At 35.4% G+C, this 65,943-nt stretch overlaps 3 protein-coding genes across 3 annotated transcripts; all 3 read left to right on the forward strand.

Moving 5' to 3' along the window:
* The first annotated feature begins 22,132 nt into the window (after positions 1 to 22,132).
* Positions 22,133 to 40,688, forward strand: LOC142631257 (aspartyl protease APCB1). The gene is made up of 9 exons (XM_075805386.1): positions 22,133 to 22,905; positions 28,884 to 29,001; positions 35,904 to 36,133; positions 36,246 to 36,482; positions 36,703 to 36,856; positions 36,956 to 37,041; positions 39,231 to 39,345; positions 39,438 to 39,510; positions 40,384 to 40,688. The coding sequence occupies exons 1-9, from the start codon at positions 22,283 to 22,285 to the stop codon at positions 40,512 to 40,514; spliced, it is 1,767 nt and encodes a 588-aa protein (XP_075661501.1). The 5' UTR covers positions 22,133 to 22,282; the 3' UTR covers positions 40,515 to 40,688.
* LOC142631258 (uncharacterized) lies at positions 30,991 to 32,201 on the forward strand. The gene is made up of 2 exons (XM_075805387.1): positions 30,991 to 31,976; positions 32,063 to 32,201. Exons 1-2 carry the CDS (start codon positions 31,316 to 31,318, stop codon positions 32,077 to 32,079), a joined length of 678 nt encoding a protein of 225 aa, XP_075661502.1. The 5' UTR covers positions 30,991 to 31,315; the 3' UTR covers positions 32,080 to 32,201.
* Positions 40,689 to 42,795: 2,107 nt separating the features above from the next.
* On the forward strand, positions 42,796 to 52,531 carry LOC142632693 (uncharacterized). The gene is given in 5 exon segments (XM_075807058.1): positions 42,796 to 42,855; positions 43,823 to 44,017; positions 50,416 to 50,508; positions 52,171 to 52,239; positions 52,241 to 52,531. Coding segments are annotated over 5 exon segments (708 nt in total).
* The last annotated feature ends 13,412 nt before the right edge of the window (positions 52,532 to 65,943 follow it).

Genomic DNA, 65,943 nt, shown 5'->3' on the forward strand with positions numbered 1-65,943 from the left:
TGGGATCACAAAAAAGTTAGTGTGATTAAGAAATCATGAGAAAAATATTAGTTTTTTAATAACCAAAAAGATTAGTGTTTTAATAACCAAAGTGTTAGAAAAATCAATTAATTGTTGTACAATATACCAGCCAAGGCATGTGAGAGTGCTGACATAGCTGGATTTGAACCCTACATTGGAACAGTTGTGAGCAAAGGAGAGAAAATGTTGGCTGAAGTAAAGGATCTTTGGTCCATGCCAATGGGGTGATCATCTTGGGGAAGAGTGAGATTTGCACTTGACATGAACACCCAACACTCACAAAAGGGAGATAGTGACCCCCTAAGGTCAAAGGCTATGAAATACCCCTTTATTGGTTGGGCTTGTGCTAGACCACTGTTGGGGACACGTGCAGCACTCTTAGTGCCCTTGATGTCCCTTTCCTTGTCTAAGGATTGCTCCCCACATAGTGGCAAGGTCACCCTCTGTGCCACTACCCTGACTTTGGTGTGCACACTCTCTCTCCTCTAGCCATTACATAGTACAGCAGCTGTATTAGGATTCAAATGGAGGAATCGTGGTTTGACACCTGTCTTTTATACATGGCAACATTCCTCAAACTATAAAGAGAACATGTTGCTAGACCATTAGGGCAAGAACCAAGAGAGAACATTAGAGAAAAGAGTAGAAAGTTTGTAAGAAAGTGAGGTAGAGAAAATGCCTATCTTTTAGGAAGAACACCATCATTGTACAAGGAAAACTTCCATTTTTTACATAATATAGAGCTTGAAACAGTAAGGACCATTTTCCCTTGTTCACCCGTGGTTTTTCATCCCTTCCTACGGGTTTTCCTTGTACATTCTTTTCTTTCTTTAGTTTCCTTGCAATGCTTTTTTTTTTTTCTCTCGGCTTTATAATGTTAAAGCTGTGGGGGGCAAAAAGATCCTGATGGGAACATGGGCCTTGTGGGCCGTGTTAAGGAAGGCCGACCTGATCCTGGGTTTAGAAATTGTTAGTACTATGGGTCGGACCATGCGCCGAGGATCCGAAGATCCAGCCGAGGGTGACCTTATCCTCGGATAAATGTTGAAGAACTCGGGATTTCATAGTAAAGGTTGGGGAATGACACGGTCAAGACCAATGGTTAAAAAGGGGTGAACCCTAGAACGCCCCAGAAGCACCGGTGTTGAAGAAAAGTCAAAGATAAAGGCTGCTACCTCCACATTAAAGACCCTGCACCTACCCCCCTGGCCGCATTTATGGGGAAGTGACACCTGAACAGTAGAAGAGAAACTTCTGGTTACTATTCAAAGGCACTGAGAAGGGAAATATCTAGGCTAAGGGGGAGATGGGGCAACACGTGTACAAAGTGTTCAAAAAAAGGAGTATTTAAGGAGGGACCTAAAACAGAAACAGGACGGACTTTTTTGTAACCTAAAAAAGAAAAGAAACAAAGAAAGATATAATATAAGAACAGCCCTTGGCTTACGTCCGAGGAGGCCAATTTGCAATATTCCTTGTTGTTTCCAATTATTTACCACCCTTAGTTTGTTATTTGATTCCCACCCATTTCTAATCTAGGTTTCAAGCCCACACTCTACAAATTCGTATTGTTTAAGGCTCGTTGGGCCTGAGCCCATAACTGTTCTTGGGTCCAGGTGCAATTGTGCACTTACAAAAGCTTTCATTTTTATCACTTTCGAGCTTTTTCATTAAAATGTACTATTAGATAGCTCATCCACTTTCATATAAGTTCACAAATCTAACTTGCGTGTACAATTGCTTAAAAAAACTATCCTCACACTCTTAGAAATCACTAAGTATTTTGAGTGATTTTGGCAGAGCTTCCAATATTGTAAAAAGCTGGGATCTTTTTGGTGGTGGAAAGTGGGGGTATTTATAGGCTCAGTGAAGGCTATGTTTTTATTTATTTTTATTTTTTTATGATGGGATGTTTTGATTAATCAATGAGTCAAATCAATTCACTAAAAATCCCAACCAAAAAGGAAGAAAAAATCAATTTTAGGCTTCTAACCAAAAGAGTGAGTATGCATTAAATTAAGTGCGTACACATTCATACACACTTTTTCTAAGCCTTTTGAAAATTAGGCTCAAAAAAGATTTTGGGCTTGGAAATGGATTTTTAAGCTTAGACTTGGTTTCTTGGGTTGCATTTTGGGCTCTATTAAGCTATTAGGATCCACGCCGTACACACTCTATTAAGTTATAGGTCGGAACAAAATGAGATGTCAACGTACATTATTTTTTAATCTTAAGAATCTAAGCTAGGGTTAAGGGTGAATCTTTAACATTGGAAGTTGTCCTATTATCAATCAAAGCATGTTTTTTAAACATTTTGATTATTAGAATCAATTGTTCTCTTTTCATAATTGTTTTGTTAGATTGATGTTTAATTTCTAGTTCTTTTATAAGACTATGTTTTAATCTTCTTATTATTATAATAAGGTTTTATAGTCTCTCTAGCAAAACAGGTTAATTTTGTTAGATATTACTTTTGCCATTGTATTGCCTCTAGAGTATGCGATGTTCTTAGGTTTTCCAAACAAAATTATTATTTTCTAAACTGAATTTTTTGAACAATTGATTGATAGAATCAACCAAAGATATTTTTACTAATTAAGCTTAGTTCCAAATCTTCTAATTGGGTAGTTTATGTGTTTACTTACCCCATTTTGTACTAAAATTTGATTAGTAGTGGATGCTTAATGCTATTGGTGGACAAATCCTAGCACCATAATGATTTTATTATTTTGAACTTTACAAAGCTTTCTTTGTTCCAGTTTCAATTAAAACTTTCCATTAATTCTTACTCGATGATTCTGTAGAGGATCGGTCAACGTAGAGATTGGAGGATGATGTATAGGATCGGGTCCTCCTGGTGACTCCCTGTTAATTCTTGCTCGATGATTCTATAGAGGATCGGCCAACGTAGAGATTGGAGGATGATGTATAGGGTCGGGTCCTCCTGGTGACTCCCTGTTAATTCTTGCTCGATGATTCTGTAAAGGATCGGCCAACGTAGAGATTGGAGGATGATGTATAGGATCTGGTCTTCCTGGTGACTCCCTGTTAATTCTTGCTCGATGATTCTGTAGAGGATTAACCAACGTAGAGATTGGAGGATGATGTATAGGATCTGGTCCTCCTGGTGACTCCCTGTTAATTCTTGCTCGATGATTCTGCAGAGGATCGGCCAACGTAGAGATTGGAGGATGATGTATAGGGTCGGGTCCTCCTGCCGACTCCCTGTTAATTCTTGCTCGATGATTCTGTAGAGGATTGGCCAACGTAGAGATTGGAGGATGATGTATAGGATCTGGTCCTCCTGGTGACTCCCTGTTAATTCTTGCTCGATGATTCTGTAGAGGATCGACCAACGTAGAGATTGGAGGATGATGTATAGGATCGGGTCCTCCTAGTGACTCCCTGTTAATTCTTGCTCGATGATTCTGTAGAGGATCGACCAACGTAGAGATTGGAGGATGATGTATAGGATCGGGTCCTCCTGGTGACTCCCTGTTAATTCTTGCTCGATGATTCTGTAGAGGATCGGTCAACGTAGAGATTGGAGGATGATGTATAGGATCGGGTCCTCCTGGTGACTCCCTGTTAATTCTTGCTCGATGATTTTGTAGAGGATCAGCCAACGTAGAGATTGGAGGATGATGTATAGGATCGGGTCCTCTTGGTGACTCCCTGTTAATTCTTGCTCGATGATTCTGTAGAGGATCAGTCAACGTAGAGATTGGATGATGATGTACAGGATCGGGTCCTCCTGGTGACTCCTTGTTAATTCTTGATCGGTGATTATGTAGAGGATTCAATCCGCCCAGTTCATGGATGTTGTGCAAAGGATCTAATCCCCATTGAGTTATTCTAGCATTTGAGCTCACGAAAAAAAGTGAGAAGACTACAAATAACATGACAATGAAAATCTTTCTAATTCTCGAGCCAATCATTTTGATAAATCTAAATTAACATAGGGGTTATTGGATTGAAGTTCACACTCTTGTTAACAAAACTTATTTATAAGCCCTAGATATAGACATTAAAGGCAACTATATATATTACAGTATCCAATCACAAAATCTGTGGTCGTAACAATTATGGTAACTCTTCCTTGTTAACAAAATTTATGGTCATAACAATTAAGGTAATCTCAATCACAAATTTCTTCCTTTCTATTTATGTTTTTTTGGTTACCTGGTTGTTGAGGTTTATATAAATCTAGGTAAGTGGTTGCTCAAAATTTTAATACAAGAAAATAAAATTATTGATTATTGACTGTAAACAAATAATAAATAATTCATTAAAACTTTTGTAAAGGTGGAATGTTAAATGAATCAATTTGTTAAAACCTTTGCTTAGGTGGAAGATTCAATTAATAGTACATATTTTATTTTCAAGGAAGAGTGAGATATGACAAAGGGGTTGCTGGATTGAAATAAAAATATGAGATGGAAGGCAAAATAAAAAGAATTCACATAGAATGCACCATATTGCAGAATTTTTTGTTGCCACACATAATATTCTTGCTTATATAGTAGTTAAACAGGGATGAACTCAGGATTTTAAGCTAGCAAGGGTCAGAGTATAAAAAATAAAAATAAAAACTCCAAACAGGCATTTATATATTATTAAAACTTATAAATACACAAAATCATTGTTTCTAAATACATTAAAATGCAATCATTTACCAACAAAGACAAAAACAAAAACAAAATAATTTTTTTTTAATACTAGGCTGGCTAGGTTTTTTTTTTTTTTTTTTAAGTTAAAGCATTCACAGTAGTAGTGCTAAAATTTTTTGCTTTTAGCATCTCAAAAAGCTATTTTATCTATTTTACCATATCACTTTATAATACACACAATATCAAATGTTCTATCTTGTTATCACCTCATTTAACATAATATAAAAAACTCATTAAAATAATAAAGGAAGAGAGAGAATTTGAGTTTTTTAATTAAAGGAATAGATATAGTCTTAATAAAATATTGTACTTTTTATTTTTAACAACTTGCTACAATCAACTAGTATTTATACCAGTTTATTTTAGTTGCAAAAAATTTAGCTTTAACTTCTCCAATAACACATAATTTTTTGGTTCTTTGGTGGTAAAATAGTTTTTTTTTTTTTGTTGCTAAAATACAATCACCGTTGTAAGTGTTTTTATTATTTTTGTTAAGTTTTTTGGTTGGATAGTTAATATGTGGATGAAGCTAGCTAGGTTTATTGAGGAGAACGGGGGCATACCTCATCTGGGTTCATCCCTAGTTAAACATATTTATGGTTATAACAGCTAAGGTAGTCTCAATCACAAATTTTCTTCCTTTCTAATGACATCTTTTTGGTAACTTCGCTGTTTAGATATATATAAATCTTGCAAAGTAATTACTCAAAATTTTATTACAATTTAAATACAAGAAAAAAATTATTTACTGTTAATTATATATTAATAATAAAAAATAGGTAATTCATTAAGACTCTTGCAAATGTGAAATGAATCAATTCATTAAAACCTTTGCTAAGGTGTAAGGTTCAATGAATAGTACCTATTTCATTTTCAAAGAAGAGTGACACGTGACTCAAATAAAAAAATGAGAAAGAAAGCTAAATGAAAGAATTCACATAGAATGTAACATATGACAAAATCTCATATTGTCCAACATAATATTCGTGCTTATATAGGAATCAAAGATATATATGGTCATAACATCTATAAGGTAATCTCAATCACAAATTGTTGTCATTTCTAATGACTTCTTTTTGGTACCTTTGTTGTTGACGTTATATAAATCCTGGTAAGTGGTTGGTCAAAATTTTAATATAATATAATACAATGAAATAAAATTACTTACTATTGATTATATAAAAATAGACTAAAATACAAAACTCACCCTCTATGTTTCATCAAAATTCATTTCAGCCTTTTAATTTGGTTTTTGTTCATTTCAGTCCTCTAAATTTCAAGTTTATTTAATTACAGCTTTTTCATCAAATTTTGTTATATGTTGTTGTTAATTGTCCAGTTTTTTTCAAATTGTTTTAATTGATAAAATCCAATTAATGATTGAAAAATATTTTTCTAGAATTTTCTTTTACAAAAAAAATTAACAAAATTTGACAAAGAGGCTTTAATTGAATAAACTTGAAACTTAGAAGACTGAAATGAATGAAAGCAAAGTTAGAGAAATGAAATAAATTATGGAGAAATTTAAAGGGTCTGTTTTGTATTTTAGCCTAAAAATATAAATAATTCATTCAAGCTCTTGAAAAGGTGGAATTTTAAATGAATCAATTCGTTAAAACCTTTGTTAAGGTGGAAGGTTCAGTGAATAGTACTTATTTCCTTTTCAAAGAAGAGTAACACATGACTTTGATAAAAATATGAGTTGGAAAAGGGTATTTGGTTTGAAGAAAAAAGTTGTGTTATCTGTATTAATTTTCAATTGTTTGTGGGACTCACCACAAAAAATTGGTTTGGCTTCCAAATTTGTACTCAATTTTCATTTTCAATATCCAAAAAAAATGGCCTTTTTCATTTTCATCAAAAACTAATACAATGTCATTTTTGTAATAAACCAAAAATTGGTGGCCTAACACTTAGTTGTACCTTTTTATTCTCTCTCTCTCTCTCTCTCATTGATCTTCACTCTCTCGAGACCTCTTCTTTGATCCCAAAACCAGTGTCTAGCTTGTAACTCTTTAATTTTAGGGTTTAATATTGATATTTTCGATAGAGTTTCAACAAGTGGAAAAATTTAGACCTTTTGATGGTGAAAGTGGGGGTTTATATACACAAAATGGAGGTCTCGAGTTAGGTTAGACGTTTAGGCAGTCAATTGATTAGGCTAGTTGCCCTATAATTTCACCAAAATGGAAATGGAGTGATTTGAGGCTTCTATCCAGAAGGTAGGTATGCCACAAATTGGGTGTGTATGCATCTTATACCTGGTGTACACACCTTTTGTAAGTCTGCCAAATTAAGTAAAAAATGGGCTTTTAGGCTTGGTTCTTAGGTCATAGTTAGGCTTGGGCTTGAATTGTATCTGCCCATTTTTGGGTTCATTTGCTCATTGAGCTCCACACAAGATGCTAATCATTTTGATAGTGGATGATTTTCTCGTCGTTGGGATTAAGGGGTTTGGGTATAGGTCGGAATGAAATGGGGTGTCTATAACTTCATGGGGTCAATTTTTGGTTTCTGTACCTATAACTAAGTGGCAACTCCTCCATCTCTTTCTTAGGGACGTTTGCAAACTCCCAAACTCATGTTGGCTCAAGTTCAAACACTTTAGAGAGATTGAAAACTGTGAATACTGCATTCGCAAGAAGAAACTGACATGACTACATGTCGAAAAAGGAAGTACGGCCCACAATAGTCACACAAAGAGTCGAGGTGCTATCATTGAAAAAGAAAAAGGAGATTTGAAATAAAAATCATGGAATAAGACTTGATTATTTATAATAATTGAATCTTGATCCATCAACCTAGGTGTCAAGCTTGAGTTCGAGAGGTCAAAGAAAGGGTCAAAAAGGCCTCGATCCATCGAAGTAGGTATTGGAGCATGCTATTAAGGGGACTTGATCCATTGAAACAAGTGTCGATAGAGTTACTGGGCAAATAGAGAGCAGCCTATTTAGGCCTTAGTCAATTGCCAAGTGTCAAGAGAAGTGTTGAGACAGTGCAAAAAAGAATGAAAATTGTAAAAAACTACAGAAAATGCTCGAGAAAGAGAATAGAGACTCAACACACAAGACATGAACCTCAAAATCTGTACAAAAATATGCAAAACATGTATGAATGATGCCTATTTAAACGAGTGTCGATAGAGTTATTGGGCAAATAGAGAGCAGCCTATTTAGGCCTTAGTCAATTGCCAAGTGTCAAGAGAAGTGTTGAGACAATGCAAAAAAGAATGGAAATTGTAAAAAACTACAGAAAAGGCTCGAGAAAGAGAACAGAGACTCAACACACAAGACATGAACCTCAAAATCTATACAAAAATATGCAAAACATGTATGAATGATGCACAATACAAAATTAAGGTCCTAAAAATATTCTCAAAATACACTCCCACTCATTTTTCTCTCTAAAAGAATTTTCCAAAAATTTGCACACACGTCTTTATTTAACATATTTTTAGTGAAGATAGTTCTTTATGTCTTTCTCTTAAAATTTTTTAATCATTTCTGCCAAAACGAGTGGCATAGATTCAGAATATCCATGATAGTCTCCTAGTCTATAGTCACTTAAAGAACCAAAATATGTCTCACAAAGCTCAATTGTGCATAAATATGCTCATCTGAGCTAAAACTAGTACATAGACATGAATCAATTTTCATTGGCAACCAAAGGTACAAAAGTACCACTATACACTATTTTTGGAATTTTCCAATTTTTTTAATCTTTTTGAACACAAGCAAAAAGACACGTCCAAAAAATGAAAAGAAAGTAATAAATACTCCTAAAATATGCTAGGCTAACAAATTAAATGAAATTGTGGGCTTTAGTTAGCTCAACTGGTAAAGTCTCTAATGGTTGTATAAGAGATCTAAGGTTCAATCCCTGCCTATACTAAAAACTGATTGGTGTCTTGGTCTGATAATAAAGAGTCATCATCAGGAGCGGACGCCATAGGTTGAAACTCTCTCTCAAAAAAAAAATCAATTGCAACGGAAAAAGATGAACATGCCATAAATAAATGCACGAGGACACACAATATATAAAGACATGCAAGAATGATGTCCAGGGAGAGATAGGAAGAATTGAAACAGAGACATAAGAAGGAGGCTCAAACAGTATGTTATAATCCTAGCGTTTCACATTGTTTAAGTGTAAGCTTAAACATATGTATATAAGCTCTTAGGCATTCTCCTCTTGCAAGCCAGTTTTCAAGAGTGAGTTCTACCTATGAGATCCTAATATTTGGTATCAAAGCTAACCACTACCCCAAGTAATTGGGCATAGCTCATTGAGTATGAAATCAAATGAGTTGCGGTTTTGTGGTCAAATCCTAAAAGGACGACTTAGAGGCTAGATTAAAATAATTGATAGGTGAGTGGAGTTGCTAAAAGGAAAAGGTCTACCATTAGGCTAGTGTTGATAGAGTGAGTCATCGTGGACATTGGCTACGGAGCATAGTGGTATATTATGATCCTAGTGTCCCACATTGCTTAAATTTTTGGGTACCCTCCCCTTGCAAGTTGGTTTTCAAGGGTGACTTCTACTTATGAGTTTCTAAAACTATAGCAGTTTTTTTTTTCACCCACTTAAAAGAGAAGTCTTCTTATTTCAGGATTGGTGCTGAGAAGGTTTTAGATGATTGAAGTTCCCTTGGAACTGAGTAAGAAGACTTAAAGCCTTAATTAGCTCACCAAGCAAAGGCACTGGGTCTTGTGCCTTATTATTACCTCTATTGTTACACACTATTGTTTTTTTTTTTTTTTTTCCGCCTAGCAAGTCATTTAAAGCAAACTTTTCTAATTACTGTGTTTGTTGATAATTTATTTCTAGTTTACTACTTTCAAAAATTGCAATTTGTCTCATGATAATTTAATTTAATTTTTAGACATGTAGCAATGATAATGCAAAGATTGTTGGATGATGCAAGGATGATTGGATGGACTACATTCTTTTACTTTCATTTTTATTTTAAGTTAGCTACATTGTTAGCTTCTAGTATTGACTATGTTTAAAAAAACGACAATTATATGGGCTACATAGTTATAAACAACAATTATTTTAATTACATTGGCTACATTAATCTATGTTCTACTGTTCTGTTTTTAGTTTCTATTGTTACAGTAATCTATGTTTTACTATTCTGTTTTTAGTTTCTATTGCTTAAGCGGCATAATTTTTACTTTTTTTTTTTTTTATTTTTCCAACAATAGGCCAACGATATTTGGCAAGAAATGATTGCACTTTAAAGATATGGAGGTGTACAAACTGAATGTTCTTAAGGACTTCTAAATGCTTAATTAAGCGGCATAATTTTATCTTCATTTTTTAATAGAACTCAAGTTCCACTGAACATTTAATCTTCTCTTGCCAAATCCATTCCACTGAACATAAGCATACTTACCTTTTAGAATATCAATATTCAATTGGTCCTACAAAATTTTCTGTTTCCTGAGTTATGCACCTAATAATTTATGAGTAATATATATGAAATTATGATTTAAAAAGGATAGTGTGAGTAGCATGTTATAACATGTTCTGAACTAGGGGTGTCAATGTTGGACCTAACCCGCGAACACGACAAGAACATGACACTGGTTTTTGCGGGTTAGGATTGGGCCTTAGCAGGTTTGGGTTATAAACGGGTTATGAGTAATTTATATGAAATTATGATTTAAAAAGGATAGTGTGAGTAGCATGTTGTAACATGTTCTGAACTAGGGGTGTCAATGTTAGACCTAACCCGCGAACACAACAAGAACATGACACTGGTTTTTGCGGGTTAAGATTGGGCCTTAGCAGGTTTGGGTTATAAACGGGTTGAACAAAAACAACACAATAAGAAACGTGTCATAAGCAGATCAACCCGCAATAGACACATTTGACATGCCAATTTATTTGTGTCAACCTAAAATTACCCATTTATCACAATCCGTTTAACTCGTATAACAAATAAATATTCATTTTATTTTAGATTTCTCAAATATCTTTTATACTCAACCTATATTTTAAACTTAAAAGAAAATGGAGTAATTACAAAAAATTACAAGTGATATAGTTGTAAATTATTTCGATAGTCATGATCGGTCTATTGTTTGCACAAACTCTTTCAATATTGATTCTTAACATTTGGTGAGTTTTGTAGATAATATATTTTTGTTGAACTATGTTATTTTGAATTTGGGTTGAAGTATATGCATTCCTTTTAGAGTGTAAATAACTTATTTCTAGATCAATGTTATATTTTTGTTGATCTATGTTATTTTGAACGTGGGTTGAAAACTTGAAGTGTATGCTTTACTTTCAAGATGTAAAGAACTTATTTATGTTTGGATGTTATATTTTATATTTAGCAAGTTGAAATGGATTGTGTCATATTTGTGTCAACCCAACACGACCCATTTATTAAGCATGGCAAGTGGATCGGGTCGTGTCAACCCGCTTCATTAACAGGTCCAGTTAAGGTTGAAGAGTCATGAAAAGATTATTAAATGGGTCAGGTTTGAGTTGAGGCATTTAGTCGAATACCCTTACCTTGACACAAACCTGACACGCTAACCCGAATTGACACCCTCATTCTGAACAAACATTCTACCGCTACAGTAAACTTCAAATGGTAAATAAGAAAGTTTCCATTTATGAGGCTATCCAAAATAATATAAATGCATATAAATAGTTAGGGGTGTCAATTCAGGTTAGCATGTCAAGTTCGTGTTATGTCAAGGGAGGGGTATTCGACTAAATGCCTCAACTCGAACCCGACCCATTTAATAATCATGACTCTTCAACCCTAACCTGACCTATTAATGAAGTAGGTTGACACCCAATTGACATGCTTAATAATGCTTAATAAACGGATCGTATTGGGTTGACACGAATGTGACACAACCCATTTCAGCCCGCATAATATAAATATAACATTCATACAGAAATAAGTTTTTTTTTTTTTACATTTTAAAAGTAATGCATACACTTCAAGTCTTCAACCCACATTCAAAATAACATAGATCAGCAAAAATATAACATCGATCTAGAAATAAGTTCTTTACACTCTAAAAGAAGTGCATACATTTCAATCTAAATTCAAAATAATATAGCTCAATAAAAATATAACATTCACAAATTTTGTCAAATGTTAAGTATCAATATTGAAAAAGTTTGTGCAAATAGTAGACTGATCATGACTAGAGAATGTTTCAATTTACAACTATATCACTTGTAAGTTTTTGTAAGTACTCCATTTTCTTTTTAAATTTAAAATATAGATTGAATATAAAAGATATTGAGAAATCTAAAATAATATGAATATTTATTTGTTATACAAGTCAAATGGGTTGTGTAAAATGAGTCATTTTGGATTGACACAAATAAATTGACATGTTAAATGTGTCTATTGCGGGTCATGTGGGTTGACCCGCTTATGACATGTTTCTTATTGTGTTTCTTTTGAGTTGACCCATTTATGACCCAAACCCCCTAAGGCCCAACCCTAACCCGCAAAAACCCGTGTCATCTTCGTAGGGTGAAACCCCTATAAATAGTGTTGTATGGTATCTAGGAAGCAAGAAAGTGAAAAACAAGAGAGAGAAGAAGAAGAAGAAGAAGAAGAAGAAGAAGAAGAACTAGACACCAATCTGGTCCGGTTATAATAAAACCTAGAAATTTAAGAAAAAACCAAAAACCGCCTGTTCAACCAGGATAACCAAGAACCTCTATGGTTAAACCAGTTCTTGTATCTGAAGAAGAATAAGAAGAAAAACTAGAATAAAGTGGTACAAACTTCTTAGATTTGCACTGAAATGGTGAAATGAGATTGAGGAAAATCTCATAATTGTGGATCAAAATAAAATAAACTTTGGCAATAATATAAGCTTTTTTTTCGTTAAGTCGGCATCAACTACAATGATAGCAGCAATGGAAAACTGGACCTGGAGGCTTGCAGCTATTGGCTACATTGCGTTGCCTTCATTGATTGTAATGGGTTTCTCACTTTCTCTTATTGTCTTTTTTTTAACAGACAAAGAGGTTTCTGACTTTCTCTTTCTTTGAGGAGTGGTGGCTGTTGTTTTGTTTTTTATTTTAATATATTTTATTTTGATATGCTGTAACTTAGCTGGCAAAAATTGGAGAGAGTAAAAAATATTATAAAATAATAAACTTTTACCACACATGCATTGTCTACCACACTTTGGTTTTGGTGTTTTTCTTTTTGGGATTTAGTAACTTGTGCTCTTAGGGCATACATTGGTAAATCATTTTAGAAAAAATTTTATGGAAAAACAAAAAAGTAATTAGCCATTTTGACAATTTTTTCTATTTCCCATAAAAACTTTCTTAAAATGAATAGTTAATGCATACATCAACCGAACCCTTTCTTTTTATCTTTTTATTCTCTCTCGAATATTGTGTTTGTAAAACTTTGTATGATATTATCTAAAAAACAATCAATTATATTATATTATTATATATATATATATATATATATATTTACTCTAAAAATAGAATAATTTATATCTAAACATTAAAATAGCTTGAATTTTTTATTGAAATAAAATAGCTTCAAATTAATTTTGGAGTCCAAATAATTCCTTTTGAGTACGTTGTAAAACGTATTAAGACAAAAGTTATCATAAAAATAATTTTTTTTCTTATTGTTAATATGATTATTTTATAATCTTTTTGATATTTTTATAAGATCTTTTTAGTATTATGAGGTGTGAAAACTCAGTAAAATTATTTATGTCCCTTGGATAAATTTTTAATAAATATTATAAGCTATTTTATTCTTGTTTTATTTTTTAAATTATATAATTTTTAATTAAATTATTTATGACATTACCAGTCGGACCATCAGCTCGACCCCGGTCCAACCAGAAAACTAATAACCACTTCTTTTTTCAGTTCTTTAACCATTTTGGTTTTAAAAACCATGCAAAAAAACAAAAAAAACAAAAAACAAAAAACAAAAAACAAAAAACAAAAAACAAAACACAAAAAACACACAGAGAGAGAGAGAGAGAGAGAGAGAGAGAGAGAGAGAGAGAGAGAGAGATTAGATTTGGGTCAAGTATAAGTATCTACCAGAAAAAATTCAGGTAAGTATTAGGTACAAGTGGTAATCAGGTTTCATAGTTTGGGTAGGAAAGTTTGGAAGGAAATTCTTCAAACTCTTCCTATATTTTTTTTTAATTGAATGTTAACTTCAAAAATCTAACCGTTGGATTGTATATTCTTATTATATCCTCTATGCATGCAAAATTTTAAAAAGATTAAAAACCAATAATTATGTCAATAATAAAATGTTTAAATTTCAATTTTTTGTGGTCTAATATTATGCATAAGAATAAGTTTATTATCCAAAAAGTAAATAATATTCAATTTGAAAGAATTTTGATATACATGTTAAGAACATAAAAAACATACAATCTAACAGTTAGACTATAAAAAAAAATATAGGTATGTTTAGTTGATTGTAATAAACACTATAATGTAATAGTTATTCCTATGGTTTAACTATTTTTTAGTTTAGTTATGTTTTTATTAAAGGAAATAATCATTACTTACTGTTAGGACATATGTGTTCACTTGTTTAGAACATATGTCATTCATTATTTATGTAATTGGCTAATCCTTTGTCAAAACGCACTTTACTTGTAATTTGGTAGATTTAGGATGAGGTTAATGCTTCAAAAAACAAGGTTTCAAGATCAAGTGTTAAAGTCATGCAAGTCTGTCTAAGAAACAAGTTGAGAAGTGCTCTTCATTAAAGCTCGACAGCTGCATCTATCGAGCTTTAAGAAGCCGTTCTAGCCCGAGGATCGACAGCACCTCGACACCTGTAGCTGTCGAGATTTAAGAAAAACAGATTCCTAGTTCTGTTTTAATTCTAATCCGTGGATGTGTCTTTGGGCCTTCTTTTCTCCTAACCCTAGTCATATAAAAGGATTATTCTAAGAGCCGTCGAAGTGTGGCAAGTTGCACAAGTATTGAGAAATCCTTGTTCATGCAAATTGTAACTTGAGACGAAATTCTTGCTCTAGTTCATCTCTTTTGTGAAGAAGTTGTTGTGTCTTTGCATTGTAGGGTTTTGTAACCAAGCATCTTCTTGATCTTCATCGTGTGGACGAATTAAAGAATTTTGCAGCCAACGATCTTCTCTAGTTGGTGATTGAAGTCGCATACTGGGATCCACGCATTTGGTTAGTCACGTACTTGGGAGCCGTGCATTGAAAGGAGAAATTGTCACTACAGAACAAGTCCAATTGGGTATTGGGGTAAAGGTTCAACTCTAGGTTGGTAAGGTACTTGGGATTCCTTTACTTGTAACCGCTTGTCGTGATAATAATGGAATTTCGGGAGTGGTGACCTTAAATTCACCCAGTGGGGTTTTACCGTGTAGGTTTTCCCCATTCGTAAACAAATCACTGTGTTATTTATTTTCCGCTGCATACTTAGTTTATTTGGTGATTTTTTTGCGCTACCACACGCTTTGCATGTTAAATCGGTTAATTAATTGAACTTGGCTAATTAATCAATTAATCCATCACAAGGGGTCAATACGTTTTCGGCCTATCAAGTGGTATCAAAACAGGCACACTCTGATTAGGGTTTAATCTTTGTGTGTGATCCATTGACCCCTGTTGTCATGGCTGTAACTATCTTGAAGAGATCACCGATTTCAAATACATCTTGTTTTTCTAATCTCTATTTGTTTGAGTGTCTCAAAAAATACAAGTCTAAAAGTTATTTGAACTCTCTTATCATGACTATTGGTAAAGATCTCCGTTTGAACAAAAAGAAACTAGATTGTCTCAGAATGAAAGTGTGCAAAGGAGTTTGTCTGAGAAGAGTGAAGATTAGATGACATACTCAAAAAGGGCAGATAAGAGAAAATACAATTCCCACTAATCTGTCATCTAAGCACGAAGTGTGTTTTATGATGAAATCCGCATTTAAAGTTATAGACACATGCTTATGGTACCTTGACAGTGGTTGCTCAAGACACATGACTAGAGACCGATCTCTCTTCAAGGTCTTCGAGTCTAAGAAATGTGGCAATGTCACTTTTGGTGATGGAAGCAAATCACAGATAAAAGGGAAATGAATTATCTCTCTACCTGGTCTACCAGATATTGCAAATGTTCTATATGTGGAAGGCTTGAGGGTGAACCTGCTGAGCATAAGTCAGATATGTGATAAAGACTTCATGGTGCTATTCTCCAAGGGAAAGTGTCTTGTCATGGATGAGTCCGGAAAGAAACTCATAAGTGGGGTTCGCACTCTAGACAATTGCTATGGATTAGTTCCTGATGCTGATATTGTGTGCAATAGCATTCGATTGCCAAATGAAGATCTATGGCATCAATGAATGGGACATGCTAGTTACAAGCATCTTTCTATTGTGTCTAAGCATGAATCAGTTTTAGGGATACCAAAGCAAAGTAGAATGAGCAATGTGGTATGTGGACCATGTCAGCTTGGGAAACAGACAAAGGCTAAACATCCGAGTACTCAGACATCAGCTACATCGAGACCATTAGAGCTACTGCATTTGGATCTTATGGGTCCAACTAGAACCGAGTCTCTTGGAGGTAAGAGATACATCTTAGTTGTAGTAGATGACTTCACTAGATATACTTGGGTTATTCTTCTTCAATCCAAGTCTGATGCTTCTGAGCACATTGAAACTTTGTGCACAAGACTGCAAAATGAAAAGAGTTTGAAAATTGACCGAATTCGAAGTGACCATGGTAAAGAATTCGAGAACTCATATATGGAGTCCTTCTGCACAAGATCAGGTATTTCTCGAGAATTCTCAGCTCCTATTACTCCTTAACAAAATGGTGTAGCAGAAAGGAAGAACAGGGTTATACAGGAGATGGCAAGAGCCATGTTGCATAGTAAGGATGTGGCCAGAAACTTGTGGGGAGAAGCCGTTAACACTGCATGTCATACGGTAAATAGAGTGTATTTCAGACCCGGCACCAAGAAGACTCCATATGAGTTATGGAAAGGAAGAAAGCCAAATGTGAAATATTTCAAAATCTTTGGAAGTACATGTTTCATCCTAAAGGATAGAGAGAATGTGGGAAAGTTTGATTCCAGAAGCGATGAAGGGATATTTCTGGGGTACTCCTCTACAAGTAAGGCTTATCGAGTGTATAACAAAAGAAATATGAAGGTCATGGAAACGATGAATGTTGTTATTGATGAGTCTTCAGACTCCTATTCTGTGAAAAGTTAACGAGGAACATCCCAAAGAAATTCTTCCTTCTAAAACTAAAGAAGTTCAAGAACTCCTTGAACAAGAGCCCACATCTCCTAGTACTCCTGATACTCCAAGTGTTGTGGAAGAGTCAGCAGATATGCCTACTTCACCAGATTCCGAATCTCATGATGAAAAAGGACCTTCCTCCAGGACCAAATTATATCATCCTCTAGAAGTTATTGTGGGAAACATGAATGAACTCACATTAAGAAAACGTACAGTTGATAAATGCGTTGTTAACTTTGTGTCTTATTCTTGTTACTTGTCACAAATTGAACTCACTAAAGTTGAGGAAGCTTTTCAGGATGAAAGTTGGGTGGAAGCAATGCATGATAAACCACTTCAGTTTCAAAGGAATGATGTCTGGACTTTAGTTCCTAGACCGGAGGGTGAGAATGTTATTGGCACAAAGTGGATATTCCGCAATAAGACTGATGAGGAGGAAAACGTGATCCGCAACAAGGCTCGACTAGTAGCTCAAGGATATTCTCAAATGGAGGGAATAGACTATGATGAAACATTTGCCCTAGTTGCTCGCATGGAGTCCATCAAAATTCTCCTTGCCTTAGCTTGTCATCTAAAGTTCAAGTTTTACCAGATGGATGTGAAGACTGCTTTCTTAAATGGACTTCTCAAAGAAGATGTCTATGTGGCTCAACCAAAAGGATTCATTGATCCACACTTTCCCGATCATGTGTTGTACCTCAAGAAGGCTCTGTATGGATTGAAGCAAACACCTAGAGCGTGGTATGATCGGTTAACCTAACACTTGGTGTCACATGGGTTCACAAGAGGAACGGCTGATCAGACTCTATTCATCAAGAGGGAAGATGACGAGCTGATAGTTGCTCAAGTCTATGTTGATAACATCATCTTTGGATCAACTAAGGATGAACTTGCTCATGATTTCTCAAAACTCATGCAGGCAGAGTTTGAAATGAGCATGATTGGAGAGCTATCTCACTTCCTTGGATTGCAGATTCGTCAACATGATTCAGGTATATTCATCTCTCAATCTAAATATGCTAAGAATCTTGTGAAAAAGTTTGGTTTAGAATTTTCTAGTTTTGTTAGAACCCCTATGAGCCCAAATGTTAGACTTACTGTTGACATGTTAGGTAAATGTAATAAAATCAAAACTCTCATTTGGTGAGCTTGTAGAGACATATTGCCAACTAAATGTAATCTGACTTGGAGGAAAATTTTGCATGATATTGGATGTGAATGTTGTGAGGATATGGAAGAATCAACAGACCATGTCCTACTACACTATACATATGCTAAAGAGATGTGGAGTTTTACAGGCCTGATAAATACTTTGCCCCGATGCTCAAATGAATCAAATCTATTGTTTGTGGATGTGGCAGACCAAATGATAAATAGATTAAAGGAGTTGGAGACTACAATATTTTTTACAACTGCTGGGATGATTTGGAACAAGTGTAACGAAGCTCGCCAAGGCACCCGAAGGTCTAACATTACTTCCCTAACTAGGGTCCAAGACTGCTACTGTCCATGCTTTAGAATATTTAGAGGCTAATTTTGGTAGTCTTTCTTGAGTTTGTATAAAAAAATTTGTTGTTTTTCTCTATAGAAATTCACGCTTTTGGGAATTAGATAGATATGACATACAATCTAGTTATACCAAAATCCATTGTATTACTGTCTCTGTTGTTGTTCTAGTTGTATAGTTTTTGCGATTGAATAAAATTCTGTAGTTTATAAAAATAAATAAATAAATTCAAAAAACAAAAACTTTTTTTTTTATTTAATATTTAGAATAGCAATAAATGTTAATGATTTTATGTTCCAATCAAAAGTAGAAAATGCTTTCAATCCATTTTAAGGTTGGAAACAAACATTAATGTATTATGAACTTCTCTTATATAGAATTTGTTGAATGTCTCAAATTATAATTATTGATAAATTAGTCCTTACTTCTGTGATGCGTGATAACAAAAGATGTAGGATATGTCCAAAGAGGAGGAAAAAAACACATGACATGAAAATATGCACTATGAGGAAAAATGATTTGAATGTTTTTCCCCCAACTTCCAAATTTGAATGGTAGTTATCAAATTAAGTTATATTAATTCAATTGCAAGTATTGCTTGTAAATTTTTTGGAAAACTCTTACAACGAGAAGTCAAATCCCCTTTGCTATCATGAAGATACGGAAGGGATAAGTGAAGGGGCGCAACTAGTCCTGAAGAGGCTCTAGTCAGGATCCAAAATTCGTTCTTTTGAAATTAATTTTTCTATTGAAGATCTAGCAGATGTGTGGTGATATCATAATGATCCCTTAGTCATTGCTAATCATCGTAAAATAAGTACTTCATTATGTATAATTATCTATATCAAAAAATATTGTGTACTTTATCTTTAGCAATGTGGAATTTTATTTTTGAAGCCTTTTGTTCCTAATTATTTTTTGCAACGAGATGTAAAAAATGAAAAAAAAAAAAAGATACTTGAGTAGTAATTATGAAAAGAGAAATTGACTAAAAGTATAATCCTTTTTGTGGGGTTCAAAAACAACTACCACAAGGATAGTGGAGATAATATATGATATGCACAACTAATTTCTGAAATATGGGAAAAGATCCACAATGGGAGGCTTAAGCAACAAACTAAAGGTCATAAGAGCCAAACCAAGCTTTTATAATATGTAGAAACAATGTTCCCGAGGTACATAAGTAGAATTCAAAGGTTGAAAACTCTTAAAGAATCTTTCTAGCTTATCTTTCTCTCTCTTGTTCTTACCTAGACTTTCCCTCTCTAATTTTTTGAACCCCTCAACCTATTGTCCATCTCCTCCATTTATTACCATCTTCCCCCCTCACCTCTTTCTCCAGATGGCTTTGTCCCTAGTTGGATTTGGGAGATATTTGTCCCATCAACCCTCTATTTTTCCATTTTTAATCATGAAGGAGGACTTTTGGGGGAGCTACCATTGTTTAGGCCAGTCACTCACTATTTAATGTGGTTAAGATTAGGCGAGGAACCTCATTAATGCGGATGTGATTGTTTCGTTGGGCTCTGTGTTCTCCTTTTCATGTCCCTAGGGGCAAATTTAGAATATAAGAGTTCATTTCCAAGGAAGAATGGTGTTTCCTTAGATTCCCCAAATACCTTAGGGTATAGGCCATGTCCCTCACCTCTATTACAAATGTTGGGAAGAGTGATTATCTCGACTCTCGATGATCATGGATACGGTTTACCTTTAGCCAAGGGAAGACTATTCTTTTATTACTTGTAACTTGGCCGGGCCCATTCCTCATTCCTCAGGTGTATCTTCTTATCTAGCCCAAATCATCGGGCCATGTCCAAGTTCATCTCCCGCACTTTTATTAGATAAAATATTATTTAAGTTGAGGTATATTAACCATACCATCCTTTGAAAATAATCCATGGTGAAATATAATATTAAAAGGACAGAGTTCGACTACAAATTTAGTTGTAGCTTAAAGCTACAACCAACAATAATAACATGCCAAACAAGAAATGAAAACTAGGCATTTTCAGTGGAACTAAACTTGAACTAAGTATGAGCATCATTCTTCTGAATCATCTTTAAGTATCATAATCACAAGAATAAAGAATTCATTTGCATACTAAACAAAATTGCATTTGAAAAAAAAATTCTTTTTGTTATTGAAGTATACTATATGTTCTACCATTGTTATTTATCAAAAAAAATGTTCTACCATTGTTATTAAAATTTAAAATATAATATTTGTGTCCAATTTAAAGTGTTACCCTTTTTAGTTTTTTCGCTTTCATCAACTTTCCGTTACAGTTTTTGACAACATGTTTTATATTTTAGGAATAAAAATGACATAGTTTAGCTGCTACTTTTGTCCTTAAAATTTCATTTAGGTTTTATTTTTATGCCCGAAACATAATACGAGTGACTAAAAAGGGAAAGTGCATAGTAACATTTTAAATTTATAGGGATAGAAAATTGAATTCTTTAAATTTTAAAGACAAAAAATAGAAAAATATTTTTTTTAGGGAAAAAAAATTTATTGAAAATTAAATAAAATGAAGTGTCAAGTAAGGCAAGCGAGTAGAATGTAATGTAGGCTTCAATGTCTTGCGCTTTATCCTACTTGGCTACTTTGGGTTTCTCCTTTTCCTATTAGGGTGCGTTTGTTTTGACAGTAAACCAATTCCGGAAAATATTTTCAGGAAATGAGAATATTTTCGGGAAAGGAAAATATTTTTAGGTGTTTGGTGGCATTTTAAAAAAAACTTTGGAAAATATTTTCAAGTGTTTGGTAACATTATGAAAATACAAATTTTTCACTGATTTTTCACATTTTCTCAACCATTTTCTCACATTCCAAACAAATTTTATAATAAAACATTAAAATCCATGATCTTCTAAACAAACAAAAATCAAATCACCGGCCAAATCAAATTGAGAGAGGGAGGTGAGACAGGGAGGAGGAAGAGTGAGATCGGTGGGGAGGGTTTCTCGCCGGCGCGGCGAGCTCGACGGCGCGAGATCGACGAGATCGACGCGCGATCTGGGCGAGATCAAGGCGCGATCTCGCCCGCCGCGAGCTCGACGGCGCGAGATCGCGCGTCGATCTCGCCCGGCGCGAGCTCGACGGCGCGAGATCACGCCTCGATCTCGCCCGCCGCGAGCTCGACGGCGCGAGATCGCGCCTCGATCTCGCCCGGCGCGAGCTCGACCGCGCGAGATCGCGCCTCGATCTCGCCCTGCGCGAGCTCGACGGCGCGAGATCGCGCCTCGATCTCGCCCGGCGCGAGCTCGCCGGCGAGCCTTTGGGTTGAGGACGGCGTGATCTTGGCTTCCCGGCGATCTCCCTCTAGCTCTCTCTCTCTTTTCTGGTGTGGTTGTTGCTCTCTCCCTCTCCTTCTCTTTCTCTGTGTTTTCCAACGGAAAACTCAATTTGAAGGTAAAATACACATGGAAATTATTTTCCGGGTGGGGAGGGCCTGTTTTACGGTCAACGCTTCCTCTTTTCCGTTTGACCAAAATTTCCGGTGTTGCCAAATACCCGCAAATGCTGAAAACATTTTCCAGAATTGGTTTACTGTCAAAACAAACGCACCCAGTTAAGTTCCTACTTCCTAGTTCCTTCGCCCGTGTACCTGGTCTTCGTCCATGGATTGAAAACGTTGACTTTTCGGACACATGCCCACAGACTCAGAGCGTGTCTTAGAGGCAACCGTGTGTAGTGTGTACATGTTTTCTCTCCCTACAAAGTACATACCCTCTTTCCCAACAGGAACAGAGACACACAGTACTTCTCTACTACAGCCTCCGAATCCTTAGCTTTTTCCCTTAATTTAGACAATGGATTCTGATGAGGCACCACCACAAGTTAAAGGGTTTGTAATAATCACTCTTCCACCACCAGACAACCCATCACTAGGCAAAACCATCACTGCTTTCACTATCTCCACCAACACTGCTGGTACTATTCCTCAAACCCAAACCCAAACCCAAACTCGACAACAACCACAACCCCATCACAACAACAATGGTCCACAAGACCCTCTTCCACCCCAACAACCAGAATCAGTACCAAATCCACAGGTTCATCTTCCACCCACAGTTAGCAGAACCTTCACTTTCAACCCAAGAAAGCTATTGGCCTTTCTGGGTATCTCTCTATTTGCTCTGGTCCTTTATGGCTCAGTATCTTCTCCGATCGTCCAGGATTTGCGTGACTCAGAGGATGATGATAAGGATGATAAACCCGGATCGTTTCTCTTTCCTTTGTACAGAAAATGGAGGACTCCACAAAAGGGTTTGGAACTTAAACTTGGGAGTTTTGTGGATATGGATAAAGGGAATTTGGTTTCTCTAATTGAGGATGAGGTAGGAGACCCCAAGACCAACAATTTGCTTGCTCCTAACAAAAAAGTTGATTCCTCTTCCATTTTACCTGTTAGAGGCAATGTGTATCCAGATGGGTATGTATGGATTTTTTTTTCTTTTTTCCTTTGTTTGATTTCTGACACTAAATTATATATACATAAGATTCATGATTGGTTGGAGACTGGAGTGATCTTTTGGGAATAAAGTAAATAGAGCTAAAAAAGGAATCACAGGGGGGGGGGGGGGGACTGCTTTTTAACAATTGGCTGCTGATTGCTTATGTATGATATTGGTTCAGAGTAATTGGATCTTTCTCGTTGGGCCCTGGGTAGCTAACTTTAAAATGTCTTTGTTTATAATTGTTCTCAAATTGAATCTAAGATCCTTCTTTTATGCTTTTTGAACATATTTTTGATAATCAAGAACTTAAGTTCTTCTTACTTTTGTGACAGCAGTTGAAGAATTTAATTGATTTTTGCCTTGAATCATACTTAATCATACTTCTAATCTGACTTCTGCATGTTGCACACGGACTAGCAATTGCAATTATGTGCAGAATAATCTGTTCTTCTGTGACATACTACATTTTTCTCTTGAAAATCACTAGTTGTGAACCAAAATTGAGCAAAGCTTCATTACAAGATAATCTTTGATTAATTATATTTTAATATTTAATAATTCTTTTTAACATGCAAAGCTTCAACATAGTTTTGGTGATGATTTATGAACACCTGGTAAGTTTTTCTCATCCACTTGGATTGTACATCCATGATAAAGCTTTCATCCAATAATGTGATTATTATGTGTAAAAGGTTTGGGAAATCGGGGGATCACCTTTTTCTTCATTGCCCTATAGCATATGAGTTGTGGTTTATGGTATTTTGTTTGTTTGGTATACATTGGGTTATGCCATATAAAGTTAGTGAGTTGTTAGTTTCTTGGCAAGACAAGTTTGGTAAACATCGAAATATAGATTTATGGAGGTTTGTGCAGCATTGTTTGTGTTGGTGCTTATGGCGGGAGCGGAATGCTAGATGCTTTGAGGATTGTGAACTATCTATTCTTGACATTAAGTCTTTCTTTTTCCGTACTCCCTCCTTGATTGGAGTTCAGTTTTGCCTTCTTATTCTTGTATTCTTGTTTTTTTCTCCCCGATTTTATTGATCCTTGTAATGGATCTTGATTTGTGCCACTATAAGTGTACTTATATATAAAAAAAAACCTTCAAAATGGTCACTATCCTTTAAATGTTTCATTTTAGTTCCTTTATTTTTATGTTTGTTTTAAAAAGATCCCTACAATCAACTGTTGGATGGAAAAAGGTGATGTGGCAAATGGAACTCATTTAACCCAAATAATTTAGCTGACGTGGATTGAGCTAAGTGTCAAGCAAGAATGAGTGAACTTTCGCTCGCGCGAATGTCACACGAAGGTCAAGCGAAGTTTCTGTTTAACACTAGATAAGGTTCACTCGAAGTTGGTTGAACAAAGTGTCGAGCTAGAAGTTTCGCTTGAGTGAGGTTCATATTCAAGTCATTATGGAGAATTGTTGACAAATTAACAAACCAAATCATTACATAATGGCAAGACCATTTTCCTTAACACTAACTCATTTCCATTCTCATGACATCATGAGCTTCAATACATAGTGTCAAAACCAAATCCCAATTATCAAGTCCATTACATTGGTATACATCTATTACTTTTTTCCACCATATTCATCTATTACATTGCCAAATGATAATAAAGGGAAAAACCCCATCATATGGGGTTGCAAATCGTGAAGGAGCTACAGAGAATGAAAGACAAGTTTGTTTTGTTTTGTTTTTGGGAAAAATGCACAAAACCCCCTTGTGGAGTTCACCTAAAACATGGAATTTCATTGAGGTTTTGGGTGTAACACTTAACCTCCTATGGTATTGTTTAACGTGTAAATTGTTAATTGTGTTACACTCAAAAACCTTAGGGGGTTAAGTACGACACAATTAACTGTTTACACACAAAAAATACCCAATGTGGATTAAGTTTACACTCAAAAAACTTTAGGGGGCTTTCTTGGTTTTATAGGGAAACCACATGGGGATTTTGTGTACTTTTCCTTTTCTCAGTTTTTGGAATGATCTGAAATTTTTGTTTCTAATTTGTGGGGTGTGTGATTCTACTAATTTTGGCTAAACTGAGAACTCTAATTGGGGAGTATCGGTTATGTAGAAATAATATTGGGTTGTGTACTTTGCATGCATGGGTGTGTGCTGAGGGATGGGGAGTTGGTTATGTCTTTATGCTCTTCAAGCCTTGCGTGTGTGTGCATGCGTGTAGAGAGAGAGAGAGAGAGAGAGAGAGAGAGAGAGATGCAGTCATGGAAGATTGATTTATTACTACTTCGCAAATTCGTCTATTTAAGATTTATTTTATGAGACCCATGTGTGAATAATTGAAGTAAAAGTTATGTGGTTTTAAAGGTCTCATTATGTGTTTTTTAGGGCTAAACCTGAGTTTTATTTGTGTTTTTATTTCATTAGTTTTGATCAGTTTTATATTCGAGGGTAAATTAGTAATTTCCTCAATTCCTGCAAATTAAGGATATTTTGGTAGTTTAGTTCGATCTAAAATTTTATAGGAGATCCTTAGTATCTTAAGTTTTAATTTCTTTGAGTTTAAGTTAGCCTTTTATTAGGTTTTTAGTTTACTAGTTAAATTAGGAATCCTAATACTACTAGTACAAGAAAAAGTTATTATGTATATTTTGTGCCTAAAGAAGAAATGAAGTTGATCAACAAAATATCAAGCATTTTGAGTATTGAGGCACGTTAGCCTTATTGTTCTCTTCTTTATTTCTCTTATTGCTTTCTTTTCGCATGGGTACTGTTCTTTTTTTCACTGTTCACAGCCAAAATCGTTCTACGAATTCTTTGCTAAAACATTTTCCCACCAACTGCTTGGCAAAATTTCTCATCCAAGATAGTGATGAGTAACGCAGAATAGAGTCCTAATTTAAGATTTTTCTCAAGACTACAAAGAAATAAAGAGGATTTTGAACTAGTTGTGTAAAAGGGTTGTGTTTAATAGAAGCAAAGTGTTAGGAACACGAGATAAGTTGAAAATATTGGGAAAAGAAAACCTAGTATTTGGGGGAAGTGACGATTGACACTCGGTGGAGGCCAATCGACACTTTTGCCGCCATTTGGCACTCCCTCGTCCACAGGCTCCCAAACTCCTATGGTAGCTCCTCCTCACTCCCATGCATGTGGATCATCCCTAATTGGTTAGCCAAGAGCTCAATGGGATCAACTTACATGCTTGGCACATGATTAGGGTTAGCTAGTTACAAGGATAAAGTGAGTTAGGTTTTTTTTTTTTTTTGGTTGAGAGAGAGAGAGAGAGTTTTAACCTATGACGTTTGTTTCTGATGATAGCTTTTTATCATCAGACCAAGACACCAATCAATTTTGGTGTAGGTGGGGATTGAACCCAGATTTTTTATTCAACCATCAACGACTTTATCTGTTGAGCTAATTGGAACCCATAAGTAGATTGGGTTAGTTAGGGCTCATGCACATGTATCACATTAATTACATGTGTAATTTTTTTAGTGCACAACCAATAAGAGTGAGCCATGTGTGGCCAATAAGATTAGGTCATGAGATATATAAATAAATCCTTGTAACTTTCATTTTGGATGTGAACAAAAAATAATCAATTTTTGCTTAAGTCTTGCTTTCTCTCGTTAATTCTCTTGGAGCTAGAGTAACCCTTGAAGTTATCTATTATTTGGAAAAGGTGACTCTCTCTAAGAAGTCACAAGCCAATTAATCATTCACCATCTGCATGCATTAGACCCATCACCAACCAAGTCGACACTCATAATCCAAAACCCTAGCCTTATTTTCATGAAACCCTAGTTCATTTGACTTCAAAAACATCCATCATGCACCATAATCACCTTAACCAGAGAACCATAACCGGAACCCTAATGTCCTAACACTAAATCCTAGCCTTTAATCCATGAAGAACTCTCATTAGACTTCATAAACCATATCATTCTTGGTGAAACCTAAAACCCAAAACTTTAGGGTTTTGGGTTAGATATTTGAGGTAAAGTCATTTATTTAATTTTATCTGACAGAGGAAATTACCTCTTCCCTTGAAAGAGTATTTGGAAGAGGTGAAGTCATTTTGTCTCATAGAACAGTTTAATGCTTTTTTGTTCCTCTTTGTTTTTGTTTGTTCTTTGTTCACTATCGTGAACTCTGTGTATCTTTTTTCTATTCATTTTTTTCAATAATATTTCCTTATTACTATAAAAAAGAAGAAGTGAAACCTATCTACTAAGGTAACTTTTTTAATTGGAGTACGACGAAGGGGGAGGATTCTAACTTGGGATAATTTGAGGATGAGAAATGTTTGTGTTGTTAATAGGTGTTGTATGTGTAAAAATGATTGGGAATTGGTGGACCACTTGCTCATTCATTGTCCTTTTGCCTAATGCTCTTTGTATTTAGCTTGTTTGGTATCTCCTGAGTTATGCCTAAACAATTGGTGCTTATGGGCATGGAGGTGTTAGGTGACATAGGATGGCATCTATTTGGGGTGTTAATCCGCAATATATTATGTGGAGCATATGGAGAGAACAAAACAACAGAATCTTTGAAGGGGAGGGGCGTTCTATCATCGAGTTGAAGCGCATTTTCCTTTTGTCTTTATTTGAATGGAGGACTTTTTTGAGTGGTTTTGAGACAACTTTTGTTTTAGAATTCGTAGATTTATGTAACTTTGGATAGACTTTTGCTTTCCTTGTACACTCCCTATGTACCAAGGAAGTTGTTCTTTCATTGTGTGTGTATATATATTCATATTTTCAATAAAGTTTTTATTTAATGATTAAAAAAAAAAAACCAAGGAAGATATTGAAAAACCCTCTAATTATGATTTATCATTCCAAACGTATTAATGATATGGTGGGAAAGAAATTTTTTTATTCTTAATGCTTTCAAAGATGGTTGAAGAGTTGGTGCAAGTTTCAAGTTTGAAGGTTCTTGTATTTCAAATCTTAAAAATTTGAGGCCAATATTTTTTCAACTGGGTGAGAATAATGTAGTCATGGAAGATTGATTTGTTATTACTTTGCAAATTTGTGTATTTAAGATTTAGTTTATCGAATTTATGTGTCCAATTGAAGTAAAAGCTGTATGGTTTTAAAGATCTAGTTTTGTGTGTTTTAGGTCAAAACAATTCTAATTTTATTAGTTAAAGTCAATTTTATCTTTAGGGGAAATGTTGTAAGTTTTGCAATTCCTAAAAATTAATCACATTTTTGTAGTTTAGTTGAGTCTAGAATTTTCTAGGAGATTCTTAGTATCTTATGCTTTATTTTTTTTGAGTCGAAGTTAGTTTTTTTTTTATTAGGTTTTTTGTTTTCTAGTCAAAGTAGGAGTGCTAATACAACTAGTACAAGAATACAAGCATTGTGAAAAGAAAAACATGAAAGTGTAAGGATCAAAGTAAAATATTTTAAAGTATGTGGATCATTTTGAAAAATGAGACAAAGTATGCCAATTTGGAAAGTTCTGGTTATAGCTTGTTCGAAGTGGCAGTCATTCATAAGGGTGAGCTGGATCATTGTTTAGAAAATTGGAGGAGACTTAGTATTGTTTTAGAATCATGGAGGTTGATCTTTAGGTTTAGGGTAACATAGTGGCAAATTAGGTAGCTACTTGGCCAATCCATGGTCCAGCAAATAAAATTCTTGAACACACTGTCTGATGACCGTGGAAGCACCAAAGAAGCCTTGGCAGCTGTCCTTTCTCAATCTGAAACAGAGAAGAAATGTGCTTTACTCTTTGTGTTGGGTCTACTCTTAACCATGATTCTTTTTTTTTTTTTTTTTGGGCCGGGGGTTTGAACCTTCTAAGAGGTCTAGTTGCTGAGTTTAACTATGTGTTGAACTCCTTTAAAACTTCTTAAAATGATACCTGCTCATCTATATTTCTGGATAAAAGATCAAAGCTTTTTTTCATCTCAATTGCCATATGTATACGTGATGCTAGTCCTAATGCTAATCTTTATCGTGCAGATTGTATTACACATACATACTTGTTGGGGATCCTCCAAAGCGTTATTTTCTTGACGTAGATACTGGGAGTGACTTAACATGGATTCAGTGTGATGCTCCTTGCATTAGCTGTGCCAAGGTAATGCCTATTTGTAACTGGTTATTCGGTTAATGGATTTTAAAAATTCTTCTTTATGTATCTGATTGTTTGCCCTGGTTTTCATTTATATCTAACCAAATGTCAATAGGTAATTGGCATTATTTACATTAATCTGCACAACGCTTTTGTAATTGATATAATTTTATTTGTAATATAATTAGTGAATAAATAAATTTATGATACATATGTTTCTTCTTTTTAAGTCATTCTTTTCCAAATCATATCTTATGGGTTTTAGTAAATGGAATGTCAATTTAGAAAAAGTAGAAACAAAAATAAAAAGGGTTGTTAGACTTGATGGTTAGGAGATACTAAAGAGAGAATTTTTGATATCTTAGATCAATAATTCATAAAAATGGAAAGATTGAGGAGGGATGAAGTGGAAAAGCATATCAAGAATATTGTGCGACTGTAGAATACTTGTTATGTTAAAGGGGGAAATGTTATAAGACTACTATATGACAAACTATGTCTAAGTGGAAATACAAAAAAAGAAAAAAAGAAAAAGAAAAAGAAAAATAATGTTAAAGATATTGGGTTTATATTAATATAATGGCCAAGGTTTTAAAAACCAAACCGGGGGCAAAATTGGATTTGCCTTCGGTTCCCAGTTTTTATTGGATCGGACTGTTATCTTGTTTTCAGTTGAACTGGTCGGACCGTCCGGTTTTTAAAACAGTGATAATGGCTTAAGAGACTTAATGTATAATTTATGCCTATGTAGGGTTAACCCTAGCTCTTATATACCTTGCTTATTGTTCATTCAGATAATTTATTATACTAAAGATGCGGCTGCTAAAGGCTTCCTTCGCATAAGTAGGCCGTTAGGTTAACTGATGCAGGAGATGCAAGAAAATTATTATTTAATATTATTTGTATTTGCAAGTTATTTGTATTTTTATGTTTTTAGGTCCTATTAGTTTATTGGGCTATTAGTATTTTAATTTGGAAGCAGAGTTATTTCTGTAATACGACAATTAGGGTTTCCTAGCCAATTAGAACTAGGGTTTAGCAATCCTTTATAAGCAACTTATTGTACTCTTTGAGGGGTAGTTGATATTTTGATAAATAAAAACAATGGCCGTTTGGTCTTTCTTTGATCTGGTGCTGACTCCTGGTCTACCCTAGGTGCTGACTCCTAGTGGTTTCCACGTTTGGTGCTGACTCTAAGCAAGGCCTAAGTGCTGACTCTTAGGTCATATCCATTTATTTTTTGTTGTTTCAATTTTTGTTCTGGTTGTCCTGCATCAATTTTGGTATCAGAGCAAACTTCGATCTGTTGTAGTATCACCGCAGGAAAGAACCAGAAAATATCACCAAAAAAAAAAAAAAAAAAAAAATTCCAACAGTGTATCTCATCCCATCAAACCACAATAACCCGCACACCATAAACAACCACCACAAGTAACAGCTCTACCACCACCAAAAATTCAGCCACCACACCACCTCCAAAATTTCTTCACAACATCTCTGCCAAACCAACAATAGAAAACCATCTCTCAATACCCACGCGTACCAAGCCACCAGAAGACAACCAAAGCCCTTTGACCCAAAAAAAAAAAAAGAAGAAGAAGAAGAAGAAGAAGAAGCAGAGACCCACAAACCCAGCCGCCAACACCCACTGCCGCGAAGCCCAACAACCACCAGCCGCCGCGAAGCCCAACAGCTACCACAGCCGCCAGCCACCAGATCCAAGACAAAGGAGTTGAAAACCAACGAGAGCCGCCGACGTAAATACCGGGCTCGTGCCGCTGAGGACCACCTACGCCAACTCGCCGTCCACACCGCTCAACCGTGCCGCCTCATGCTTCGCCAGTTTTATCACCGTGGTCCGACGAGCGAGCTCCGATCTGCACCATCGGCCACCGCTGACCGTGATGCCGGTGAGCCCCCACCGCCGTTAACTCCAGCGCCACCTCGTGCTTGCTCCGCCGCCCCTTTTTCTCTTCTAGTTTCGTGGTCTTTCTTTTTAGTCTGTAGTTTGCACTTCTTTTGTTTGTAGTTTCTTAAGTCCAACAGTGTCACATAAAAAAAAAAAAAAAAAAAAGGTCCAACAGTGTATTTTATTATTAAAAAAAATTGAAAAAAAGAAGAAGAAGAAGAAGAAGAAGAAGAAGAAGAAGAAGAAAGGCCCAGCCCACAAAATCCAAACTTGTCAACCAGCCTAGTCCAGCAACTATTTGAGAGAATAGTCTTCGGAGCCTATTCCAAAGACCTGTCCAACGAACATCACAACAATCCAGGTTCTTGTTCCAACTTCCAACTATTTATTGAAGCACTATTTTAGAGAATTATGATAATATCAAAAGCACCTTATTTTGATGGTTATGAAACTTATCCACGAGATTTTGTCAACTGGATGAATGGGATGGAGCAATTCTTTGAGCAAGCAAATTTTGCAAACAACAGAAAGGTTAGGTATGCCAAGTTGAAGTTAAGAGGTAAAGCACAAAAATTTTGGGAAAAGCTTGAATATTTCCGCTATCTAAACAATGAACCTGCCATTAGTGTGTGGGAAGATATGAATGAAAAGCTTTGTGATGAGTATTTGTCACCATACTATCGAGTTAAGTATCTACCCCAATCTCAATGTGGTACTTTTCAAGTTGAAGCAAATACGATGAATTTTCATTCTATTTCATGTCCTCAACGCACTTTTGAGCAATCTACCAAGGAATTAAAGGAGTTATCTGAAAAGATTAAGAAAAATGTTCAAGACATAATTGCTCAAATGAAGCAAATGAAGACTCAAACCAATTCATTTGGGAAACCAATAATAATTGATCATAATGAACTTATTGCTGCCCCCATAAAAGACAACATTGATGATGATATCTTGGTTGTGGAAGATCCTCAAGCAACACCAAAGCCTAATGTTGACACAGACATTCATGCCTCGACAAGTATTGCTCTCACATGTGTGCAAGGAAATGAATCTATTGAAGTGCAGCAAGGTAAAGAGATGGTTTCTAAAGAGAGTATTATGTTAGAGGGTGCACATGATGTGATATTGGAAACTAATGAATTTGCTTTTGATCAGCCTTTCATGGTGCATGAAGACAAACAATTTGCTAAAGTGGAGAAAGTGGATAACATAGTGCTTCCAATGGTGCAAGATAACATTATGTTGATTCCACACATTGATTTTGTTATTCCAGCCGAGTTTGACATGGTGAAATTCAAGGTTTTTCTTTTCTCTATGCTCCCTAAGGTGATTCTAGACTGGAAGCAAATGTTACTTGTCAGCATCCTAATCCTTCAATGCTTTAAAACTCGAGGTCGAGTTTTTTCTAACCAGAGGAGAATGATGCAGGAGATGCAAGAAAATTATTATTTAATATTATTTGTATTTGCAAGTTATTTGTATTCTTATGTTTTTAGGTCCTATTAGTTTATTGGGCTATTAGTATTTTAATTTGGAAGCAGAGTTATTTCTGTAATACGACAATTAGGGTTTCCTAGCCAATTAGAACTAGGGTTTAGCAATCCTTTATAAGCAACTTATTGTACTCTTTGAGGGGTAGTTGATATTTTGATAAATAAAAACAATGGCCGTTTGGTCTTTCTTTGATCTGGTGCTGACTCCTGGTCTACCCTAGGTGCTGACTCCTAATGGTTTCCACGTTTGGTGCTGACTCCAAGCAAGGCCTAAGTGCTGACTCTTAGGTCATATCCATTTATTTTTTGTTGTTTCAATTTTTGTTCTGGTTGTCCTGCGTCATTAACCCTTGTGTTATTCTCTCTCTTCCACTTCTCTTTATTATTTTATCTTGGTCTTTAAAATGGTATAAGAGCATTAATACAATCCATAGTTCCTAATCCCTTTAAATTAAAATATTGTTGGACTGTGCATGAAGTTGACTAGCATCTTAGGTGTCTTTACGCACCTCCCTCGTTGAACTGTTGTTGTTCTTGGTTGTCAGTGGTTGTTTGCTTGTGAAACCTTCATATCTAAGGTTTTGTTGTTGTTGGTAGCGGTGGTTGGTTGCTAGTGCTTTTTTTTTGGTTTTTGTTGTTATTTTTTTGTTATGATCCTAGTGTCCTACATGGATTAAGTGTAAGTTTAAACATGTGTATATAAGTTCTTGGGCGTCCTCCCCTTGTAAACCGATATTCAAGGGTGAGTTCTACACATAGGTTTGTATCATTGTTGTTCTCGATGGAAAATCTATGTTGGTTTCCAACGATCCTCCTCCTATCTTTGTATTGTTGTAGTTCGTAGTGGTGGTTGTTGTTTTCAATGTATTTCAGTTTGTCTCGATTGATCCAGTACTCCTAGCTATAGGTTTTAGCGTATTCCGATGTGTCTCAATGGATCTTGTACCCTTCAATGGTTTTTCCCTGATCTCGGTTGTTCTTGGTGGTGCTTCTTTGCTTGTTGTGGTTGCCGCACTAGTGGTCGCTAGTGAGTTTTGAGTGTTCCGATGTGGTTGTTGACCGAAGTAAACAGGAAGACCCTTGTTTGACTCATGATGACAGCAAATCCCTATCTTGGATAAGGATAAATTAATCTTATAAGGATAAAAAGTTTTTTTTTGGGTAGATATTGTTTGTTTGGGTATATGTAGTTGGTCATCTCTTTCCATCCCTTGCTCATAACTTTATCAAGGCACCAAGTAGTAGTTGTTTAGAGTGTATATGTTCCAAGTTGTACCTATATAACATATATAGCTGAAGTTCGAGGGGGAGTGTTAAATATGTTGGGTTTATGTTAAGTAATGAACCAAGAGACTCAATATATTGTAAGCCCATTTAGAGCTATCCCTAGTTTTTAAGAATACCTTGCATAGGTTCATTGTAACAAAGAATTTACTGTAGTAAACATGTAGCCGCTAAGGGCTTCCTCTGTAGTTGTAGGCCATTAGACTGAACCACATAACACTTGTGTTATTCTCTCTTTTCTGCTTTTGCTTCTCTATATTAATCTATTCTTGTCTTTAACATATATGATTTGAAATGAAGAAGTTTGCTTAAAGATAGGAAGGTCTCAATTGATTTAAAAACAAGGGAGAGTTGCTTGAGATGATTTGGTTATGTTTAGAGGTGATCAATTAATACACCAATGAGAGAGTGAGTTGATTCAAGTTAAAGGAACGAAAAAGTTATAGCAAGACCAAAAATAACATTAATAGAAGTAGTAAAGAATGACATATCAGTTAAGAAAGTAATAGAGAATATGATTTTAGATAAAATAGAATGACAAGAAAGTTACATGTCCTATCTTAACTAGTCGATTGAAAATCCGCATTCAACTCCAAAATTATAGAATTAAGGTTTGGTTGTTGTTGAATGTTTAATATTTCATTTTTCCTATTAAAATTTTTCTTGCTATAGATAGTGAGGCTAAAGGATAAGCTTAGAGGTTTTTAATTATCAGTTGAGTCGACTCAGGAGGAACTTTCTTTACTACTTGCATAAAAAAATAGTCTTTAGTTATTATTATTATTATTATTTGATACTTATTTATTTTCCTTTTTCTATTTATGCAAAAGTGTGCTATTCGAGGCAGATTTGTTAGCGAACATGGTGTCTTTATTAAATGTTGAACAAGGAAAGCCTCTGAAAAAACGAGAAAAAAAGATAGCTGAGAGAACGGGAAACAAAGGCTTTGAACAAGAATTCTGAGACCCAATCCTTCTACCAATTAGATTGAAGAAATTATAGTAGTTAACTGTATTCTTTTTTCTATTGGTATATCTTATTTGTTAATTATGTTAGGGTAAAACTTAGATATAATATCTTAGGTGAAACACATTAAGTTCACCAATTGTATTCAAATGCATAAGACTCAAACTGACTGATCGAAAAAAAAAGGGCATACCACTTATGTGGCACATTTATTTTTCCTTAGCGATTAAATTGCACCTGGCTTATATGTTTAAGTATGTGACCCAGGCCAGTACAGGTTAGCATTACCTCTAGTAGAGTATCATGGAACAAACTCTAGGAACCCCAGTGAAAGTCATCCAAAACCTATTTGCACAGTTAGATGATTCCAATGCCCGATAAGACAGGGTAATGGCTTTCATACATAGACTAACTAGTAGCCTTGGAGGCAAAGCTTTTCCCATGGGAGACAATAATGTTAGTAATTAAATTTTGGTGATCAAGGAATACCAAGCACCACTAAAACTTTGTGGTGAAAGATTTACAGTGGCCTAAAGTTGTTACAACCCTAGAGCTACAAAATAGTGAGCTGGAATACATGGTCCATGTGTAGTATAGTTAAAATAACCTGTTGAAAATTCAGGTATATTGCTTGCCACTTGAGAAGGAAAATTTTCCACTTCTTGATGAAGAGAAATTTCAACATGGGTGTATTTGAGGATGCACATGTTGTGAAGAATGAGTTCGATGCATCTACTACTGACTAACTCCCCATGGTGCTTGAAAAGGAAAAGCTTGTTACGATGGTGTTTTCTGTGGACCAAGAGAAGGCTATATACCTCTATTGGAATTTATTTTAGTTCTTATTTGCTAATTAGGCGATTAATATTTTATTTAATTTCCTGGAGTCATGATTATTTTTGTAATTCAATAATTGAGCTTTGGCCTGAGAGTTTAGTCCTAGTAGAATATATAAGCATGCTATTGTGCTCCAGTAGGAGAGGCTTGATTTAATTTATAAAATTTTTGTTACAATTTTTCATTGGCTTGGTGATTCTAGCAATCTTCAGTGATGAAACTTAAGAGTTTAGATCACTCTAGGGTTTGTTTTGTTCTTCTTCCTAAATCCATACAGTTTTCATTTTGTGAAACTTGTACTGCATCACATGCAATCATAGAAAGCAGCCAACATGTGTAAGATAATGATATTCCAACCTTCAATTGAAATTTTCAGCTAGAAATTTCTCTTTATTCTAATGATATAATTAATTTAGGGGGCAAATGCTTTGTACAAGCCAACAAAAGACAACATATTACCCTCCAAGGACTCGTTGTGCATGGAAGTTCAGAGACCTCAAGCAGGTGGATATTGTCAAAGTTGCGGACAATGTGACTACGAGATTCAGTATGCAGATCAAAGCTCCTCTGTGGGGGTTCTGGCAAGAGATGAGCTTCATCTAGTTATGGAAAATGGATCATGGACCAATTTGAATCTTGTTTTCGGGTATTGATTCTCTCTTTTTCCTCCCTACCACCCCCAAAATTCTGGATTACCTTAAAAGTGTTTAATCTTCCACCAATTTCCTTATTTTTGTGAATTTATTTTGGTCTGCAAGGTGTGCATATGATCAGCAAGGCTTACTTTTAAGTACTCTGGCGAAGACAGATGGAATCCTTGGGCTAAGCAGGTCTAGAGTTAGCTTACCTTCCCAGTTGGCAAGAAAGGGAATCATTAAAAATGTAGTTGGTCATTGCCTCACTATTGATGGAGGTGGCGGGTATTTGTTCTTAGGTGATAATTTTGTACCGCAGTGGGGTATGGCGTGGGTTCCTATGCTTAGTGGCCTTTCGATGTGAGTGAACATTTCTAGCACTTAATATGATTTGTTTGACTTATAAGGAGACAAATATTTCATGGCAGAACACACAAATAGAGGTCCAGTCGGAAGGAAACCATAATTTTATATAGTCTTCTAATAAATTTTATTTTTGGTTAAATTTTAATTGTCTTCGGTTAAAAATTAATCTTATAATATCTGGCTTATTGAGATCTTTCCATGCTTTCCTGTTCAGGGATTTTTATCATTCAGAGATTATGAAAATGAATTATGGAAGTAGGAGTCTCCGCTTAGGTGATCCAGACAGCAGCGTAGCACCAGTAATTATTGATAGTGGTAGTTCTTACACATATTTTAAGCCACCAACATATTCTGATTTAGTTGCTTCTGTAAGTGTTTTTATCCACTCCTACCTGAAAAATTCTAGAAATTCCTCTTACATAGCAAATCCACTCATTTTACCGATTATTTATTACCTGTTGATGTAGCTTGAAGAAGTTTCTGGGTTAGGACTCATCCGAGATACGTCAGATTTAACATTGCCGATTTGTTGGAAAGCAGAATCCCCAATCAGGTATGACAGAAATTGTGGTTGATTGTGCTGCACCTGGTATCAGTTTCAAGTATAATAATTGTCATTAGTATAATTTATCTTTTAGCCTTCTCTTAGCCAAGTTATGAATCACTCTCTAAGTTTAGTTATGTTTGTTCCTTCCATGAATATTGTAAAAAAGCAAATGAAAAGAAAGAAAAAGTGCAATAGGTAATGCATCTCTTAATATTCTAAATAAAAGGAAAAGGAGATTAGACTCTTACTGAAAATTTTAAATTCTGAAAGTAAATGTTCTGCTGTTCTGTATACAGTACACTGCTATCACTGACATAACCAGCTAATTATAAAATAGACATTACCAAAATGTTATTGATTTCTCCTCCACCTTAGCCATATCTTCCAATTCCACTGTTGGTGGCCAGCACCACTGCTGTGAATTTCTGCAGTATCAACTTCAATGTCACCGCACATTTTTCATTGCTAGCATCTGCGCCACTGTCAGTATGCCCCTACGTCTCTCTACCACCATCTCCACTACTACTACCATGTTATATGCCTTTACCGTGGATGGAGGTTCCATTAAGATTGAGGAAATCTACAAAAGGCATAATTTATTTGTCTCTCATAAAGCTATAATGTTGCAACTCCTATTACAAAAAAGCAGAAAGATGCATTTATTGTAAAACCTTCCTAAATATTTGCTCGTGAGACAGAGAAGGCTTTTTCCATGATTACTTTAAATAAAATCTTTTATCTTTTAGGTTTTGATTTTAGAGGTTCACATAAGTTATTTCTTTTTTTGGGCGGGGGGGCAATGCCTGTCATTTGGAGTGAGTGAGGGAGGGTTGAGTTGCCATCATGGTTGGTTCATGATACTGATGATTAAACTTTTCATTCACTAGCATTAAATAGGGAATCGGTAATTTATTTTTATTATTATTTATTATTAGTATTATTGTTCTATATTCGGTAAGTTACTTTGCATAGTTATATAATTTTTATGCGTATGTTATTTTAAAATGGAAGAAGTTGGATGGGGGTTGAGCAAAGTAATATATTAAAGTAGTTGTATTTTAAGTCATTTTGTTTGGGCCGACTAGAGAGGCACTTTCTTTTTTGAGGGGATTCCTCATCTCATTCCCTATTGTAAACATTGTCTCTTTTGTGACCATGATTTAAGATGAACTTTTCAGTTTTTGTTTCCCCGAAGAAAGGGAAAGCTGCTTATCAATTGGAAAATCGTGTAGGAACTTGACCATAAATTTGACACATGAACTTCTAATCGAAATCTGGCTTTTTGAGCTAGCTGATATGCATCGTCAGACTGGAAGTTATATCAAAATGTAGTTGTTTCTTGAAATTTCCTTCTAACGTGTCTAGATAAGACTTGCTTGTGAGTTGTATTTGCTGTCAAAATGGCCGTGAAATTAATTAAAATGATTAGAATTAGTATCCATGATAGGTGTTGTATGTGCCATGGTAATGGGGAATCTGAGGATCATCTACATCTTCATTGTGTAGTATGCTCTGTATGGGTTCAGGTTTTTGGTATTGAATGGGTCATGCCAGGCTTTATAGTGGGGTTGTTATTTTTTTGGAATCATTGGCTTGGGATTCATACTTCAGATACTTGGAATTGGATTCCAGGCTATTTGATTTGGATTGTATGGATGGAACGAAATCGTCGTTCCTTTGAGGACATGGAGAAGACCTTGGAAGAGTTAAAAGATTTGTGCCAGCGTAATCTTTTTGATTGGTCTCGGTGCTGGGGTTTTTATGGATTGTTCCTTGCTTCCAGAGTTTATGTCTTCTCTTAGAATAGTCTCTTGATTTCTTTTTCTTTGTTGTCTGTTTTTGTTTTCTTGTGTTCATCATCATGAACACCTTGTATGTTTTCCTTTCCTTTTTTCATTGATAATATTACTCTTATTACCTATCAAAAAAAAAAAAAAAAAAAAGAAAAAGAAAAGAAAAGAAAAGAAAAGTAAAGGTATTCCTTCCCTTTGATGAAAAAAAAGTGGCCTGAACAAGTAGCTTAAGTTCATTGCAACTCTGAACTTTATCCGCTAAGTTTCAATGATCTCTTAAAATGTAAAACAAGCCTTACAATAAACATGTCATAATATTCTATTGCTTCAATTTGACCTCACTTTTAAGGCTTTCTGATTCATAGATTCAAAATTCTAAAAGCTGCACCCATATGTTTGCAGATCTGTCAAGGATGTCAAGCATTTCTTTAAGACTTTAACCCTTCAGTTTGGGAGCACATGGTGGATTGTCTCCACAAAACTTCAAATTCCTCCAGAGGGCTACTTGATTATTAGTGTAAGCAATCATATTCTCTTTCCATCAGATTTTAAAGTGTTCAAATGTATGGTATTTATAGGCCATTGTGTAACAAGCCTCTCTATTTGTAGGACAAAGGCAACGTCTGCTTGGGTATCCTTGATGGAAGCAAAGTACATGATGGATCAACGATTATACTTGGAGGTATGGTCAGTATTATTAGAAAGAGAATAAAAACTAGCCATCATTTCACCAAGAATGACCTTGGGGGTGGATGAGGTGGCTTTTAGTATATTAGCCCTCATTCCATCCCCAAGGTCATTTTTGATGAGAAGCTGCTCGAACCAGAGGTGGATTTTGTGAGTTTGGATTCTCTAAGGTCTTCTTTATTTATCACATTTAACTTTATTGAATAAAGTTATCACAAAGTTTACTGTTTTCTGTTGGTTTAGGATCTAGGTACTTCTCACAAAAATCCTTATTTAGTTTTTTGCTGAAAGTGTGCTTAAGTATGCTTGTATCTTGAAAAAAAATGAGAAAAAGTAGGAAAACGTGAGATTTTAAAATGCTGTACATAAGAGATAAAATGTAAAAGTTGATGCTAAACAACACCTTGGTTATAGTTCTTTAAGTGCAGTACATTTGGTTCCCCTATTAAATTGAATTATATTCTCTTTAGGAAAGATAATATTGTTTATATTGTATTAATCAATATAGACATATTTAAATTTAATTGGAGAAAGTAATGAACTGCCCCTTAAGAATTATACATAAGTTTTGCCCCTATTATGATTAGCCTATCACATCATTTATTCATTTACTACATCCGAATTGGGTGGGTTTTTATTCACTGTGTTGGGAAGATGTTCCAAGTTTTTACGTGAGACCTTGGTATGACATGTCTTGATCATGCAAGCCCAAAAACTTATATAAGTTTAGGTTCAAGTATGTTATATTAAATTCTCGCGGTTATTACTATAATTAATCACTTACACTCGTGTATACAAATATTTCCACACCGCTTCTTTCTTCCATTTGTTTACAAATTGTTAACTATAGTTGAAATGACCTCTGCAGACATCTCGTTGCGTGGGAAACTGGTCATATATGACAATGTAAAGCATAAAATTGGATGGCAACCATCAGACTGCATCAGGTCACGAAAATTTAAATCTTTTCGGCCCTTTTGGGGAGAAGGGACTTTGTAGCTAGGATGGGACGAAGTAGACCAGCTTTCTTTGTACATACCGGCTTTAAGCTTTTGCTGCTCTTTTTGTAAATATTCTATGAAGTAGTGTATGTGAACTATGCACATGTCTCAACACTCGTCTATGATATATAAGTATGAATGTAAATAAATAAAAATTTTCTGCACCATGAAACGTATTCCGTATGTTTCTGTATGTATTTTGTTACTGATGACGTAATATATTGTTCTTTAGGATAACATGACATTCGATCCAGAACCATTCCACATTGCAACAAGAATCTGGAAAATATTTAGATGTAATTTTCTGCTTGCTAATTACAAATAGACAGAATTATATACATATTAATTAATTAATTAATTAATAAGTTTTGTGTTTGCGTCGAGGTGAGGGTGTTTGATTTTATAGGTATGAGATGAATATGGCTAATTTTTAACACTTGTTTTAATACTTTTAAATCAATAAGGAGTCACTTGGTCTATTTGGCTAATTTTGAAAGTTTGTCTAGACCCCATAAACCAGATTGTTTAACCTAATTTATTAACCAAGTGATTATTTAGATTAATTTTTAGATCTAGGTTAAACACAAATATATCATATTATGCAAGGGCGCGAAAAAATAAATAACACCACGATATGATGACTCAGGCTAACCAATGAATCTAACCGTTTCAAGGTAAAAACTTTGGAGGGGGGGGATTTGACCTAGTTATCTTCAAGGTAAACCAAACCACTATAAAAGAATTGAAGTTTTTACAAAAGATTTAACCTTAAATCTAATGCTATGTTTAGTAGTAACTTATTAACACGACAACGTGCAAACTCTGAATTCACGGACTCATTCTTTTCTTGGATTTACAGCATCACAAGCCGCCTTGCTAGTGACTTTGAGATCCCACTCAAAGGTTTCAGATTACCTTCACTTGTTGATCTTGATGTAGCAACTAGTTCTACCAATCTTGATTGTAGTTTTTGCCGTTAGATTCTTGTATAGTTAGAAGGTATAGAACCTCTCAAATTTCATAAAAAGTAACACACAAGTCTTCTTCAGCACCCTAAAACGTGGCTGGAGTTTTTATTTTATTTTATTTTTATTTTTATTTTATTTTATGTGTAGAGAAGTTTAAGTGAAACATTAAACGTTTTTGCAGGCTTGGGCTTGTTTAAAATTCTACAGAAAAAACTAGACCTGCGATTTTCGATCGGTCGAGCCTAATTCTCGATCGGTTGAGAAAGACAGAACTTTACTTTTCTTTTCTGCAAACAGCTGGGTTTCAAAACTTGAAACACCCTTATTTAAGCATTGCCTAAACACCTAGACTAGACATGTTTTGATCTCGATTTGCCAACACAATACAATATTGATTCTAAATATTTAATTCTAAATCTTTAGAACCTAACAATCTCCCCATTTGACAATCCATGACAAAACACACATACAATATGTAATGCTTAAATCAATTACCAGCTCAAATACAAGTTATTTCCCTAATACAAATCTTACACAACTACTAACTATTAAATAAAATATTAATTACATAAAACACACGCACATACATAAGATGTGGTTGAGCAACATGATTTGTTATGTGGTTTGAATTAAATGATAAAAAAAAGGTTGAATTCCTGATATTTTGTCCAAATCTGTGAAACATCTCTCTTTTAGGTCAAACTAGTGGTCAGACACACACGCACCAAAAAAGAAAAAAGGAAAGAAATAATCGCATCTCATTTCTGAACTTGAAGTCTGCATAAGTTGAAGCTTAAAGCTCTTGAAAATGACGGTTATGTTCATTTCAATTTTTTTTTTTGGGGATGGGGGGTGGGGCTGTGGGGGAGTTGTTATTGAAATAGAGGTTCTCCATTTTCTCTCATCACTTGTTCCCAATCATTATTCTTTAATTGGTTCATATTTGTTTCTAAAATGAAAATGGCCTCACAGTTTTCATGATAAAATAAGAACTGAATGGAGAAATAACTTGAGTGTCCTAAATCTTAATGCAGATTTTCAATTCTTGATTACTCCCCCCCCTTTTTTGTGTAAAGGAAACCCTTGTTTCTCTCTTGAGTATTTAGTGGTTGGTTTTAAAATTTTCAATTTGTTTAATGATTTTGTATCAGGGTTGCATTGAATGTATTCTTTAAAAAATAAAAAGAAGAAGAAGAAGAAAAAGGAGAATTTTTTATTCTCCTGAAGATCATTCAATGCCCCCTAAATGATCATCTTCATCATGGTGTTGTGGCACTATGTTCCTCTCTGCCTTTAATACTTACTAGACTTATGACGGAGGGAAACATTGGAGGCAATTTTCAGAGTAGCAGTGTGAGGGAGGACAATATAGTAAGTTAATACACATTTGAAACGTATTAACAAAATAGCATCTCGAGTTTTAGAAACTCGAGTTTCATTTTAAAACTCGAGTCCCAAACACTCGTTTTGTACTTGATGACTTGGATAGCAAATGCCAGGAACGCCACATAGATCTCGAGTCTGTAAGACTCGATTTCTAACAAATCAAAATTGAGTGCTAGAGACTCGATTTTCTTAGTGGAAAACGTGGAAATTGAGTCGGTAAGACTCGAGTTCCACAGACATACAAACAACAAAGAGGGAAACCTAGTAGAATGTTAAAGAAGCAGAACGTTGAAGAAGAGAGAAACCCAGTAGAAGAAAAACCCAGTAGAAGAAGAATAGAACGAAGATGAAGAAGAAGAAAGAAACCCAGGAAAGTGAAGAAACCCACGAAGATGAAGAAACCTAGAACGATCTGACGACGAAGAACAGAGGAAGAACATATTGAACGATTGGACGACACTGGAGCTCCGATTAGACGATTGAACGTTGGGTGGGCAATTAGACGATCTGGTCTTCAGATCTGCACGAAGAAGAACGCTAGGTCTGACTGAGAAGAATGTGAGGAAGATGAAGTATTAAGTACAAGAAGACGAAGGATGATCTAAAAGGGAAAAATGGTGGAACTCAAGTTTCTAAAACTCGAGTTCTACGTGGAATTTTTTCCACGTCAGATTCTACCGCTTGGGTCTCAAGTTTTGAAAACTCGAGCTCTACCATTAAACTCGATGCTAGTTTCCCAGTTTCTTTTGCAACAATACAACTAACTATATTCTTAAGAAAATTAACGCTAAATGGAAAAAAAATTTTGGAAACATTGTGTTTTATTCTTTACTTGACGAAGGCTTATTGTTACATAATCAAATTTCTGTTTCAATGTGGCGTCTCTTGAATTGTTTCAAAGAGTTTTGCTCAACATTTTATATTGAATTTCAATCAAGTCTAATTAATGTAGGTGTTGAAGCAGGTAATTGGAATCGATCTGCTGTCCCAGTCTCTTTTGCCAGTAATAGTGGAGCTTGCAGAGGATAGACACTGGAGGGTTCGGCTTGCAATAATAGAATATATACCTTTGTTGGCAAGTCAATTGGGTGTAGGATTTTTTGATGACAAGCTTGGTGCTCTTTGCATGCAATGGTTAAAATATAAGGTTTGTGAAGATTTGGGTTATTGACCACTATGTCAGATTCGATGCACTTATGATTTAGTTCTATCTTGTTATCTGTTTTGATTCACAGTTTCCACTAATGGAGTAAAACTATATACTGAATGCCAATCCATTTAATTTTCTCCTTGAAACTGTGATCTTCCTCATTGTTATTGTTATTTTTTGGAAACACTATTATTCTTTGGTAAGAAGGGAAATCCTTTTTGTAGGATCTGTGAATATTATATGAGAACTAGTATTTAAGGTTATGGGACTCCTGGAGTGGTAAGAGTGCGGCATTGAAAAAGGTGCGGGGTGTAGGTTCTGACAAGCTTTGTTGGAAGCTAGTCAGCAGGCGAGGTTTTGAGGTGAGTGGGTATTATCACTCCCTTCCCCCCCCCCCCCGACTGCCACTCCCTTCCCTTGGAAAATGATTTGGCAATCGAAGGTTCCCCTGTGTTGCTTTTTTCTCTTAGACTGCTGCTCTAGGCAAGATTCTTACTATTGATAATCTTCAGAAAAGGCACTTTGTTGTTCTTGAGTGGTGTTATATGTGCAAAAGGTGTGGGGAATCTGTAGATCATCTCCTCCTTCACTGTTCTTTAGCTTATGAGATGTGGAGCATGGTCTTTTGCTTGTTTGGTATTTGTTGGGCAGCTTCACTTATTGTAAAAGTTCCTGTTTTCTGCTTTTGTCTTTTAAAATGGGAAAATCCAATTTTCAATTTTGAAAATGGAATAGATAACTTGTCTATACTTAGAACAGATTGTTTTGGCTGCATCAAGTTCTAAAAATTTCAATTTGATTGTGGAATTCGTTATGGGAGGTTCTACATTTGTCTTCATTGAATCTAAAACCTTTGAGTTTGCTCTTGAGGAAGGGGGTTCATTTTTCTTTTTACGTATTTAGGAAAGACGTAGGAATACCTTTAGTTTTGTCTGTATGGGTAAGGAGAGTGCGAAAGTATTTTGTTTCACGTTGAGGAGCTGCCATCTAAGCAAAAGCCGGGTCAGTTTGCGAGAAATGTTAGGGAGGGAGATAGAATCCTTATCCTTCAGTTGGGGTCCAATGCCCATAGCACCTTTTGTTGTTCTCTGAATTAGACAAAGGCCGCTGGAGGGGATCCATTGTCATACCGGAAGGGAACTTGGGGAGTGGATGGAGAGGGTTTGGAGTCCATTTGAGGAAGACAATCCTTCCGATTTATCAGAATTTCAGTGTTAAGCATAGGAGGGCCAACACGAAACCGGTGGGGGTGGCGGAGAAGTTCCGGTAGAACTATGAAGGATTTGAAAACAGAGGGAAGGAGATAGTGTCAGGTTCCCAAATTTCGAAACCGTATTTTTCTTGGGGAGGTATCTCCGGGATTGAGAAAGATTATGATGGAGCGGTTGTCACGTCGGTCACTAATGACGATGCGTGTAGCAGTGGTAATGTATCGTTGACCTTGGAGATTTCCTTGCGCGTGGAACGTGGGAATGAAGGGAAGTGGCATGTGATTTCTTCTATGATCAATGTGGTGGGCTTGGTTGCTGTGAAGCCCAATGGTGACAATAAACTACACAGTTTTAAAACTGTGTCAACGAATGATTGTGGGCCAGGTTTTAAACAAGTGGTTGCCGTGAAGCCCAGTGGTGACAATAATTTACATATTTTAAAACTGTATTATCAAACGGTAGAGGGCCAAGTTTTAAAAAAGTGGTAACAAATGGTAGTGGGCCAAGGCCCCATGCTTCTTGGAAGCCCAAAACCCAAGTTGGGCATCATAAGATTTTGCCTCACAAGCCTAAGACTAAGTTACAACGTTCCAGAACAATACCCACCCTCTTTTTATCAGATGAAACTCCGTCTAGTGTGGTTTCGATTGAGAGCTCCTCTCCTGCTTGCAACTCCGATGTTTAGTTGTGTGAGTCTTCACCTCAGCCAAACGACTCGGGTTCTCACGATTTGGGGATCGGGTCTTCACTTTCTGTTTCTGTGAACCCTCCAATTGCTAGCACTTCTCTCTCGGTGCCTCTGAATGTGATTCCTGGGTTTGGGTCTTTGGCGCCTTCCACCATCTCTGCATGTGACGCTGACTTTGGGCTTCTGCCGATGCTTTCAAGCATGCTGCCAGATCAGTCGCCCCTCTACACACATACGGTGGGTATTAGTTCTCCGATGAGTGTCACGGCTGGTATGGGGTCGGAAGAAGGGAATTTCGAGGCTGATTCAGTAAAGTCTTCTCAGCAAGCAGTGGGATCGGAGAAGACTGATCAGTTTTCCACCGTAGCACCACATGATTTTGGTCCTAGAATTAGTGATTATGTTCGGAATTTGAGTAGAAAATGGGGTAATTCCAAAGATTGGATGCTTGAACTTCGGGATGGGAGGAAAATAGTTATTCCACTTTCAGCTTATTGTTCTCCTAATTCCGTGTCAGATCAGCATGCTTCGGAGGGTGTAATTAATCCAAGCATGGCTTCTCTTTTTAATGAGGGACAAATTATCAGTTGGGTTTTGAAGTGTGATGGTGTTGTGGGCTTTGTTGACTCTGAGGTTGGGTCAGAGGGTGAGGATGGGGTCTCTGAGAAGGGTTTGTTGAATTGGGAACATTTAGGTGAACCACTAGAAGTGGCACCTTTGGCTATGGATACTCCAGGGGTTATGGAGATCCCTACAGTTGAGGCGGTTGAGGAGAGAGGGGGTACGGTGGATGTAGATAATACCAAGTTGTCACAATGGGTAACCAATAGAATTAAAGCTTTCCAGAGATCTGTTGGGACCTCGTTGGAGGGCTTTGAAGAACAAGTTATAGGTTTGCTCTTAGCTTTAGAAGCTCGAAGAAAAAAGAGGATGGTTGATGTAGCCTCTCAGAGGAAGATGGTTAAGGCTAGGCATAAAGGACATCGTGAATTAAAGAATTTATTGAGTTCTTGGGGTGAGGAGAATGAGTCAGAAAGGAGTAGGAGTGCTACTAGGGAGTGGGCTGTGGTAGTGCATAAATGAATCTGAGAGTTGTTTCATGGAATGTGAGAGGGTTGAATGAGCAGGATAAGCGGCTCCGGGTTAGAAATTTGATCCGTAAGTGGAAAGTAGATATTGTTTATCAACAAGAAACTAAGATGGAGTTAATTAATAGGGGTGTTATTTGTAGTTTGTGGGGAGGTCAACATGTGGATTGGCTCTACTTAGGCTCTGTGGGTGCTTCAGGTGGGGTGTTATTGATGTGGGACAACAGGGTTGTGGAGAAGTTGGAGGAAGTGGTGGGTCGCTTCTCAGTCTCTTGTAAATTAAAAAATGTGGTGGATCATTTTGTTTGGGCTTTTACTGGTGTTTATGGACCCAATTGTGATAGAGATAGATGTTTCTTATGGGAGGAGTTATCTGGCATTTGTAGTTAGTGGGATGTGCCTTGGTGTGTGGGAGGTGATTTTAATGTGGTGCGGTTTCCTTCTGAACGTTCTGGGCCAGTAAATTTCTCTACTGCTATGCATCGGTTTTCAGCCTTTATCTCAGAGCAAAGCCTTATTGATCTGCCGCTGGTTGGGGGGAATTTCACTTGGTCTAGTTCTAGAGAGGTGGCTTCAAGATCTAAATTGGACAGATTCCTTTTGTCAGTAGACTGGGAGGAGAAATTTCCATTTGTTTGTCAACGACGTCTATCTGGGTTGCTCTCTGACCATTTTCCAATCCTACTGGAGGCTGGGAATTTTCTTGTAGGCAAAAAACCTTTTAAGTTCGAGAACATGTGGTTAAAGGATGAGGGCTTTTTGGAAAGGGTGCGTTCTTGGTGGGAGTCCTATCACTTCCAAGACTCTCCTAGCTATTCTTTGGCAAACAAACTGAAGATGTTGAAATTGGATTTGAAGAGATGGAATGTGGAGGAGTTTGGCAATATAGGCCTTAGGGTGCAGATTATGTGGAAGGATCTCAAGGTGTTGGAAGTTATCGAGGTTAATCGTGTTCTTTCAGCGGAGGAAAGTATGGAAAAGGATTGAATTCGTGAAGAGCTAGAAAAATCAACCTTGTTGGAAGAAATCTGCTGGAGGCAGAAATCTAGGGCTCTTTTTCTTAAGGAGGGTGATAGGAACACCAAATTTTTTCATCGTATTGCAAATTCTCATAGAAGACACAATACCATCGATAGGCTTAAGGTGGATGGAGAGTTATCCACGGATCAGGGGATCATTGAGGGGAGCATTTCTCATTTCTATAGGCAGTTATACTTGGAGAATGAGGTCCATGGACCTCTCTTGGATGAGGTTGTTTTTCCCAGCATTTCTGTGGAAGAGGCCAACTGGCTAGACAGACCCTTTATTGAGGATGAAGTTTTTAGAGTGGTCCATGATTTCAATGGTGATAAAGCGCCTGGTCCGGATGGTTTTACAATGGCATTTTTTCAGTCTTGTTGGTGTTTGATGAAAACTGAAATTATGGATGTGTTTCATAAATTTCATGCCCACGCGGTGTTTGAAAAGAGTATCAATGCTACTTTCCTTGCTCTCATTCCTAAGAAAATTGATGCTGTGGATGTCAAAGACTTTAAGCCTATTAGTTTGGTGGGAGGGTTGTACAAGATTATTGCTAAGGTGTTAGCCAATCGTATGCGTAGGGTGGTACATGGTATTATTTCAGAATCTCAGAATGCCTTCCTAAAAGGTCGTCATATTTTGGATTCTGCCCTGTCCTTATTGCTTCTGAGTGTTTAGACAGTAGATTGAAGGCAGGAGTTCCGGGGGTGTTATGCAAGCTGGATATCGAGAAAGCTTACGACCATGTGAATTGGGAGTTTCTCTTGTTTTTGTTGCAACAGTGTGGTTTTTCCGACAAGTGGAGAAGGTGGATTAGGTGTTGTATATCAACTGTTAAATTCTCCATTTTGATCAATGGTTGCCCATCTGACTTTTTTGGGAGTTCTAGAGGTCTGAGGCAAGGTGATCCGCTTTCCCCTTTTCTCTTTGACCTTGTCATGGAGGCGTTGAGCCGTATGTTGAGTGCTGCTATGGCAGTAGGACAGTTTTCGGGCTTCTCAGTGGGGAATGCAAATGGTTCCTTGATGATAGTGTCTCATTTGTTGTTTACGGATGATACTCTTATTTTCTGTGATGCTGACAACAGTCATATAACAGCTCTGCGTGGGATTCTTTCTAGATTTGAGGAGGTGTCAGGGCTAAAAATTAATCTTGGAAAGTCTGAGTTGGTTCTAGTTGGAGATGTGCCTAATCTGCATGAGCTAGTGGAGATTTTGGGCTATAGAGAGTCTGCTCTTCCGTTGAAATATTTAGGTTTTCCGTTGGGTGCTACCTTTAAAGATAAGACGGTTTGGAATCTTATTTTGGAGAAGATGGAGCGAAGGCTAGCTGGTTAAGAGATTGTATTTATCTAAGGGGGCAAGGTTACCCTTATTAAGAGCACTCTCTCTAGCTTGCCTACTTATTTTCTTTCTCTCCTTCCTATCCTAGTTAAGGTGGCCAAGCGGATGGAGGAATTACAAAGAAATTTTCTTTGGAATGGTATTGGTGATGAACGTAAACTTCATTTAGTAAATTGGTCACAGGTCTGTACGCTAGTGAAGAATGGAGGGCTAGGCATTCGGTGCTTGAGAAGGTTTAATTTTGCCCTATTAGCCAAATGGTTGTGGCGTTATGGTGTGGAGAATGATGCCCTTTGGAGAAGGGTCATTAGGGCGAAGTATGGGAATGACTGGGGTGGTTGGTGTACTAAATCTGTCTCTGGGGCTTATGGTGCTTGTATGTGGAAATCCATTCGAAGTGGTCGTCATCACAATATAGTGATTTGGAGGATGGTGCCGCACTGTTTGATGTGGTGTATCATGCGGGAACGGAGTTCTAGAAGCTTTGAGGGTCGCGAGCAGTCTATTTCTAAGTTTAAGTCTTTTTTCTTCTTTTCTCTTCTCGAATGGTGTTTAGTTTTACCATCTTTTTCTCGTCTTTCCCTTCCTGTTTTGTATGATCATTGTAATTTGGTTTCCTGATGTTTTTGCCTCTTTAGTACATTTCCTATGTACGGGGTTGTGTTCTTCTTTTATATATATTTTTCATTACTTATCAAAAAAAAAAAAAAAAGATTGGGGAATCTGGGTAAAGGAGGAAGAAGTGTTTTAACCCAATTAGATTTGAGTTGGTTGGGTAACCTTGTTGGGACCCTAATTTTCCACCGGAAGATATTCCATAGTATACTTGTTTCCATTAAGTAATCACATGTTATTTGGTCCAACCATGAGAAGCTTTGTATATTGGTTTTTTATTTATTTATTTATTTTTTAATTTTGTTGTTTTGGCTAAAGTACTTTAATGTCTGAGCCTTGCAATAACAGGCATGATCATGCAATATTGACTGGCTAGCATCTTAATAATGTATAATATTTATTTTACTAAATTTATTGGTATGGGTTATAGGTTTACTCAATTCGTGATGCGGCAGCAAATAATATGAAATGCCTTGCAGAAGAGTTTGGCCCAGAGTGGGCAATGCAGCACATAATTCCACAGGTTCTTCTGATCAGATGTTACTATATAATTGATGTTAGATAGTATATTACTACTATTATTATTATTATTATTTTTTGTTGACATTTCCCCTAGAAAAGATTAAATTCTGATGTAGGTGCATGGCATGGATATGAGGTGGCTGACTGCAAATTTATTATTTTAAATTTTTTTGAATTGGTCTTTGATATAAGTATTATGGGTTGTTCTGAACCCAAATAATGCCAGAATATAACTGTCTTTGTCATGTATTCATGCCATTTATCAAAAAACAAAGCTTATATTCATGCCTTCATGTCTTCTGCAAATGAAACCTAATTCTTTGTCCAAATCCTGCCATTGACATGCTAGAGTACCTAAGTTTTTTGTCATGGTGCTTTACTTATGTATTTATTTTCCATAAGAACAAGAAGATATTTTGAGTGAAAGAGAATTATAAGTTGGTAAAGAAAAGAAGCCCCTTAACCTCAAGAATTAATAAAGCCAAGGCAATACTTCTCTGACCACTAGCATCAGAAAGGAACTAGAATTACCTCTCAGCTCTAAATTCCTCAACCTCTATTGTGAAAGAGAAGGTATCCTCAATTGCATTTAGCAACTCTTAAGGGCCTTGAAAAGATATGTACTTCAATTTATAACATCGATCATTCATCATCCAATGCCTTAGAGGAAGTCTAATTATTAATATGATCTCCCCGCACTCTACTTGAGTGTGTCGTTTATTTCAAACACTTATAATTAGGAGGCTGATGCCAAGAGCTTGTAGCTCAGTGACAATTGAATTATAAAAAATGATCGGATGTTGATGAGCTGTCCTATCTTTCTCTTCCTCTTGTGGTATCAGTTTATCTTCTTGAAAGATATAGAAGGTTTTAGATCCTTCTTCCTAGTGGTGACTTGACTTTGTCTTGTCTGTTTTTATTTATTTATTTTGGATACCTCAGTTTCTGGTTTTGACCCTAAATAAGATATGCAAGATGTATATGCCTTCCAAGGATAAGTCTTTTCTCTTTGTGATTGTCAAGAAGACAAATAACTTGATCTACTTTAAAATGAGGGGACCTTAGAAGTGCACCTCCCTAGAGGTTGTGCGTATTTTGTGTGAAGAGATTGAAAAGATTTTAACCACTGGGGGATGGCGTGGGTTGCTCCTCTCATACTTCGTAAATAATTATGAAATTGAGTTAAAGAAACTATCTAAGGATTATTTTCTCCCACTGGGGGATGGCGTGGGTTTGTGATATACTCATCTAATACGTTTCTTCTTTATAGTACTTATCATTTGAGATTTTATGTTACATACATACTTCATCTTGTTAGGTTTACTGAATTAGATTCTATATGTTACGTACATTATTTCATCTTGTTAGGTTTACATAAGTAGAATTCTGTGCCATCCTACCTCTCTGTGTATTGCCATAAGAGACATTCTTTAATGACCACATTCTAATTGTGCAGTACTCCCATTTATTTTAAATATTTTTTACATGGGAAATATTGGCCCCTTTAGCATTATTATTATTATTTTCTATTTATGCTCTATTTTATTTCATGTACATTTTTTCCTTAAAAAATTATTATTAGTGCTATTCTTATTTAAGGATGTTTACCTATCTCCTGTCTTTGGTGTAGTTTTGTTTTAAACAAATTGGAATTTTCCTACAGGTCTTAGACATGATTAACAACCCACACTACTTGTACCGGATGACTATTCTACATGCAATTTCTCAAAAGATAGGTAAAGTTGATGGGTTCTCAACCTTGGTTGTGTACATCTTTCTTTTTGTTTGTTATGACTTGGACTGCAGAGTTGACAATTGCATTTTACAGGGTTCCCAACATCAAGTTCAATGTGGCTAAAGTGTTGCAGTCACTTATTCCCATAGTTGATCAGTCGGTGGTGGAGAAGACAATCCGTCCATGTCTGATTGAACTTAGTGAGGATCCAGATGTTGATGTGAGGTTCTTTGCCACCCAAACAATTTCTTGTCTTTTGATTCTTTATGAGCATTTGTCCATAGACTAAGACTACTGTCATGTCAACCTTTAGCTCTAGCTCATATCATGTGTTATGTTTGTTGGATTGTAACCCATTTTATTCTTACATGCTGGGGAACTTAATTAGGGTGCGTTTGTTTTGACAGTAAACCAATTCCGGAAAATATTTTCAGGAAATGAGAATATTTTCGGGAAAGGAAAATATTTTTAGGTGTTTGGTGGCATTTTAAAAAAAACTTTGGAAAATATTTTCAAGTGTTTGGTAACATTATGAAAATACAAATTTTTCACTGATTTTTCACATTTTCTCAACCATTTTCTCACATTCCAAACAAATTTTATAATAAAACATTAAAATCCATGATCTTCTAAACAAACAAAAATCAAATCACCGGCCAAATCAAATTGAGAGAGGGAGGTGAGACAGGGAGGAGGAAGAGTGAGATCGGTGGGGAGGGTTTCTCGCCGGCGCGGCGAGCTCGACGGCGCGAGATCGACGAGATCGACGCGCGATCTGGGCGAGATCGAGGCGCGATCTCGCGCCGTCGATCTCGCCCGCCGCGAGCTCGACGGCGCGAGATCGCGCCTCGATCTCGCCCGGCGCGAGCTCGACGGCGCGAGATCGCACGTCGATCTCGCCCGGCGCGAGCTCGACGGCGCGAGATCGCACGTCGATCTCGCCCGGCGCGAGCTCGACCGCGCGAGATCGCGCCTCGATCTCGCCCTGCGTGAGCTCGACGGCGCGAGATCGCGCCTCGATCTCGCCCGGCGCGAGCTCGCCGGCGAGCCTTTGGGTTGAGGACGGCGTGATCTTGGCTTCCCGGCGATCTCCCTCTAGCTCTCTCTCTCTTTTCTGGTGTGGTTGTTGCTCTCTCCCTCTCCTTCTCTTTCTCTGTGTTTTCCAACGGAAAACTCAATTTGAAGGTAAAATACACATGGAAATTATTTTCCGGGTGGGGAGGGCCTATTTTACGGTCAACGCTTCCTCTTTTCCGTTTGACCAAAATTTCCGGTGTTGCCAAACACCCGCAAATGCTGAAAACATTTTCCGGAATTGGTTTACTGTCAAAACAAACGCACCCTTAGTTGAATCAGTAAACAAATTATAGCTCTGTCCTGTGTTTTTGTGCATAGGACAGGCCTGTCCTATGCACAAAAACACAGGTTACAATACTGCCACGTTTCATCTCCTCGTATTGCATTGCATCCTGAGAACAGGACCGACTAATTGTTTTGTTGAACAAAAAACCAAAGCTCCTGTGTGCTTTTTAGTTTTTACCTTAATTGGCTCTCCAATTTATTTCACAAGATGTAGGTAAAATTAAAACAGCGATTTTAGGAGCAGAATATATGCAAGCTTTACCTATTTTCCTTATGATATTGAGATATATATTGGACGTGGTATGGATATAAAATGCTATTGTTGTCCCAGAAGGTGCAAATAAGTTAAATAACTATCTGTACGTAAAATGAGGAATTATGACAGGTTTCCAATCAAATGTTACTAGACGTGCTTGGGCTGCTACCACCACCAATGACTGAGCAATTGGTGAATTTGGCAGCTGCTTAGATTTTCCACAATGGTGATGATTATTAAAATCTTTAATAGAGTATGGTAATTAGAACATCTCCGGTAAAATATGGCCAAGGCATATTCTGGTTCTGCCATGGCACTCGAAAACTCTGGTACTCTAGTGAAGACAGATTTAAAAGTGCTTCATTGGCTCAACAATCTACCTTGCAAATTCGTGTAGAGGATGTTACTCTGTTAAGCTCATATCACTGTGTTTTCAAACGGACGCTATTTGCGTCTCTTTTGATATATATTTGAAGCTGCCTATGTGATAAAATCTGTTTGCTAAATTTGCTGATTTTGTATCATAAACGTGGATCAAATACTGTCTTGTGAATCTATTCATTTGACCCAAACGTTATCGGTATAATCTAAAACAAAATAAAATAAAGTAATTAGTCAAGAAAAAATGCTAATTACATCTGCATTTTACCCTAAAAGAACTGGTTTAGTCACTATTTATCGTGCTTAATGTTCACTAAATTATTTCAATATCAATGAGTACGGCGGGACAAATAGTTGCCAGAAAAACTGAATAGGAGCCAAGTGGGTGGGGAAGTGCAATATGTTGGGGATAGCCGGTGGTGGAATGAAGTAGTGGATGGTCTTATTGATATCCCAGATTGGGATGCAGCAATGAATTGCAGTCCCGTTGGAGTCTCTAGAAATAACTTTTTGAAGGAAAGTAGTGCAGAATGATCATGGAGGAGGCTCAGTCCTTGTTACAGGAAAACAAACAAGTTGCGTGGTCATCCATGCTCAGACACAGTACCTTCGAACTTGGAAGAGAAGGCGTGTATGAATTATGAACCAGAAACAAGGGCGATGCAGTCAGAGGACTCAGAACCAAGTTGCGCCAAAAGTGAATAGGAAAGTAGACGTGGTGGTAAAACCATCATAGTGTGCTACTGCTCTATTGTCATACATGCATGGAGTACATTGTAATATTTTATATATTAAATAAAGTTTTACCTTTGGCTTATGTTTTTGTATGTTTTGGCAGAAATCATTTTCTGCATTTTCAGTGTTTCGTATGGCAGAAAAGAAAACACTGCTCAACCAAAAACAATGCTAACTAATCGGTTAAAACACATCCTCTCAAACCTAGTCTTTGATACTCATAGTGCTTTTGTTGTGGGAAGATTAATTATCGGTAACATTTTAGTTGCATATGGAATATTCTTGGATGGTATGAAAAAAGAGGGGGTGGGGGTGGGGTGTAAAGTAGGTCAAATGGTCCTTAAAAGTCTTATTACTGGATTGAATGGGAGTTATTTATAAAAAACTCATCACATCTCTAGTTGTTTTTTTTTTGTTTTTTTTTTTTTTTCTAATTGAAAAATTTAGTAATCCCAAATTATAATGAATGCAAAATTTTAACTTTTATCTCAAAAATATAGAAGAGCCTTTGAACACAAGCGTGAGCGCGTGCTCAGAGGCTAATATTCCGTAATTATCTCTTGTTTTCGGCAATTTTATTAATGTGGTAATCAATGTCTTAATGATTGGAAAATGATGCTATAATTCTGTATTAACTTTTAGGGGAGGAAAAAATAGATCCTTTGAATAAATCTAATAAATTTAAATGTACTGAAAATGCATAATGAAATTGTTACTATAAAACTACTTATAAATTACATGTGAAAATATTTATAAAAGCTATTATGAAGAAGTTGATGGATAAATGTAAAAACTTGAAATATTTACATCCAGTGAGCATGATTCATACAACATCAATAAATGAGAATGATTTAACAACTAAGATATATTGTGTCATTTTGACGTAGTACGTTGATCTAATTCTTACTAAACCACCAATATTTTTATGATTGGAAATAAAAATAGATGTGGTTTTTTTTGGTTTTTTTTTTTTTTGTCTTTTTATTTTTGTTAAATGAAATATCCACGTTTGTTTTTGTTTGAGTGTTGTTATAGGTGTTGTTTTTTTATTTATTTTATTTTATTTTATTTAAAATGTAGTGTTTTAATCCTAAAATTTAGCCATGTACTACACATCCATAACAAAAAGTTAAAAAGAGCAAAAAAATTTAAAATTTAACAACTTCCTTTTTTTTTTTTAACGGTAAAAGGCTGACATTTGTTTTCCGTGTTGTTGTTGTTGTTGTTGTTTTTTTTTATTTTTTATAAATTTTATTTATGACAGTTATCAAGTTGTATTTAATCCTTAAATTTAGCCATGTACTACACATCCATAACAAAAAATTAAAAAAAGCTTATATTTAAAATTTAGCAACTACCATTTTTTTTTCTTTTATGGTAAAAAGATTCAAATTTTTGTTTTTGTTTTTTTTTGTTTTGTTTTTTTTGTTTTTGTTTTTGTTTTTAGCTTTTAGTTAAGGAAAGGCTCTAGATGTGCTCAACGTTTTTTTCTTTTCTTTTTAGTGGTGTTGTTGTTGATCTTTGATTTATCTATATGATAGTTATCAAGTTGTATTTAATCCTAAAATATAGTGTTTTAATTCTAAAATTTAGCCATGTACTACACAACCATAACAAAAAAGTTAAAAAGAGCTTATATTTACAATTTAGCAACTAACATTTTTTTCTTTTATGGTAAAAGACTCTAATTTTTGTTGTTTTAGGTTTTTTTTTTTTTTTTAAGGAAAGGCTAGATGTGCATCAACGTTTTTTTTTACATTTTAGTGGTGTTGTTGTTCTTTTATTTATGACAGTTATCAAGTTGTATTTAATTTGAAAATATAGTGTTTTAATCCTAAAATTTAGCCATATACCTCACATCCATAACAAAAAGTTAAAAAGAGCTTATATTTACAATTTAGCAACTACCATTTTTTTTTTCCTTTTACGGTAAAAGACTCTAATTTTTGTTGTGTTAGTTTTTTTATTTTAAGGAAAGGCTAGATGTGCATCCACGTTTTTTTCATTTTAGTCGTGTTGTTGTTGTTCTTTTATTTATGACAGTTATTAAGTTGTATTCAATCCTAAAATGTTGTGTTTTAATCTTAAAATTTAGCTATGTACTACACATCCATAACAAAAAGTTAAAAAGAGCCTATATTTAAAATTTAGCAACTACCATTTTTTTTTCTTTTACGGTAAAAGCTCAATTTTAATCCTAAAATGTAGTGTACACATCCATTAAAAACATGTTTTAATCCTAAAAGTTAACCACTTACTACACATCCATAAAAAAGTTAAAAAGAGTTTAAATTTCAAATATATCAACTAGCCTTAAAACTGAGAAAAGGTACGTAACATTTTTGATGGAGTAGTAAATTAATAATTATTAAAAAAAATGTCAATCGAATTTAACATAGAATTATACAAATGATAAATATAGCTGTTGTTACAAAAGAAATTTTTTACAACAATTTCTTAGATAACAACCACTTCATGTGAGTTTTGAATCATACAATAATTTTTGTAAACTCTCTCATGCGAACTTATCTAATATTCCATTCAAATGCCTCCTCAATGCAATCCAATAAATTTGTGCATACGTCAACCTGAGAGGGATAAAAGAGTTAGAAAAAAAAAAGGAAACTTTAATAAAAATTAAAATAAGAAAAACCAAAAAAAGAGTTTGCGTTTGTTTTAAATTGGGAAACCAATTAAGTAGCGTAATCCCTTGAAAAAAGTCATATAAAAAAAACACCAAACCAAGTAGTAGGCCTGTTATGTCACATTATTTTACAAAGAGAGTAAATTCCTAAATAAAAAAAGATCCATGCCAATATTATTGGATTGATTATGATCAATGGATAGTAGGAAAATTTTGTTCTTAAGGATCACACAATGTGACGCACTAATCTAATGATAAAATAGGATTACAATTCATGTACGAGCCTGGGCAAGCCTTTTCTATTAAAAAAGAAAACCTTGTTATCCAAAAAAAAAAAAAACCAATAAATTACGCCGCAATTGAAGACTTGAGGTAATGTAAGTGATGAAGTTGATATATGCAGTTAGTTAACACACTGGAGGTGAGTTTTAGTTTGTCACGTTATTTTACAAAGAGAAGCATAAATTCCTACTACATAAAAAAGAAAAGAAGCGTAAATTCTATAAAAAAAAAAAAAAAAAACCAAAAAGAGTTTGTGTTTAATTCTAGGCCAAAACAAAAAGAAAGAACCCTTACCAATATCTTTTTTCAAGAGTCAGTTCAAGTACAAACCCTCCTTTTGAAATTTCAAAGTCAGCCATGGGTAATAATCCACCGTCAATCACCCTTGAATCCCTAATCACATTCACCCAAGGTAAGTACTCCTCAAATTATGAATACTTGGCACCCATGGCAGGTAAGAACTCAAAGAAAGTTAATGATAAACAAAAAAAAACAAACACAAAGAGGAACTTGCAAAAGATAGAACCTGAAAAGTTGTTGGAGCCTTTGACAATGTTTGTTTAAATTGTTTAGCAACCAAATTCGAAAGTAGAACAAAAAGAAAGAAGGATGTAGAGTTAAATTGAATGTCTTCAATCTGAAGAAGAATGAGAGATAGAAAGTGAGATAAAAATTTGCAAAACGTACTTGAGTTTGTGGGTCTTAAAGTTTAGGAATTTTAATTTACATATTTATCTCAGTCAGTTGAAAACTTGTAAGTGGGTATGCATTTTTACCAAGTTTTGCCCCTATGATTGTGGGAGAGTAGTAGTTTTATTCATAATTTTAGCATTTTGAACATTAGTATTTTACTTGAGTTATTTTTTTATTGAAGAGTTTTTAAAAGTGTAGTTATCCACAAATTTGAAAAAACAAAATGGCCGGGGTAGGCTTTTTTGGATAGAACGTGGGATTTTTTTTTTTTTTTTTTTTCAAATTAGGAATGTGGGTAGATAACCTTTTTTTTTTTTAAACAGGATAGATAACTATTTTGATAGAACGTGATTTTTTTTTATTAGTTTTCTTGTTTTTAATTTTTAAAAACAAGTTAAAAGCTGTTTAAATTGTAATCAAGCTTGTACATATCAATTTAGTTTTTAGTTTTTGGATAAACCTTAGGATGTTTAAAAAAAAAATTTGATTTGAAGATAAATGTGAGGATGATCTTTTTTAAAAGGAAAAAAAAAAAAAAAAACAACAAATATATAGTTACTTTGAAGAAGTGAATTAATGGGAGAGTGATTCTATATTGTAGGAAATGTTTTAGGTGTGAGTTAAAAATATATTTTTACAGTATTATTCTCAAGTTTTGCCTTAACTTAAACGTAGACTGTAGGGGTATTTTGGAACAAAAAAATTCGGTCTAAACAGGGAAAGCCCCTTAAATAGTAGTATAGATGATATGCATAACCATGATTCATTACTCTGTGCTAGATGGTAAGATCTTTGGCACAAGAAGAAGGGGTTGATCTGTATTGTTAGGGACATATTTTTATGTAATTGGCATATCCTTTGATAAGACACACTTTACTTGTATTTGGGTAAATCTAAGTAGGTTCAAGATAATCATTATAAGTGGTTAAATTGAAGACATGAAGATTACTTAAGAACTGCTCAAGAAAAGTGCAATCTGCAGGTCTCGATACCTCCTCGACAGAAGCTCAATCTGTCGAGATTCATTAAAGCTCAACACATGTCTCGATCTATCGAGTTTACGGGATTCAAACTATAGCTAGCAACGTTTTTATTCTAAAAGGCTATTTGTTTATAGATTTGTATAATCTTTATTGGACTAGGAAAGCCCAAGATTTGTGTAAACTTATTTGGAATAGGAGAGCCCATTAAGCTCCTATTTAAAGGAGGTGGAAAAAGAAAAACCTATCCCTAGAGAGTTTCATAAGGTTTTCTTTTTGAAACCCTAGCCTTCTCCTACAGAAGAAAGAGTTCTTGCTGTGTTTCTTGTACGCTTTTGGGTTCTGTAACTAAGCAAAGTCTCTTGGACCAACATTGAAGATCTTATTGGTGTTTCTATGTGAAACTACTGCAAATAAACTAGAACAATCAAAGGGTTACTGTGGAGTTAGTCATGTACTGGGATTCGTGCAAAGGAGTAAGCCGCGTACTGGGATCCGCGCATCAATTGGTTAGTCACGTACTGGGAGCCATGCATTGAAAAAAAGAGATTGTCACTACAGAACAAGTCTAATTGGGTATTGAGGTAAGGGTTCAACTGTAGGTTGGTATAAGGTACTGGGATTCCTTTACTTGTAATTGCTTGTTGTGATAAAGTAAATTCTCAAGAGTGGTGACCTTAAAATCACTCGATGGGGTTTTTACCTCGGAGGTTTTCTCCATTCGAAAACAAATCACATTGTCAAATATAATTTCCGTTGCATTTAACCTAGTTGGTGATTTGTTTGTGCTGCCACGTATATTGCATGCTAATTTGATTAATTACTAAACTTGGCTAATTAATCAATTAATTCATTACAATGGGTTAATACATTATTGGCCTATCAAGTGGTATCAGAGCAGGCACACTCTGATTAGATTTTAATCTTTTTTTATGTGATCCATTGATCCCTGTTGTCATGGAAACTCTTGATTGTTTTGATTTGCATGATCTTATATTGAATGATGATGATGATATTCAAGATGCCTATTGCAAGCTTTATAATTTTTGTATGAAATCTCTTAAATGTTCTTCAAAATTAAAAGCTAAATTTAAAAAGGTCAAACTTGAAAAAGATGATTTGATTGCAAAATTGGATGAAGCCAATAATTTGAATGAGAATTTTAAAAATCAAATTTCATCTCAAGTGAACAAAATTAAGAGTTTGGAAGAGCAACTAGTTGAATTTAAAACTGAAATTGAAAAATTAACTAGTGTCAAACTTGTTGTTGAGCCTAACTCAAAAGAAAAAGATTTTTATATTCCCCCATTTAAAAGGAATAATGAAGAGATGAAGGATAATATTGTTAGGATAGATAAAGGTAAATAATCTGATGTTAACGCTGAAGTTTCTAAACTTATGTCTAAAACTTCTCCTAGGTTGAATAAAAATTCTGAATTTGTCCCCACTTGTCATTATTGTCATATTGTTGGCCACATTAGGCCAAATTGTCCAAAGCTGAGGTCTCTGTCAACCTCTAAGGTTAGACCTTCTTCGAGAAAACCGAGTAGCTCTAAAACTGCTCATGTTTGTCACCATTGTGGTGTTTCTAGACACCCTCGTCCTAATTGCTTTAAGTTGCATGCTCAAAAGCAAGTATCCAAATGGTCACAGGTTTCCTCTCAAGAACCTATACCTTTGTTTGGAGAGTTGTTAAAAGTTTTGAGCTTTTTAACTCAATTTTAAGAGAATTTTAATTCTTCTATGTCCTTTAGTAGACATACTAGGACACGTGCCTTTTCATCTTCACGGCCAAAGACTCGTGTTGTATGGGTGAGAAAGAAGCCTAAGACTTAATTATCTTTTCTGTTTGTCCTCTACTTTAATTCTTTCTATCTAAAGTAAGACTTTATTTGCTTAATTTCTTATCTGCTTTTGGAATCATGCTTTTATGCATCTGCATCTTTCTTTCATACTTTCATGTTGTTTGTCTGTTTTTGTTTAGTTGTTTAGTTTTTATTGTGTTTTGTTTTCAAAATAAAAAGAGAAAAATTAGAAAAATACAAAAATAGTGTGTTATGTGTACATTGGTACTTGTGTACCTTGAATGACCAATGAAATAAAGTTTTCTAAATTTTGTATTTCTTGTGGCTTAGATGAACATCTCTATGCACAACTGAGCATGTGAGCTTTGTGGCTCTTGTTTGTGATGAGTAAGATTATCTCTTGTACTTAACACTCGTATCACTCTTTTTGACGGGAAGGACTAAAAAATCCTAAGAGAAAGACATAAATAACCATCTCACCACTATTGTCGGCCAATCATGAAATAACATTTGTATGCTTCGGCATAGCAAAAGTACAATGTGAAAAAACTTAATATAATTGGGTATTTCTTTTCTTTTTCTTATATGCCCATGCATGATATACTTAATAAAAGAAAAATATGCAAAAAAAAAAGAAGCAAAACAAAAAAAAAGCTTTAAAATATGATTGCAAGCGTGTATTCTAGGAAATGTGGGAGTTATAGGATGTATCTAGAAGATGATAGTCCCCATCAAGTAGTTATGATCGTGTGTGAGTTAAATTGATTTACTCATATCTCAAATCGTCATAACATATAGACACTCATGCAATCTTGCGTTTTTCACACATTACATGCAATATTCTTTGCTACTCTTGATACATGTGCATGTACAATGTGAATTGACCATCACAAGGTTTACATGCGTTAATGTATACCCACTAAACTGTCTTGACTTATTTTTGAAATATAAAATTGGTTAGACTTGTTTAGTGTGTGTGTGTGTGTGTGTGTGTGTGTGTTTTGGATCTAAATGCATGATTTTTTTTCTTGATTGAGAGATGTTTTGAGAGATTAAAATGTTGTTTGGACTCTTGGTTGAGTAGCATATTTGATTGCATTCATGTCTGTGTTTTTCTCTTCTTTGAAAAACTGTTTTCAAGCAATCTCGACAGCTCTTGAACACTCTCGACAACTAGGCTATCTATCAAACTTTTCAGCTTCTTTTTGTTGGAATCTCGATAGCTTCTCGATCCATCGAGAAAGTTTCTGTCTTCTCGATAGATGCTCAATAGCTCTCAATCCATCGAGATCCTCTTGCATGCATTTCATTTTTTCTTTGTTTGCATTTTTTTCCTGTGTCCATAACATCTTGTTTTTCTTTTTCTTGTAGGTCTATGGTTCCTTGTTCTACTCATTCCCTCTACATCAGTTTTCTGTCTATCTCTGGTCAAGTCTTTTGGCTTTTTATGCCCTTTGACAATCGTGTCAAAAATAGGGAGGAATTTGAGAATTGAATGTCATTTCTTAGGGGGAGTAATAGACTTAGGGGGAGTAATAGACTTAGGGGGAGAACTTCATGTTAAAGGAAAGAAAGTTTCTGATGTAACTAACCTAGGGGGAGAGTTAGTTTGATACACATTGATATTGATATATTTTTTGTGTTGTGTGTCTTTTAGTTTTATAACCATTTACATTAATCATGTATTATTTCTATATTTGATGATGATGTATGTGTTTCACTCTTTATCTCACATGTGTTGTTTCTTTTCTCTCTTTATACACATGTTTCTTGTTTATTTAACTTGTCATTATTTTCCACATGGTACCTTGATATGTTTTGTTTAGTGTCTTTCAAGAAAGACAAGTTAAAGCCAAGTTAAGATTCCAAACCTTCTTCTTGCAGCAACTTCCAAAGTTCAGATCTTTTAGATTAGACTTATATATTCTGTAATTTTGAGTAGAATGTATTTTAGGACATTCAATGCACTCTTGTGGTTTTGTCATGGATTGCCAAAGGGGGAGATTGTTAGGGATATATTTTTATGTAATTGACATATCATTTGACAAAACGCACTTTACTTGTATTTGGGTAAATCTAAGTAAGTTCAAGATGATCATTACAAGTGGTTAAATTGAAGACATGGAGATTACTCAAACTGCTCAAGAAAAGTGCAATCTGCAGGTCTTGATACCTCCTCGACAGAAGCTCAATCTGTCGAGATTCATTAAAGCTTGACACATGTCTCAATCTATCGAGCTTACGGGATTCATACTATAGCTAGCAACATTTTTATTCTAAAAGGCTATTTGTTTATGGGTTTGTATAATCTTTATTGGACTAGGAAAGTTCAAGGTTTGTGTAAACCTATTTAGAATAGAAGAGCCTATTAAACTCCTATTTAAAGGAGGTGGAAAAAGAAAAACCTAACCCTAGAGAGCTTCATAAGGTTTTCTTTTTGAAACCCTAGAAGAAAGAGATCTTGCTGCATTTCTTGTACACCTTTGGGTTCTGTAACCAAGCAAAGTCTCTTGCACCAACATTGAAGATCTTATTGGTGTTTCTATGTGAAGCTGTTGCAAATCAACTACAAAAATCAAAGGGTTTTTGTGGAGTTAGTTACGTACTGGAATTTGTGCAAAGGAGTAAGCCACGTATTGGGATCCGCGCATCAATTAGTTAGTCACGTACTGGGAGCTGTGCATTGAAATGGAGAGATTATCACTACAGAATAAGTCCAATTAGGTATTGGGGTAAGGGTTCAACTGTAGGTTGGTATAAGGTACTGGGATTCCTTTACTTGTAACCGCTTGTTGTGATAATAGTGAATTCTTGGGAGTGGTGACCTTAAAATTACTCGGTAGGGTTTTTGCCTTGGAGGTTTTTCCCATTCGAAAACAAATCACCTTTTCAAATTTAATTTTCGCTGCGTTTAACCTAGTTGGTGATTTTTTTGTGTTGTCACGTATATTGCATGTTAATTTGATTAATTAATAAACTTGGCTAATTAATCAATTAATTCATCACAAGGAGTCAATACATTCTTGGCCTATCACGTATCATCTTGATGGTAATCCTACAAGTTACATCTTACCCGCTCGAGGATTGAGACAAGACGATCCCTTATCACCTTATCTCTTCTTGCTTTGTGGTGAAGGCCTTACTACACTAATTCGGAAGGTAGAAGTAGATGGAATGATAAGGGGAATTGCAACAGGTAGAAGTGACCCTTGTGTCTCTCACCTCTTATTTGCATATGATAGTTTACTATTCTGTCGTGCTTCATTAGAAGTGTGTCAACAAGCCATAACCTTACTTAATTTGTATGAGGTGGCATCGGGACAAAAGATTAACACAAAAAAAACCTCCCTCTTTTTTAGCAACAACAATGATGTATAAACTCAAGAAGCAATTAAACAGGCTTTGGGTGTTGAGATAGTTTCAAAATATAAGTAGCAATTGGGGTTGCCTAGCATATTGGAGTGTAACAAAAAAGGGGCTTTTTCTTGAATTAAAGATAAAGTATGAAGTAAACTAAAAGAATGGAAGGGAAAGAAAATGATGTCTCAGGCTGGTAGAGGAATTGTGCTTAAAGTAGTTTTATAAGTCATTCTCATATATGCTATAGGATATGCTATAGGATATTGCCTTCTTTCGAAAGGACTGCATAAAGATCTTGAATGGATGATGAGTAGGTTTTGGTAGGGTCAAATGTCACAAGAAAAGAAAGTGCACTAGTTGAGTTGGCCTAAACTTTGTATGCAGAAGATGATGGGAGGAATTGGGTTTCAGGATCTTCACTCATTTAATTTAGCTATGTTGGCTAAGTAAGGATGAAGAATATTTAAGAATACGCACTCATTGTTATACTGGGTCAATAAATCAAAGTATTTCCCTAGTAAATCATAATTAGAAGATTCATCGTCAAATTTTGGAAGCTTGCATGAAAAAGCGTAGTGCCAACAAGATTTGTCTTAGAAAATGTGTTAGGACATATGTGAATCATGTTAAGAACATATGTCATGTAGAATTGGCTAATCCTATGACAAAACACACTTTACTTGTAACTGGGTAGATCTAGGATGTGTTTAATACTTCAAGGAATAAGAATTAAGTTCAAGTATTGAAGTAATGCAAATCTGTCCAAGAAACAAGTGAAGAAGTCCTGGATTTTAAAGCTCGATAGCTAGCTCGACAGATAGCATCTATTGAGGTTTAAAAGGGATCTTCAGCCCAATACTCGACAGCTTTTCAATAGATAACCTATCTATCGTGATTTACGAAAATTAGTTTTTCAAATCTGATTTCACACATATCAATTTATACTTGTTTAGGCTTTCTTTTCTCACAACTCTAAACATATATAAGGATTATTTTAGGTGCTGTTAAAGGTTGCGCAAGTGTGAGGCAAACTTTTGTTCATGCAAATTGTGACCGGAGATAGAATTTGCCCTAGTTCATCTTTCTCTTAAAGAAGCTATTGTGTTTGTATGCCATTGGATTTTGTAACCAAGGAACTTTGTGATCTTCATCGTGTTGATGAATTGAAGAAATTTGCTGCCAACATCTTTCTCAAGTTGGTGG

This window comes from Castanea sativa, chromosome 4 (genome assembly GCF_040712315.1).
Source record: "Castanea sativa cultivar Marrone di Chiusa Pesio chromosome 4, ASM4071231v1".
NCBI classification, from domain to species: domain Eukaryota; kingdom Viridiplantae; phylum Streptophyta; class Magnoliopsida; order Fagales; family Fagaceae; genus Castanea; species Castanea sativa.

Coding starts and splice junctions, on each gene's coding strand:
- LOC142631257 (XM_075805386.1), top strand. CDS start 22,283: ATGGATTCTGATGAGGCACCACCACAAGTTAAAGGGTTTGTAATAATC. Junction 36,857..36,955: donor ATTCTGATTTAGTTGCTTCT/GTAAGTGTTTTT, acceptor CTGTTGATGTAG/CTTGAAGAAGTTTCTGGGTT. Junction 37,042..39,230: donor AAAGCAGAATCCCCAATCAG/GTATGACAGAAA, acceptor ATATGTTTGCAG/ATCTGTCAAGGATGTCAAGC.
- LOC142631258 (XM_075805387.1), top strand. CDS start 31,316: ATGATAATATCAAAAGCACCTTATTTTGATGGTTATGAAACTTATCCA.